General features: G+C 39.5%; 2 protein-coding genes across 7 annotated transcripts; one reads left to right on the forward strand and one right to left on the reverse strand.

Moving 5' to 3' along the window:
- Positions 1–25,263: 25,263 nt before the first annotated feature.
- On the reverse strand, positions 25,264–37,882 carry LOC131223340 (polyadenylate-binding protein-interacting protein 6-like). Of its 6 annotated transcripts, none has more exons than XM_058218717.1 (3): positions 37,630–37,877; positions 28,224–28,747; positions 25,264–25,697 (listed from the first exon to the last, which is right to left on the reverse strand). In XM_058218717.1, exons 1-3 carry the CDS (start codon positions 37,661–37,663, stop codon positions 25,548–25,550), a joined length of 708 nt encoding a protein of 235 aa, XP_058074700.1. In that variant the 5' UTR covers positions 37,664–37,877; the 3' UTR covers positions 25,264–25,547. The 6 variants fall into 6 exon arrangements, with proteins under 6 accessions (XP_058074700.1, XP_058074701.1, XP_058074702.1 ...); XM_058218718.1 differs by having other exon boundaries at positions 28,224–28,726; positions 37,630–37,875; XM_058218719.1 differs by lacking the exon at positions 37,630–37,877 and adding an exon at positions 36,742–36,910 and having other exon boundaries at positions 28,224–28,726.
- A 9,416-nt stretch (positions 37,883–47,298) lies between these two features.
- On the forward strand, positions 47,299–63,424 carry LOC131223342 (psbP domain-containing protein 5, chloroplastic). The gene is made up of 11 exons (XM_058218723.1): positions 47,299–47,452; positions 47,899–48,062; positions 53,169–53,289; positions 56,342–56,391; positions 57,042–57,109; positions 57,197–57,295; positions 59,010–59,069; positions 59,655–59,714; positions 59,928–59,982; positions 61,848–61,897; positions 63,162–63,424. Exons 1-11 carry the CDS (start codon positions 47,340–47,342, stop codon positions 63,258–63,260), a joined length of 939 nt encoding a protein of 312 aa, XP_058074706.1. The 5' UTR covers positions 47,299–47,339; the 3' UTR covers positions 63,261–63,424.
- Positions 63,425–63,864: the final 440 nt, after the last annotated feature.

Here is a 63,864-nt window from a genome sequence, read left to right on the forward strand (position 1 = left end):
AGATTGATCATCTAAGTTGGTGCTGACAGATTAATTTGAGTTACTTGTATGCCACATATATCAACCATCACATCTTGCCAAAGTTGTTATGTCTGAAAGCTACCTCTGCAGAAATACTTTACAGGTAAATATATCCCTTGAGTTTTAAAATGTAAATTTGAGGTGAAGTCTCTTTTTTGCAATGTGCTCTGTTCCAATCCCTCTGTCCAGTCCTGGACTGTCATTGCTGCCTGTTGCAACTTGTTTCTGCAAGTGTCAAGTGAATTGACTGTGAAATGCATGGAAATGACAGTGAAGTGAAGGGAATTTACTGGAACTAAATTCCCTAAACCTATAACCTAAACCTATAACCTTAACCTAAACATAAAACCTAAATGAATTTTCAAATCTCTAAACCTAAACCTATACTTAATCCTAATCTTAACTCCTTAACTTAAACCTAAACTTGAAAACCCAAACCTAAACCCGAAACCAAACTCGAACCCGATTTCCTAAACCCAAACCCGAACTTGAACCCGAACCCGAACCCGATTTCCTAAACCTAAACCTTAACGTATTCTCAATTCCCTAAACTGTAACCTATAACCTAACATAAACCTAAACATATAACCTACACTTATAACCTAAACCTAAACCTATTCTCAAATCCCAAAACCCATAACCTTAACCTAAACCTAAACCTAAACCTATAACCTTAACCTAAACCAAATCCTATAACCTAAACCTTAACCTATAACCTATAACCTAAACTTATAACGTATAACCTAACCTTAACCTAAACCTAAAACCTAAACCTAAACCTATACCCTATAACCTATAACCTAAACCTAAACCTAAAATCTAAATGTATTCTCAAATCCCTAAACCTAAACCTACACCTAATCCTAATCTCAACTCCCTAACCTAAACCTAAACCTAAACTTGAAAACCCAAACCTAAACCTGATCCCAAATCTGAATCCGATTTCCTAAACCTAAACCTAAAACCTAAATGTATTCTCATATCCCTAAACCTAAACCTACACCTAATCCTAATCTTAACTCCTTAACCTAAACCTAAACTTGAAAACCCAAGCCTAAACCCGAACCCGATTTCTTAAACCTAAACCTATTCTCAATTCCCTAAACCTATAACCTAAAACCTAAACCTAAATCTAAAACCTAAATGTATTCTCAAATCCCTAAACCTAAACCTACACCTAATCCTAATCTCAACTCTCTAACTTAAACCTAATCCCGAACCCGAACTTGATTGATGTAATAATGTAACCCAATCACATGGCAATAAATAAGAAAATCTTACTTTGTTGGCAAGCGTACTCGAACTCAAGCATCACAATGCATCTATTTTCATTTCCACTGTCTCTTATAACATAGATTATTTGAGATTTGGATTTCCAGTTGGCTCGCTCAATTTTGAGTTTGTCCCGCTCAATTTCCAGATTGGCCCGCTCAATTTCCAATTTGGCCCACTCAATTTCTAGTTTGTCCCGCTCAATTTTCAGTTTGTCCCACTGAATTTTTCTTCTTTCTTCTCCCTACTCCTTCATCCTAGCCAACCGAATCTGATTCTTTGATTACTTTTCCCCCCTCTGTGACTGTCCACCTTCCAGTAAAACCCTCCATTTTCTTCATTTTATATTTCCCCTTTGTCCGGTTGAGAATACAGAACCCACACACGTCATTTTGTATTTCCCCTTTTTTAGCAACCATCCAAGGAAAACGTACCTAAATAAGACTTTAATTTCACTACTAAACTATGGAGGTGTCCCAAAAGAATACTGTATAGATCTTCTAAGGAATGCTTTGAATGATGCTCAATTTCCAGTTAGTCTCGCTCAATTTCACAATTTCCAGTTTGGCCCGCTTAATTTCCAGTTTGGCCCGCTCAATTTCCAATTTGTCCCGCTCAATTTCTAGTTAGGCCCGCTCAATTTCAAGTTTGTCATGCTCAATTTCCAGTTAGGCCCACTCATTTTCTAGTTTTAATTTTCACACAATTTTCCTTAGTTGAAATGACATTGTGAAGACACTTAGTAGACAATAGGTGAAATAAGTTTAGGCATTGTAAGCAGTTCCTTACCCATTACATTGTATATTAGATCAAATTTAAGCACTCCCTAAACTTAAAACCCGCACTAAGAGTTAAAAATGAAAATTCGCTAATAAATCTCATATAAGTGTCGCTGAATAAATATTCCATGATAGATAACGTCGCTAAATTTAACAAGCACCACAGCCTGGAGCCTCTGGTTTTCCGCTCCCATGGCCTCGACCTTCATACCCAAGAATTCGATGTGGGTCATCTCCAATTCCAAAGCGTTTTGGAGCTCTTTAAGAGCAGAACCATACTCCTGCAAGCTACAATAATGAAGGAAACGTGCCTCGAGCTCTCCTTCCCTATCTTGAAAAGAACTAACCTGGTTCTTAAGGCCATCGATCTCCTCCTCCACGTCAGATCCGTCTTTGCCAACAACTTGTTTGATTTCCTCCTCCCTGGCTTCATCTTGACATTGAGTCTGTGAGATTTTCAAAGAATTCGAACCTTGAGTTTGTAGAAGGCAGTGATCTTCTTCGACTTCTTCTTCATTGAGACCGTTCATTTGATGTTGTTGAGGTGATTGGGCTTTGCTTCTGATGATAATGGAGAAGAGAAAACCAGCCAAGGTGAGAGCCAAAGGGATGCCAGCTTTTGACCAACCATTTGATAACCAGAACCGCGGAACTGATCCGGAACCAAACCATTTTTCACGGTCCAATTCCAGTTCGGTTCTATGGTGCTAACGGTCCGGTACCGGTTCCAAAAACTGTGGAACCGTCAGGAACGATTTGGTTCCAGTTTCACCCCAGAACTGGACCAAACCGACCCGTGTGCACCCCTAGAAATGACTGTGAAGTGCATCGAAATGACCGTGAATCTAAGCAAAATCGCTAGAAATGACCGTGAAATGCGTGGAAATGACCGTGAAGTTAAGTGAATTAACCGTGAAATGCATGGAAATAACCATGAAGTGAAGGAAATTTACTGAGAATTGAGCGGGACAAACTGAAAATTGAGCGGGACAAACTGGAAATTGAGCGGGCCAAACTAGAAATTGAGCAGGCCAAACTAAAAATTGAGCAGGCCAAACTGGAAATTGAGCGTGCCAAACTGAAAATTGAGCTGGACAAACTGAAAATTGAGCCAGCCAAACTGGAAATTAAGCGAGACAAACTGAAAATTGAGCGGGCCAAACTGAAAATTGAGCGGGCTAAATTAGTAATTGAGTGGGCCAAACTCAATTTTCAGTTTGTCCCGCTCAATTTTCAATTTGGCCCGCTGAAATTCTAGTTTGTCCTGCTCATTTCCATGTTTGCCCGCTCAATTTTCAGTTTGGCCCGTTCAATTTCCAATTTGTCCCGCACAATTTCCAGTTTGGCCCGCTCAATTTTCAGTTTGGCTCGCTCAATTTCCAGTTTGGCCCGCTCAATTTCCAATTTGGCCCTTTGAAATTCTAGTTTGTCCCGCTCATTTCCATATTTGCCCGCTCAATTTTCAGTTTGGCCCTCTCCAGTTTCCAATTTGTTCCGCTCAATTTTCAATTTGGCTCGCAGAAATTCTAGTTTGTCCCGCTCAATTTCCAGTTTGGCCCGCTCAATTTCCAGTTTATCCCACTCAATTTTCAGTTTGGCCCGCTCAATTTTCAATTTGGCCCACTGAAATTCTAGTTTGTCCTGCTCATTTACATATTTGCCCGCTCAATTTCCAGTTTGGCCCGCTCAATTTCAAGTTTATCCCGCTCAATTTTCAGTTTGTCCCGCTCAATTTTTAGTTTGGCTCGCTCAATTTCCAGTTTGTCCCGCTCAATTTCCAATTTGGCCCACTGAAATTCTAGTTTGTCCCACTCATTTCCATGTTTGCCCACTCAATTTTCAGTTTGGCCCTCTCAATTTCTAGTTTGTTTCGCTCAATTTCCTTTGTCCAGCTCATTTCCATGTTTCTCGCTTAATTTTCAGTTTGGCCCTCTCAATTTCTAGTTTGTTTTGCTTAATTTCCTTTGTCCCACTCATTTCCATGTTTGCCTACTCAATTTCCAATTTGGCTCACTCAATTTCCAGTTTATCCCGCTCAATTTCCAGTTTAGCCCGCTCAATTTCCTGTTTGTCCCGCTCAATTTCCAATTTGGCCCGCTGAAATTCTAGTTTGTCCTGCTTATTTCCATATTTGCCCGCTCAATTTCCAGTTTGGCCCGCTCATTATGAGCTTAACGCAATAGCCCATAATGATGTGTTCTTGTCGTGGGTCCTATCATGTTCTGATTTTTAGTTTCTTATCCAAAATTTCAAGATTTTCAAGTTCCCATCATGTTTGGATTTTTAAAATAACCCCCCAGTTCAAAGATTTTCAAGGTCATTTCTATGCATTTCACAATCAATCCTGGCGATTCCGTTTCTCATTTCACTCTGGAATAGGAAGTCAATGTATATATTGTCCCCAGATGTAATATTGACATGTAAGAGTCTACATGTGAGATGAGTCACCGAAAATGATGTGGACCAATAAAAGCATTTCACGGTCAATTTGGTCCACTTCACGGTCATTTTTCCATGCATTTCACGGTCAATCCCGACGATTCCGTGTTGATTCACGGTCATTTCCATGCATTTCACGGTCAATTCCCTTCACTTCATGGTCATTTCCCTGCATTTCACGTTCAATACCGGTGATTTCGTTTCATTTCACGGTCAATTCCCTTCACTTCACGATCATTTCCGTGCATTTTTTTCTAAACAAATAAGCTAAAATATAGGACAACTACTCCAGTACAAGTCGCATTTTGTATCGAGCAATTGATTTGGGAGAGGGAAATCTGACATATCTTGTTAGCTTGAGGGGAGGCATTGGAATTTCTTTTGCCATCAACACAAATGATCTGCACTCAATTATAACTAATTTATAAGGAACTTATATATTAATCGGGTTCGTGTTGGGTCAGGCAACCCGAGACCTCAACCCGAGCCCAACTCAAGTTTTATCGGGTTGGTGTTTGTATGGCCCAACCCCAAGACCAAACTTGATACACCCTACCCAAGCCCAACCCAATGTCAGGTCGGTCATAGGTTGGTTGGGTTAAGCCTACCCAATTTTTAGCCCTAAAATCAAATATGGTACGTCAAGTAACTAATTTTGGTTTAGAAGATATTCTTGTTATATGAATAAAGAAAGAAATGAAAAAAAGAGATAAAAAAAATTTTATATGCTTATATATACATATTTATATAAATATGTGTTAGAGAAAAATGTAGGTAGAATGAAATTCTCCATGTTAAAAAAAAAAAAAAAACACAAACAAATATTATAGTGATATGGCTATAGCTACGGTTATAATCCGTAGCCATAGATCGAAGTTGGAACCGCCAAATCCAGACAGCGACTTGCGGTGGAATCGCGGGTCGCTGTCTGGAATCGCGGGAGTTGTGATTGATCACTGGGCTTTGGTTATAGCTACGGTTATAATCCGTAGCTATAAAAACCGTAGGCATAAGTTGATCTTTTTGTTTTTTGTTTTTTCCTTTTCCTGTTGTAATCCCCACCGCCTTTTGTGGGTCCCGTCATGAGGTTTGTGTTATATCCAAACCGTCCATCTATTTGGCGAGCTCATATTCAGGCTTGAGACGAAAAATAAGATAGATCTAACTATCAAGTAGAACACGCTGTAAAAGGCAATGGGGAATTGAACTCCTACCATTGCAACCCTTTTAGGGGTTATAGAAGTTTTGGATCATTAGGAAATTTGTTTTTCTTCTTCATCCAGGTCTTTGTGACCTATGAATGAACTTAGACAGGGAGGATTTCTCACAAACATCACAGTGGGCGCCCAAAAAGTTTTTAATGGTCGACGCTCATTCAACACTGTTTCCTGTAATGTGGTACACTTGAGATTTGGATATACCTCATTTTTGGTCGCATATCATAAAATGATATGGAAAAACATATGGACGGCATGGATGAATAGCATACATCATTGTGGGTCCCACAGACCACCGACCATCCGCCATTGGCTGGTGGCAGGGGGAGTACCCAGTCCGTTTCCGTGAAAGGAGGGGTAGTTTCGTCCTCAAAGTCGCTGTCCGCACGTGCTAGTCTAACTTGGTAACTAAAGTTTGTATTCCTTCATAAAAACCGCTGGGTAAAAGGTTTGGTCTACAGTGGTCATTTTCTCGTGAGGAAATTGGATTGCGTACTGAGTTGCTCAGTACGCTCTTATCGTACTCAGTAAACTCTGTTGGACCCACCGTTGAATGCATGTGGTTCATCCACGCCGTCCATCCGTTTTTAAAGTTCATTGTAAGCGTTGAGACCAAAATTGAAGTATATCCGCACCTCAAATGCATCATACCACATGAAACAGTGGAAATATTGATTTCCACTGTTGAACCCTTTCTCAGGCACGCAGTGATGTTTAGTTTTCATCCAACCTATTCATAAGATCAAACAGATATGGATGAAGAGAAAAAAACAAATATCAGCTTGATCTAAAACTTCTGTGGCCCCCAAAAACTTTTCAACGGTGGAAGTTCAATTCACACTTTTTACGTTGGTGTGGTCCACTTGATATTTTTATAGGTTTATTTTTTGGTTAAAATAATAAAAGTACCTGTTAAAATGGATGAACGGGTTGGATGAAATGTATGAATGAAGGTGAGCCCCACAGAGTTTACTCAGTACGCTTAGGGTACTGAGTTACTCGGTACGCAATCCGAATCCATCAGTGAGACCCTCGACCATTCCAGCATTGGCGATTGGCCGAAAATAATAATCTGGACAATCGTAGCCATCCAAATCACCCTCTGGCTTTTCAACTCCGACCATCCCCATGCAGACTAGTGGGGCCCACTAGATGATCCAATTGCTGGTAGCACTGTACGGCAGCAGTGACGCTGACTGCCAACAACGGCAGCGGATGAGGTGTTACCGTTACCGTGTGGGGCCCACCTTGATAACTTTATTTTCATATCCACTCCGTCCATACATTTTTTAAGATCTTTTTATCACGTTTCCAAAACAATTCATCATATACAAGTCTCAGGTGGACCACACCACTAAAAAAGATGGTGAATGTCCATTAAAAGCTTTTTGTAGGTCACAAAAGTTTTGGATCAATATGATATCTGTTCTTTCCTTTAATCCAGCTATTTTTTAGCTTATAAACGGGTTGGATGGAAAAAAAAAAAAAAAAAAAGTTACGGATATGCTTACGGGTTGAATTTCCAGCTATTTTTTTCATTCACCGCTGTTTTCTGATCTAATTAACGTTTGTGAGGACGTCCTAAAATGGACTGAAAAAACGGATGGGCGGTGTATATATACAACATATTATCAAGGTGAGCCCATAGTAAGGTAAAACCCATAACTGTCTGGGAAACCTGGTGTTACCCAGGTAACACTTAATCCGCTCCCGATTACGCCTGCAGAGAACAGGACAATAGTCATGGTTTACCACTGCCTTTAAAGTTTTGAGTCTTTATCCACCGTACACGTGGCAACATAAAAGTCACTTGATATTGTACAAATGGCAGGACCTGTTAAGTCCGGGAAAGAGCATAAAGGGCGAGGGTGTTTGGCGCATGGAATTATACGATATTAATTAGGATGAAATTGTTTTTTTTTTGTTTTTATGGGATAATAAATGTACTTGTCGGTAAGTTGTCTAGATTGTTTTTTAACGCCACGAAAGTGAAAAATTCACCTTACGTTTATAAAGGAAAAAAAAAAAAAAAAAAAACTACCAATTTCAAAAATCATGTTTGAAAATTATAATGAGAATTAAGGTGGGACTCACACCTTGATGGTTGTGAGGAATCAACTTCGTTTATCCTTAATGTGAGATTGTCTCAGGACATGTTGCCAAAAGTCAAGTAAATCCAATACTCAAGTGGCCATATGAGAGGTACGAGTGGGGAAATTTTTTTCTATTTTTGAAACCTCTTCGAGCTCCACCTTATGCTTATATGTCACCACAACCATTTATAAGTTTATTCCTATTAGAATAAATTGGTAATATAGAAAATCTTACCATGATACAAAACTTTTGTGGCCATATGAATGTTTCAATGGTGGTCACACAATCCTCACTATTTTTTCCTGTGGCCCACTTGATTTTAAATCTACTTCATTTACGGTCACTTGCCCTAAAACGATCTTATAAAACAAATAGATGGGGTGGATTCCTCACAAATATTAAGGTGGGCCCTACCTCCCTTTCTAGCAAAGAATTTTTTGGCCCATGCTTTTAGGAGGAAATCTAAGACAAATCCTGATTGAATTTCGGAAATTACTTCCTAGACCTTCATTCTCTCCAATATATGGAACCAATGATGAACTAGATTGGAAAGATTGGTCAAAGAGAAGAATTTAAAGATCCATCCCACTTAATACCATCTAATTCTATGCACCAAACACCGCAAGGTTACATTCATCAAACAATATAAACCATCCGGCTCGTGGCTGCGAAGTGGACTTCTAGTACTGGTCACTACCATTGTGGGGTGGTGTCCCGGTTTGCATTTACGACGTGGATTAAACGGTGAGAACTCATCCACCATTAACATCACACACAAGCAAACTAAACCGTTAAAATAGTGGGGCCCACTGAAGATGGATCATTTATCTAACATGATAACGATTAAATGATTATATAGCATGTGATTCCTCCCTCTCGAAATTTAAACCATTGAAATTTCTTTTACACCGCCGTGTTTGATAACTACCAATTGGATAGTTATAATGGTTAGATTTTCGCAAGCTTCTAACCATGCTCCATCCATAAATTTTAACATATTTTTTGCCGTCTAGATTTATGTAGATTGTAGATGTGTAAGATGTACAGTGGTTTTCTAACGTATGCAATTGCCAAGCAATACATGGCTAAGCTCAAATGACGAAAATAACCTTGTAATCTAGCCATTGTTCGTAGGGCTGAAAGTTGGGCGGGTTGAACCCGACCGACCTGACATTGGATTGGGCTTGGGCAAGATGTATTGAGTCCGATCTTAGGCCTGGGCTATACCAACACAAACTCAATAAAACTTGGGCCGGGCTCGGGTTGAGGTCTTGGGTTGCCCAACCCAACCCAACCCAACCCAACCCAAACCTAATCAATATATAAGTTATAAATTATAATTAAATGTGGATCGTATGTGTTGAAGACATAAGAAATTCCCGTGTTGTCAGGTCTCATTGGTCGACATCATTTTTGATGACTCAAGCTAACAAGAAATGTAGGATTTCTCTCACTCAAATAGATTGTGTGCTACACAACAGGGCTTTTAAATGAGTAATTGTCTTATATTTTAGCTTATTTGTTAAGAATAAATAAAGTTCGTTATAATAAATAACTACACATATAATTAGTAAAATTATACGTATAAAAAATAAGACGTGTATTGAAATATAATAAATTAATACAATCATTAAAATATTAGCATGTATCCACTCAATCAACTCGACCAAATCCACTTGGGTTGGGCTTAGGTTGAGAATTTCCGATCTAAGGTTGGATTGTGTTGGGTTGAGTTAGAGTTGAAATACAAAAACCTTGGGTTGGGCTAGGGTTGAGCACCAACCCAACCCAACTTTCAGCCCTAATTGTCCGTGACACCGGCTAACGGTCACTGAAGGCGTGGAGGTAACGTGGTTACGTCAATTGTTGCGCACGTGGTAACCGTATAGAAGATCTAAACCGTTCATTGAGAAGATCAAATATTGAATGGTCAATACTGCAAAAATCACTCTGCTGAGAAGGCTCTAAACCTTCACGCCTCGGCATATAAAAAGAAGACATAACAATTGCTTACTTCCAATCAAAGCAATTTTTTACCAATATATAATCCAAGGCAGAGACCGCACGATGTCTGGTTTGGATCATCATCAGCAAGTTCCCACGTGTATGGCACATGATCTGGATACATGAAAAGGCTACACCTCCACAGGCAGCTTATCAGTTACCCAATAAAAATCCCCAGTTCTGAAACTTGAATGAGTTGTCCACGCCGTGATGTATGTGTTTTATCCACGGCGTCCATCAATTTTTTCAGATCATTTTAGTACACAAAATAAGAATTAAAGCATATCCAATACTCAAGTGGACCACACGACAGGAAACAAGGGTGGCTGAGACCCACCGTGCAAAACTTCTTAGGGAACAGAAGTTTTGGATCAAGCTCATATTTATGTTTTTTCCTTCATCCCGGTCTGTGTGACCTTATCAACAGGTTGGATGGAAGAAAAACATCACGGTGGGCCCTGGAAAAGTTTAAACGGTGTGTGTCATGATCCCCACTGTTTCCCATGGTGTGGTGCACTTGAGACATCGATCTACTTCATTTTTGAAATGATTCGTTAAAATAAGTTGGAACAACGTATGGACGGCGTTGATATAAAATAAATAGATCAAGGTGGGCCCCACAGAGCCCACCACCAGGGAATCAGCTTCCCTTGTACGGATGCTCCAGTGACCGTCCATTTTCATCATCAGATAATTGGGGTATAACAGCGTGTTGGGATTTCCTGTCCAACATACATGGTGTGGCCCACTGGTAAGGATCCTATACGCGTGCCACGTGTACAACGCGGAGATAGACGGCAGCATCTTTAAAAGAAAAGAAAGAGTGAACACCACCACTACTTCCTTTAACTTCCCTCCTAAGTAACCTGAGAGAGAAATTCGCTTTCTTTCGGCTTGGGAGTTATTTGATACTCTGGCAGCGTTCGCTTGCTACACAGGCACTTAGAAAATGTGTTATATCTAAACCGTTCATTTGTTCTGTAACCTCATTTTATGGCATGGGCCTAAAAATGAGGTTGATCTAAAACTTATGTGGCCCCAAAGAAGTTTTCAACAGTAAGTATTCAATTCCCGTTGCTTTCTATGGTGGGGTCCACTTGAGCTTTAGATTTACCTGATTTTTTGGCCCATGCTCTAAAATAATCTCGAAAAATGGGCGGACGGCATGGATATAGCCCACACATCATGGTGGGACCAACACAACTTGCTAATATTGAGTGAAATTGGCACTGGACCCAATGCAATTCCATCTAATTTAATTCCAAGCTTTGGCTAGATGAATCCCATCCCACCTAATCCCTTCTAATCCCACCGCCCAAATACGCTCTTAATTCGCTCCCGTCAACCCGGGATTACGCCTGCAGAGAACAAGACAATAGTCATAGTTTACCACTGCCTTTAAAGTTTTGAGTCTTTATCCACCGTACACGTGGCATATATAAGTCACTTCAGATTGTACAAATGGCAGGACCTGTTAAGTCCGGGAAAGAGCATAAGGGCCTGTTTGGCCGGGCAGATCCCATGGCATTAGAAGGGATGGGATCAATTTTAAGGTAACGACGGTGGTGTCAGTGGATTGTCTTAAGATCCATGGGATTGCTTATATCTTGGGACAAGTTCACTGGGTCTGTTTGGCACGCCGTACATATCCCTGGATTTTACCTCCCAATCCATCCAGCCAAGGGATAGGATCAATTTTAAAGTAACAATGGTGATGTCAGTGGATTGTCTAAAGATCCATGGGATTGCTCATATCCCGGGACAAGTTCCCTGGATCTGTTTGGCTCGTCATGCCTATCCCAGGATAGCGCCGATCCCATCCCTTCTAATACCGTGGGATCTGCCTGGCCAAACAGGCCCTAAAGGGCGGGGGTGTTTGGCGCATGGAATTACACAATATTAATTAGGATGAAGTTACTTGTCGGCAAGTTGTCTGGATTGTTTTTTAACGCCACGAAAGTGAAATATTCACCGACGTTTATACAGAGGAAATAAAACAACTACCGATCTCAAAAATCACGTCTGAAAATTATAATGAGAATTAAGGTGGGACTCACCTTGATCGTTGTGAGTAATCTACTTCATTTATCTGCATTGTGAGATTATCTTAGGACATGTTACCAAAAGTCAAGTAAATTCAAAACTCAAGTGGGCCATATGAGAGGAACGAGTGGGGAAAAAAATTTCTATTTTTGAAACCTCTTCGTTCTCCACCTTATGCTTAAATGTTATCACAACTATTTATAAGTTCATTCCTATTGGGATAAATTGATAATATATAAAACCTTATCATGATACAAAACTTTTGTGGCCATATGAATGTTTCAATGATGGTCACACAATTCTCATTGTTTTCTCTTATGTGGCCCACTTAATTTTAAATCTACTTCATTTTTAGTTACTTATCCTAAAATGATCTTATAAAACAAATAGATGGGGCGGATTCCTCACAAATATTAAGGTGGGCTCTACCTCCATTTCTAGCGAAGAATTTTTTAGCCCATGCTTTTAGGGCCCGTTTGGACGGGTGGATTGGAAGGGATTGAATGATATTAGGGTGGATGACATGGATTTCTAGGTAATGATGGTGTTGTCAATGGATTGTCTTGAGATCCATGGGATTGCTATATCCAGTTTGTTTGGCACGCCCGGCTAATCATGGGATTAAACCTTCCCATCTCTTCCAATTCCTCGAACCAAACACGTCCCAGGCAAATTTGAACGGATTAGGGTGGATTGGATGGGATTTAAAGGTAATGATGGTGTTGTTAGTGGATTGTCTTAAGATCCATGGGATTGGGATCAAATCACCGACTTTGTTTGGCACGCCCGGCCAATCCCGGGATTTAACTTCCAATCCCTTCCGATATGGCCCTTAAGAGGAAATTTAAGACAAATACTGATTGAATTGCTAGAAGTACTTCTTAGACCTTCATTCTCTCCAATATATGGAACCAATGATGAACTAGATTAGAATGATTTGTCAAAGAGAAGAATTTAAAGATCCATCTCACTTAATACCATCTAATTCTATGCACCAAACATCGCAAGGTTACATTCATCAAACGATCTAAACCATTCGGCTTGTGGTTGCGAAGTGGACTTCTAGTACTGGTCACTACCATTTTGGGGTGGTGTCCCGGTTTGCATTTACCACGCGGATTAAACGGTGAGAACTCATCCACCATTAACATCGCACATAAGCAATCTAGACCGCTAAAATAGTGGGGCCCACTGAAGATGGATCATTTATCTAACATCATAATGATCAAATGATATATAACATGTGATTCCTCCCTCTCAAAATTTAAACTACTGAAATTTCTTTTACACTGTCGTGTTTGATGGCTACCAATTGGACAATTATAACGGTTAGATTTTCGCGAGCTTCTAACCATGCTCCATACATAAATTTTAACACATTTTTTGCCACCCAGATTGATGTAGATTATAGATGTGTAAGATGTACGGTAGATTTCTAACGTATGCCAATTGCCAAGCGATCCATGGCTGAGCTCAAATGACGAAAATAACCCTGTAATCTGGCCATTGTTCGTACGGCTAAAAGTTGGGTGGGTTGAACCCGACCGACCCGTGACTGACCCAACATTGGGTTGGGCTTCGGCAAGATGTATTGAGTCCGATCTCGGGCTTGGGCTATACAAACACCAACCCGATAAAACTTGGGTTGGGCTCGGGTTGAGGTCTTGGGTTGCCCAACCCAACCCAATCCAACCCAACCCGAACCCGATCAATATATAAGTTACTTATAAATTATAATTGAATATGGATCGTATGTGTTGAAGACATAGGAAATTCTGATGTCGTCGGGTCCCATTGGTCTACATAATTTCCGATGACTCAAGCTAACAAGAAATGTAGGATTTCTCTCTCCCAAATAGATTGTGTGCTACACAACACGACTTTTAAATGAGTAATTGTCTTATATTTTAGCTTGTTTGTTAAGATTAAATAAATTTTTTTACAATAAATAATTGCATATAATTAATAAAATTATAAATATAAAAAATAAGACGTGTATTGAAATATAATAAATTAATGCAATCATTAAAATATTAGCATGTATCCACCCAATCAATCCGACTGGACTCACTTGGGTTAGGCTTGGGTTGAGAATTTCCAATCCAAGGTTAGGTTGGGTTGGGTTAGAGTTGAAGTACAAGAATCTTGGGTTGGGCTGGGGTCGAGCACCAACCCAACCCAACCCAACCCAACCCAACCCAACCCAACTTTCAGCCCTAATTGTTCGTGACACCGGCCAGCGGCTACCGAAGGCAGGGAGGTAACTTGGTAACCGTGCAGAAGATCTAAACCGTTCATTTACAAGATCAAATATTGAATGGTCAATACTACAAAAATCACTCTGTTGAGAAGGCTCTAAACCTTCACTCCTCGGCATATAAAAAGAAGACTTAGCAATTGCTCACTTCCAATCAAAGCAATTTTTTACCAATATATAATCCAAGGCAGAGACCGCACGATGTCTGGTTTGGATCATCATCAGCAAGTGCCACGTGTATGGCACATGATCTGTATACATGAAAAGGCTACACCTCCACAGGCAGCGTATCAGTTACCCAATAAAAATCCCCAGTTCTGAAACTTCAATGAGATCTGGACCATCCGCCTTCCATCGATGGGCCGGATCCAAAGACACACTCTTGGGCTGGACTATCTAAATCAACCAGCCAAAGTGGTTAATCCAGACCGTTGATGTTATGAGACCTGCCCAAGCTTTGGAATTATAGGATAAAACTGAGATATTTTTGGAGGATACCCAATGAAGGCCCACAAGATTAGCGGTGTGGATGACCGAACCATGTGTGAGATTTGTCTACATTAAGACGAAATACTATTTGTAATTTTTCAGCTGCAGTAGACGCGTCTGAGTCATCAAAGAAAGTCGCATACACCCAAATGTATGTGTTTTCGAAGTAGGAGAAGAATATACTTGAACCGTCCATATAAAGATACCCTTTTTTGTGGATGCATGCAGTGTACCTTGCGAAAGCAAAAGAGTGCTGCAGGCACGTCTCTTTTTTGCCAACGTCGCACGGAAAGTAAATGAGGCCTTTGGAAGGAGAGGCTGCGTGGTCCTACGAAGATATACGTGATAAATCCACTGTACATCTCTAAAACTCAAGTAAGCGACCAACGTGAATGCCATTGAAACCTTCCTCAAGCTGACCATGATGCTTATATGCCCCCCGAACTGTTCTTGTGGTTATTACCATTCAGATAAAACGCAGGAAGAAATATCATTTTGATACAAAACTTACATGGCCAGTAAGTATTCAATCCCCGCTGTTTCTAGTGGCATGGCTAAAATGATTTTTGAAGATGCCTGTTTTTTAAGTTCTTATGGCTTGAAACTCTTGAATTTCAAATCCTTGGATTTGAAATCATCTTATTATTACGTTTGGCATTCCTATAATTCAAAAGTAGTTATTCATATTATATTTACAAGGGTTTAAATTTAATTATTAAATTAATTTTAATATTTTTAATTAATTTACGTATGTACTGTTTGCCACAATAGTTATAATAAGCCTGTTGAAATATATACTTTACTTGAAAATAATCAAATTTCAAGTCTTGGATGAACTACAAGTACAACATCAGGTCCAAGTGACTAATAAAAAAATTTTAATCATTAATTTACATGGACAATGTTTGGATAGCATAGACCATCATATTAAAGTAAATATAATGATGCAATTGATAATCTAATTGTTTTGGTATATTATAATGGCTGATAAATTAATAGCCTAATGACACATGTTAAACATACAACTCTTGTGAGAGTTTTAGATATAATCCAAGCTTATAACTTGGATTTCAACCCCCCTCTTTGAGGGGATTTAAAACCGCATGGATTTAAAACCTCAATTATTTTATGGTGTCAAACATACCACAGGATTTAAAATCCCCTCAAACTCCCTCAATTCCATGGTGCCACCCCTTATCCTACTATGGTCTTCAAAAATATATGGACAGAGAGAATTTGTTACAAGCATCTATATGAGCCTCACACAACACTGAGCATAGGCATATACGAAAGGTTTGGAAGGCATATAAACATCATGATCAACTCCTAAAAGGTTCGGACGGTGAAAGTTTTTGCTCCCATTGTTTCATTTGGGGCTGCGCACCCAATCTTGGTTTGACTGATTTTTAGAATGTCCTATCATGGCCTTTAAAAACAGATGAAGATAATGGATTTGTCATGGACATATCTACGAGCCCCAAACAACAGGCACAAGTATATGTTTATGCCCGAGTGACAGGCAATTAGGGTTGTACATGAACCAAGTTAGCTCGGTTAGCACACTTGACTCGACTGAAAAAAACTTGATTCGAGTCAATTTGAAATGAAATTCAAGTTGAGTCGAGTTGATTTATTGAACTCGACTCGACTCGGATTGAACCCCAACTCGAAATGAACTAGTACGGTGACTTGGTTATTTTGATATTAATGTTGCTCACCAAGTGTTTGATGAAATGACTCAACTAAGTGTCGGTTGGTGAGCAACACTACGTTAACGTGTGCCACCGTTAAAGATGGGTTAACATGTACTTAATTGAACAACTGCTTTGTCTGATAAAACCATGACCATAGGTTAAAAATGAAGTTTGATCAAAATTTGAGGTGGACCACACCACAAGAAACAGTGGTGATTGAATGCCCACCATTAAATACTTGATCTTATGGGCGTCAAATGTTTTGGATCAACATGATATTTGCATTTTCCCTTCATTTAGGTGTGTGTGACTTTATAACAGGCTAGATGACAAATAATCATTGCCGTGGGCCTTACGAAAATTTTAACCGTGGAAGTTCAGTCACTACCATTCCCTGTAGTGTGGTCGGCAGAGGTGAACTCGGCTGGATCTTTGCTCGAGCTGGGCTCGAACTGGCCCGAGGTGAGCTGGGCAGTTAGGCTCGAGTGCTGAGCCAAGCCGAGAGCTGGGTCAGCTACTGGCCAAGCCTCGTTCGAACTCGTGTACACCTCTACAGGCAATCCGCTCCCGTTAGAAGGGGTATTCGAGTCATTTTAAAAATGCACGGTGCTGTAAAAAGACTCGTTCTTCTCGCCATTACGATGTGCCACAGCACAAAATTTGCATCACATGTTCTACAAATGGACCGTTGAAAAAAAAAAGAAGTGATGATGCACATTCGGAATTAAAATCAGTTGATAAAACGGTCAGTACACTTGGATCCGTTCGATCCTCGGGCCAGGGCCCATGTATTGCGTGGTCATTAATGGGAAAATGATCAGTAGGTATGTTCAAGCTGTGGAGACCACCTGTGACTTGTAGGAGGAATCTAGACCGTGCATCTGGTGCCTTTCCTCATATTCACCGTACATCCCGAGAAAATTATTCCGATGTCAAACGTGAGTAAAACATATACATTCACTTTATTTAGGTACACATAAGTTTTGAAATGGCTTGATTTCTTTTAGCCCCTTCATCCTAGTGGAGCTCACCTGATTCTGTTGGATGACATATACCTAACGCGGTGGCCCCCGCATTCTATATGATCATTTATACGGTTGATGCAGATTTCCTGGTGAAAATCACTATAAATCTCCTTGATTACCTTATGTGCATGGATAAATTTAGACCATTTGCTACTTGCTAGAGTTAGAGATGGAACTCCCGTAGAGGGAAACGGATTGGCTACTCCCCCTGCTACTAGCCCGGTGGCTGGTAGTCGGTGCTACGTGGCCCTACCATGATGTATGTGTTTCATCCATGTTGTTCATTCATTTTTAAGGATTGTTTTATTCTTGATCCCAAAATTGCGAGAGATATAAATCTCAGGTGGGCCACACCACAGGGAAACAATAGTGAGTAAATATCCACCATTAAAATCCTCCTAAGACCCACTATAATGTTTATTTGACATCCCATCTCTTGATTAGGTTATACAGATCCAGATGAAGAGAAAAATTAAAGATCAACCTGATGGAAAACTTTTATGGCTCCCAAAAATTTTTTAAAACAGTAAGGCAGTTCATTTAAGATTAGGATATACTTATTTTTTTTGTCTCGTACGCTAAAATGATCTAGAAAAATATATCAAGAAGAGCATGGATCCATGACGGCCGACAGAGCACACCAGCCATTGGCTGGTGGCAGGGGAAGTAGCCAATCCCTTCCCCACGTAGAGCCTGTTTGTTTGAGAGGGACGTGGTTTGATGCTTGTTTTGAATTGACATATTTTGATTTGATTGGATAGTTATCATCTGCCAGAGACACATGGTCAATCGGAAAACATATCGGCTAGTGTACGCTGCACCACTGATATGATCGGTGTGCTGACGTCACCAAGTTATACAGTCCCCTTCGTGAGGTTCTATCCCAACTGTCCATCTATTTAGCAAGCCCGGCCATAAGACTTGGGCCAAAAAATAAGCAGGGGGAATTCAACGTGGACCATTGAAACCCTTTTGACAGTTATGAGGTTTTGGATCAACGTGACATTTTTTTTTTCTTCATCTAGTTCTTTTTTATCTTATTAACTTATTGGATAGAAAATAAATGTTATGGTGAGCCCCATAAATGTCTTAACATAAGAACTATCGTCTCACTGCTATTTGTGGTTTGATTCACTTACTTTTAATATAACTTACTTTCGAGATCATGCTAAAAAATGATATCCCCAAATGAATGAACGGTGTGGTTATATTAAATACATTATCATGGGGGCCATGTAACCTTGATTTTATTTGAAGGTTCATCTTTACATCTTTACAGGACACATACCCACAAATGTTGGCATGTGAGCTAGAGGAGCATGGTGGGTAGACGATCTCAGACTCCTCTAGCTCCAAGTTGTACCTACAGTTCAATAGGTTCACATAGGTCCACATTGATATATTTATTATATCACATTCTTCATACATTGGGTGAGATCATTTTAGAGCCTAAAAATGAGTCCAAGGCTAAAGTGGACCACACCACGTATTAATATCAAGGTGACAATAATTCTCACAATTAAAACATTTATAAGCCTGTTATAATATTTATTTTTCATCCAATTTGTTCATAAAATTACGTGAGCCTGAATGAAGAGATAAAACAAATATCATATTGATCTATAATGCCTGTGACCCGAAAAGGGTTTCAATGGTAAATGTTCAATGTCGGGTATGATTGTAATGTAGTCCACTTGATCTTTAGATTTATCTTTTTTTTTTGGCTCAAGCCTTATGATGAGATCATCATATGAAAAAATGATTTGGATATAACACATACCTCTTGATGGGACCAACAAAACTTGGTGATGGCACACCAAGCATGCTTGTATGAGAGGGACACGGTTTGATACCTGTTTTCATTTGACCTGATAGGAGGTGATTCGATAGCAGTTTGCTGGAAGACAATGACTTTTAATTGAGTTTGCACCGTACCAACAACTTTCAAATATATTTTGCATGGCCTGACCTTTGCTTGACACGATGACTTTCAAACATCCTTTTGACATGATTCCCATCCTTTTTGTTTGGGTTACGTGCTATCGTTAGAACGCAACGTATGTTGGGGCATAATGGGTGTCAATAGAGCTGGGCAGGCACGCGGTAACTCAACTCAGCAAACTCGACCCATCCGACTCGATTTGAACCGAGTGGGTGAGTTGATCCAAATCGAGTTAACTTCATCTAATCAAAACTCAGACTGAGTCAAGTTTGAGTCACCTAATAACTCGACTTGGGTCGACCTAAAATCCAACTTGGTATTGACTTGACTTGATGCAAAACTCGACTCATATATATATATATATATATATATAAAAACTCAAATTTGACAATGCCATGTAGCCGATGGAGAGGTTGCAAATCTGGCAAGTGGATCTAGGCTTTGAGTGGTGATTTTAGCCCGTGAATACCCGCTGCACTCGACCCGATTCGATAGTCGGAATCGGTTCAGATTAATTCAGGCCAGACCAAAACTTGGATTGAGTCAGGCACACTGGACTCAGTACCGAGTCGGTTCAAGTTTGCGTCAGGCCTATTTCAAAATCAGATCAGGTTGGGTTGGCCTTAACTCCGTTCGGCTCGACCGGATGCCCAACTCTAATGTGTCAATTGATTGAATCATAATAATATTCATGTTTTCAGTTCAGTAATGATGTTCCGAAGTGGCTAGTGACCCTGACACCATCGACCCATGGAGACCTGACGTGGAGGGAATTGTGCCAGGTGCTGCTGAGATGGAGGAGCGCGGTTTGGGTGAATCGTGTGGTTGGTGGATCCTTAACTTTAGGGCCTACTGTAATGTATGCGCATTACATCCACACCGTCCATCTATTTTGACAGCTCATTTTAAGACATGATCCCAGAAAATGAAGTAGATCCAAATTTTAAGTGAACCATACTACATGAAACAATTGTGATTGAATCCCCACCATTAAAAACTTCATGGGCCACCGCAACTTGTTGACAAAGTCACGAATATACCACAAAAACTATCAGCTTGATCCAAAACTTGTGTGGTCCGCTAGAAGTTTTAATGATGGATTATCATTGTTTCCTGTATTATGGTCCACCTTAAATTTGGATTTGCTTCATTTTTTAAAAGCCAATATACAGCATGGATATAAGGCACTTACACCACAGTTGGCCTCATAATAAGGGTTCCCAACCACATTGATAGATTCAAGGATTCACCGGAATCACCTGAGATGGAGCTCGTCCATGCTCATGTATTGGGTACAAGCATGCGTAACTCTATGAATATTCATAAAGTTGGGATGGCCTTAACTCTATGAAGTTTTGAATCAGGCTAATATTTGTGTTCAGTTCATGTTTAGGGCATGCTTGAGTATTGAATCCGGTTCATTTTTGGCCCCACGTACCAAAATGACCTCACAAAACGGATGAATGGGATAGATTTCTCACAAATATCACAGTGGGCCCCACCTAGGTTTCCAGCACTGCACATCTATCCCGTCCATCCGTTTTGCGAGGTCATTTTAGAACTTAAAACAAAAAATTGAGAAGGATCCAAGACTCAAGTGGGCCACACTAAAGGAAAGGTGGGAAGGGAAATTTCTACCATTGAAACCTCCCTGGGTCGACAGTAATGTTTACATGTCATCCATGCCGTTGGAAACGTCATTACTACAGTGAACTGAAAACACAAATATTAGCCTGATTCAAAACTTCTGTAGACTTATGAATATTCCAACTGTGGACGTTTAATCCTCATGATTTCTGCCCACTTGAGTACTGTATCAAGCTCATTTTTAACCCCATGTACTAAAATGACTCAAAAAACGTATAGGAGGAGTAGATTTCTCACAAACATCACAGTGGGCCACCTGGTTTCCAGCGCAGGAACTTGCTGGAAAGGCTTTCGCAGGAAATCCGCGTCCCTCCGTCGTCCGTTTGAAAGTTGTTAGATCGACTATGAGATCGGAACGGCCCTCCCTGACAGTGGCACGTGCCCTAGTAAAACCCCACCGCAACCGACCGGTCACCAGGGATATCCTGATGATTCAGTCCTCAGGCAATCCGCATCCCCAACATCCCATCGTTCCCTTTGTGTGGCCCACTGGAGTTACGTAATTACCACACGTTTGACCACGTGATCCTCCCCTTTGAAAACAGATGTCAGCTCATACGTGTGGCAAAATGCAAGCATGTTTCATTCAACGTGCTCAATCATTTCCCTTGGTGATGCCCTCATGCAAGAGATGAAAAGCTGACTTCCTACCTACCATCTGAACAGTACAGTGACACATGTATGGGGGTGATTGGAAGTTGGGACCGTTGATCTGGTAAAGAGCCATGTGAAAGGACCTCAGTTAAATAAAATAAAAAATAAAAAAATCAAGGCAACCTTTGTGATATACTCATGCAAGAGATGAAAAGCGACTCCCTACCTACCATATGCACAGTACAAGCAGCACATGTCAGGGGTGATTGGAAGATGGACTCTCGATCTGATAAACAGCCATGTGCATGAACCACAGCTAAGAAAATCAAGGTAATTGGACTATCATATCACATGTCTGATTGGTACAGCTTCTGCCCCTTGAAACTACATCATTCACTTTTTTTATTTTTCAGCTACGGCTCGAAAATGTGGTGGGCCACCGACGATCCCAATCGCCCTAGACATGTGCCACATATGGGATGGAGAACGCACTTTTGTCTACCACTAAACTACGGGATGGAAGCGAGTGGGCCATATTTGTTAGTTGATCAATCAAGTGGTTTTGGTGTTGCATCGACGCGGATTTTATTCCATGACAGGTGTGTGGACCATCTTCTTTATATTGGTCCTAAGATGGTGGACCATAGACCAGTCATCATTGATGTAGGGCGGTAGAGATTTAAGTGCGTTACATCTCCCAACCATCTAAATTGAATTGCTCTTCCAAATGAAAATGTTGCTGAGGTGGAAGTAAATTGAGGTAAATGGTATTTGAGGTATGTTTAAAGAGAAGTAATTACATATAAATGAATTAAATGAGAATAAATGTGTATGTAAATGAAATCCTCTCAGATTAGAAAGTAAATGAGATGAAATATATTTTTGAGCTCTTTGGAGAGTTGCATGTGTAAACAAATGTTCCCATATGCATACGGCCACCATACATGTCATACTATTGATACTTCGAAATGAAGCAAATATCGGTTATATCACTAAACTCGCATCAAAAGAATGATCCAAACTGCCCAAATGATGGTTATCTAAATAGATGGTTAAAAAATTGTTGGCATGTTTGTGGCTTATCGGAGATTCAAAATTTTCTCTTTTTTGACTAAAGTATATATTTCAATGGGCTTATTACAATCATTCTATTAAATAACACATGCATTGACTAAGTTAGGATATTCAAGCTCAGTTGGGGTATTACATATATTTATTTGGAGAGCAGTTTTTGGGTTTGAAAATGAATTATTAGAAACAATTTTTGTGAGTCGGAGTGGAGAGCCGTCTAGATTTAGTCATCAACAATTATTATTTTTTATAATGAATGCTAAAAAAATCAAATTCTTTTCAGTTTTTATTTAAAAAGCCCATAAGAATACTAATTTTAGCAAAGTCAGCACTCTCCTTCGTGGGTTATAATAAATTACACATTAATTATTAATTTTTATAATAATTGGTGCAGCCAGACGATACCATTAAGTCTCAAATAGCGCTTCTTGGCCATGAAATAACTGGATTACCCTCATCTACTTTTCTTTGAAAAGTACAATCAAAGCACGATGGACCCACTTAGCGTGTGTATGATTTCTAACCGGACTCCGATTGTGACACGACCTCAGTATTGCTCGGTACTTTGACTAAAGTATATATTTCAATGGGCTTATTACAATCATTCTATTAAATAACACATACATTGATTAAGTTGGGATATTCAAGCTCAGTTGGGGTATTACATATAGTTATTTGGAGAGCAGTTTTTAGGTTTGAAAATGAATTATTAGAAACAATTGAAGGGTGAAGATGGCTTGCGATTTCAATTCTGAGATTATGTTTAGCGTGATGATGTAACTATTCCTGACGCTGTGGGTGCGAGGTGGAGAAGAGATCCTCTTCCTCTATAATAAATATCGAATCCATAAAGGAACAGATGATGGATAAAGCATCTTTATATAAGACCGTAGCTTTTCCAAAATAGCAAACTTTCCTAAAATAATAAAATACTTCTAGGCATGATTCAAATGATGACTTTAAATGCAACTAAACTTCTTCAAACTTAAAAAAAGCAAAACATATTTTTTTTAAACGTTATGGAATCTTATTACAAAGAGTGCCAAACAAAAAAAAAAAAAAAAAAAAAACTGTAGAAAACACAACGATAAAAAGCTGATCGAGAAAGAAAAATACACTCATCAAAAGCCTTTCTCGAAGTCCATCCCAAAACATCCAACTACGCCTTTCTAATAACCTATTATGCCATCTGCTTTGGTTCCAAAAACGCGAAATAGCCCAAAAGCCAGCCAACATGGCTAGCCTCCACATCACCCCATCTTTTTTCCCAATCCTGCTCCCGTGCCACACTAGAAACAAGCCATCCATGGTCCCCGATAACACCCATAACACTTCGAAGAGGTCGAACAATCTCTTCCACACTACTCAACTAAAAGAGCAATGGATGAATAAGTGATTCACTGACTCCGTAGTTTGCATACACAATGCAAATATTGGGAATGACCATCAACATCTTTTGAAGGTTATCAACCCAAAGCACTTTGTTAAAAATAGCCAAAAAGGACAAATTAGATTTTATCCTTGACTTTGTTCTGCGTCAAACTACAACAAATTCCCCAGATCAGATCAAGTGGCAGCTAAGAGAGAAGCTAGAGTTTGCCAGCCCATCATAAAAATGGGCAATGGTTTGTTTGGTAGAGAGTGCGTGCAAGAAACTTGACAGAGGAAGAAATCGTTGATTCTATTAGTTTGACGGACAGGTTGAACCTTTTTCCCATGGAATGAGAGAAGGAAGCCTGGAGATGGAATAGAAAGCCATGTATACTAGAGGCTTTCTCCAAGAAAGCCATCGAGTGGAAGCATGCCTGCGAGCTTCTTCCGTTGTTGCTCAGAGGTTCTTTTAGATGGCTGATGAAAAGGAACAAGTTCTCACTATTAACTACTTGAGAAGAACAAATATGATCATTCCTAATGTTGAGAAATGCTCCAATGCTCTCAGAGCACTGAATGTTACAGTGCTCCTAGTTAGATCAGTTCACTTGGACACTCTAATCTATCCATCTGGACTGTCCATTAAGTCAAGAAGAAGACATTTCATTGGCTACCATGCAAAAATCAAACTGATTGGACAGTCTATATCAATAGATTGGACTAGGTGTCCCAATGCAACTGGGAGCACCATGACTTAAACACAGAGAACTGGAACATTTCTCCCCAGCGTTTGCATCCTGCATCTTGGAGCCAAAAAGAAAAACAAACAGACGAAAAGAAGAAGAAGAAGAAGAAGAAGAAGAAGCTGATCAACCTTTCATTTCATTGTAGCTTCTAACATTTGGTCGGGAATCCTCTTTCTACTTGGTATGGATTGGGTGTGATGCTAGGAAAAAAATCATGGCCTTTTTCGAGCTTAGTTGGGAAGAGACAAACCGTAAGGCATTATCACCAGTTGCTGGTTTGTGGTTGGTTAGGAAGGAGTGGAGTAACAGAACCCTTTGTAACATAGCCAAAATCAGATGATTTTGCACTCTTCAAGGGCTGGGCGGCAGGGTTCTGCCCCAAAAAGAATTCTCTGGATTTAATAGTGAAATATTTATTATCAGGTTATTATTAGGTGGGGTTTGCCATGATTTTGTATTTTGAGATGCTCCATCATCTTCTGTGTTTCTTGTCCAGCCTCCTTGGTCATCCCGTTTGCTTTTGCTTTAATAAATTAATCACCGCCATTACAAAAACAGTAACAACCAAATAAATAAATATATGAAGAAGAAAAAAAGATAATTCCTTTGAGAGGTGTATAAAATCTGTAAAAGGGTCGATGAACAGAAAACCATGAAAAAAGAAAGAACGAAAGCACAGAATCTCATATTTACAACACAAACAAGAGATAAAACCAACAAATTCACATCTCCCACACACAATCCCAATTTTAGTTCTAACCCACAATAGAAGAAAATCAGCCACAAACAATCTACACTAGTAGAAAATCAGCTGGAGACAATCTCTCATCTGCCACACCATCTCATTGTTGATTCACTCCCATGGCTAAAACTGACGGACCAGATGACCCGCTTGCCTCACCAGATCCAGTAGCCTTCAATCTCATTGATGCTGATGCATCACCCAGACTACTAAAACCCAACCCATGGCTTACATCTGAATTGTCCAGAAGCTGATGAACATCATCGGGTTGGCAATATAGACATGGAGAAACATCCCAATTACAGAAACTATCGAAAGAATTGAGAGCGGGAAAAAAAAGAAAGAGGGTTAAACCTATGACAACAGAAAAAGAAAAGGCATGCGGAAAATCAAATAACAGGAAATGCAGAATAAATCTTAGACATGGGCTATGCTAAAAATAATAATCGATATTTGAGCCTGTGATATTTTGTTGCTATCTGGCATTACCATGCATAGGAGACTATATCTGGTGCCCCCAGAGGAGGCGCAGAGAGTTACAATTCCAGCGTCATGGTATAGATGGACAGGGTCAGAATCATTCATTTGACCAAAACTCATGCTGACAGGACAGCCTGACTTCAATCTGTGACATACAAATGGACGTCTAAGGAGGGAGGGAGGGAGGGAGGGAGAATCAAAGATAGCTCCCATTCAGTGAGAAGAATTCCATTTAGATGGTTCAGATAGTCCAATCAAGGCAATTTTTGGTCAGTGGTAAATCAATGGCAGGCCAACAGGCATGCTTTGGATCATCATGAACATACACAGAGCATGACATGGAGGCAAGCAAATTCTGTGCCTCCTTAGGTATTTGATCTCTTCCCATAATTTAAAATGTGTTTGGATGCACCATCCAATTAGTTAGCAATATTTCTTTAGTACAATAAAGTGGAAATAACCAAATTGCAGTTGCCTGAGTATTCATATTCATATTGAGGGGTTTGGCTCAAAATTGCAATCTTGTTGTCAACAAAGTACATTAGAAAGGAATGCGACTATAATTTGAGGGATGCTTCTTAATTATGAATACTATGGTAATTACAATTTGAGTAATTTCCTCTCCATTTAATTGATTACTATGATCAATTCAATGGTGGATCTGAACACAGCCTAAATTCTTCAGACCTTTAACATACTGTTTACAAAAATACAGTTGATTTCAAGTAAAATGTGATTTGAGGTGTCTAATGTACAAGTTTCATGACTGAATCAGGTAGCAGAAGAAAATCAATTAAATTCTACCACTAACAGATTGAAGAAATCACATCATAATCTAATAGATCTATAAAAAGCCACTGATCCAAATGAAAAGAAAAGAAAACAAAAGAAAAAACCATTGATTAAATATAAAACATGACAGGAATATCGAAAGTTAAATAATTACAACCATATATAATCTTTAGGCTGAAATGGACATATAAAATGGATTGCAGTCAAGAGGGTTGACAGCATTGCTAGCCCTCCTGCCTTGTGGCTGGTCATCTGGACCGTTTATCTAATAGGTCCCACTGTGGATAGGCCACGTGGCATAAACCCCACAATTCAGGATCTTTACTCCCCGTATAAAGGGCAGTTAGTAATAACAGTTCAGATCAACACCTTTATATGGGCAGCAATGATCTCCCATCGATGGGATTTTTCCACAACAGTTCACATCAACGCCTTTATATGGGCAGCAAGGATCTCCTATCGATGGGATTTTTCCACAACGCCCATCCATGCTGAGGCATAGTAATCGACAGTCTGGATCAGTGTTTTAAATATCAACGATATCAGCCAATACAAAATGCACATGTAACGCCAATATATCCCACTTATTCAGTCCTGTGAACATTTTTTATTTTCGATCCATGTTTTTATTGTAAATCAAGTTAAACAAGTGTCAAATGGTTACAAATCTATGATTCTTCATGTTTTCCATGAAAAATCATGTATTTGGAACTTCTATTTCGAGATTTGGAGAGATGGGTCAGGTTGTGGAAAATTGAGAAAAATTGAAATTTCTCAATTTCACACAAATCAGTTGCAATCTTTGTATCCAAACACAAAATTAAACATGTATGTAACCTGATCTAGTGATTCTTCTTTTGCTTTTGAATGTATTGCTTGTGTTTCCATACATGTCTTCTTACGTTTATAAATTATATGAATAGACTTTGAATATACTTGCATCAGTTCAATTGGAAAGCGCATATATTAGGACCCCATACAAAGGAAACCCCTATTATGTGCACTTTTTTTTTTTTTTTGTAATGTAAGTGTGTATTGATATCTTTTTCAACAATCCCTAAAGTTTCATTGAAAAAATCGACCAATTTCCCAATGTTCCCATGTTTCCCAACAACAGCGATACATTATGTGATATGACCGATATATCCCATGCGATAACCGATATGTATCCGTATCCAAAGGGTGAGATACATTATGCAATAACGATATTTAAAACATTGGTCCGGATTACCAAATGGTGAGGCATAATGGGTAAGCAATGCCAGCAAAACTCTATGACCAAAATTGATGCAAATCAACAGTCTCAATTTATGAGGAGATTTTTACAATCGATGTTGATTATCTTAGATACCTCAGCGTTTGATTAACTTAGATGCCCCTTTTGAAAGCCAGTTTATGTGTATTCCTTGAAGCATCAGAAAACCATCATCACCACTAAAGGGAAACAACAAACAAAAGAAACAAAGAAAGGAAAACCCGATATGGAGCTTATGTAAATTAGTACCTCGAGTTGGTTCAGCATATCAATTGAGGCATCCAAATCACCATCATTTGCAAAGTATACATCAGCCAGGGACTGCTCGGATAAACCAGGAAATTGAGTCCCAAGATATGCCAGCTCCATTTCAAAATCTTCGACCAGAGTATGCTTTTCAGCTCCAACACTTGGATTATGAGGAATTTCAGAACCGTGAATGTTTGGGCCCTTCTGCGAGGAATCCTTGGGATTGGGTGGTTCTTCAACATTGGTGAGCTGGGCATGGGCAGTCTCCTCGTGGCTCTTGGAATCATCCCCAGACGTAATTATGGTGGCCTTATTCTCACTGTCAGCTACTTGTTTGTGTTGGGTAGTCTTGTTCTCATTCTTGCAATCTCTCGATGCTATTTTGATGGCAGCAACTTTATACTCATCAGCTGTTCCTTGTCTGGAGGGTGGTACAAATGATGCCGCATATGGATTCAGAGGCTTTCCCAACTTCATCGCACCAATTTGCAGCAAAGAGACATCTATCATAAAGAAAGAGGAGTCTTCCTTAACAAAGAATCCAATTATATAATCAATCGATAATTCATCATTGCTCTGTCCCAACAATTTGGGGTCAGAAATCATGCAGAGAAATGCTCCAGTGCTCTCAGAGCACTATAACTTATAGTGCTCCTAGTTGCATTGAGTCACTTAGACAGTCTAGTCAATTGATCTAAACTGTCCATCAAGTCAAGAACACATTTTGTGGGCTACCATGAAAAGATTGAACTGATCTGATGAACTGTTCCATCTCTAATTTGGCCTTATTTTTCTAGCCATTCTTTTTCCAAGCCGTGAATGGGATGGTTAGGATTGCCTAACAAAAGTAATTCCTTAGAATGGTGGACAATCCATGATGGTGCCTATCAAATAGATGGATCAAGTTGTTGACTGGACCTACTGTTGAGCAAATGATCTTGACCATCCATATTAAAGGTAATTGATCAAATGGTTAAGATTTTCAAACAGTCCAATGTTTGCATTGTAGCCCATGAAATGTGCTTTGGATCTAATGAACAGTTGGGATTGGACTGTGTAAGTGTTCACTATACTTGTGGTGCTCTCTGGAGCATTTCTCGATTATGTAATCAAGGAGCAAAAGAAAATACAAAAAGAAAGGCTAGGCATTTGCAAAGTAAAAGGACTTGGGCTTCATGAGTTCTGATCTTTTTTCTGCATATTGAAACAGGAGAGTGAATGTTCTTACTGGGTTTGATGTGAAAGAACAAAGTACTTCATTCAATGTGCTAGGGATGTTCCACTTCTTGAAATTTTTCCACAATGATACATGTCAGATGTGCTGGACAAATGCAACATGGCTATAAAGACACTCTTAATTGTTTTTCTTATTTTTGGCCAGTTCTTAGACAATTTAGCACATCCTAGCTACCTGGATCTCGACATACCGTTTGGTATGCTTAGCTTAACTCTCTCTCTCTCTCTCTCTCTCTCTCTCTCTCTCTCTCTCTCTCTCTCTCTCTCTCTCTCTCTCTCTCTCTCTCTCTCTCTCTCTCTCTCTCTCTCTCTCTCTCTCTCTCTCTCTCTCTCTCTCTCTCTCTCTCTCTCTCTCTCTCTCTCTCTCTCTCTCTCTCTCTCTCTCTCTCTCTTTTTTGAATACTAGCATACACCTTTCAATAGAGGAAAACTTTGATACACAAGCATCTAGAAATTGCACACCATACGAATAGTCAAATTAAACCATCCAAATTATGGTACCCAGTGTAGATGTATCATGAATATATATATATATAAAAGCTTATTTGATTCTCTGATTATTGGATTGGTGAGAATTTAGTGGATGGTTAAAAATGAAAAATATCCAACAGTCACATTTCAACTAACAAGCGTCTACAAATCAGAGAGGATTGTTCAAACAAGCTGATCTTCAGTTCGTGACTTGGTGACAGTGTTGATATATGCCATGTGTACAATATTTTAGAGCCCGCGTATCAAGTGTCATACACAGCCTGAGTATCAATAACTCCCCCTTTCGATATTCTCCATTAACTGTACAAATGTGTTCTCATATTAGTTCTGCCCAGATCAGTGTGAAACCCTGCGCTCATTTTTGACACTTAGACAAGTATCCCCATGCCTAAGTTGCATACATTTGGGTGGGTGGGTAGGTGGGGAGGGTTTGTTTGTTGATATATGCCATGTGTACAATTTCTTAGAGCCTATGCATCAAGTGTCATATAAGGCCTGAGTATCAATAACTCCCCCTTTCAATATTCTCAATTAACTGTACAAATGTGTTCACATATTAGTTCGGCCCAGATCATTCTGAAACCTTGTGCTCATTTTTTGGCACTTATACAAAGTATCCCAGGGAGGGAGGGAAGGAGGTAGCAGATTATTCCTGGAACAATAAGATAATTTGAGATTGGGAGACAAGCGTTGACTAAAATCAAGTGTCTCTCATCATCGTCATAGCCGCGAATGTCTCTTTGGCAAAAATATGGTGATTCAATTCAAATATACATCCAATGCAAACTTGCAAATTCTATAGATGCATGTGGTTGGATATTCATGATAAAACAAGTTCTTATGAATATGTAGTAAATGGCAATATGTTTTCCTCAGGTCTGTGTAGAGATCAGTGTTAATGCTATAGACAGAAAAAACTGCAAGTCTGCAAGCCTGATTTTACAAAGTCTGATGACTTTCATATAATATTTGCTGTCTGCTGTCTGTTAAGTAATTCAGCTTAACTAGAGCAGATGAGATATGGACTCCAGTTTCCAGAAGTAACTGAAGCAATGTACAGGCCATTCATTGAAAGATAAAATCAACCAACGCATGTCCTTTTGGGCTTTCCACTTGCCCTGTGATAGCCTTCAACTTGTACTACTCCTAACCGGCATGGTTCTTGGTCTCCGTTGCACATGACCAAATCATCTAAGTCCACTTACCCCCATCTTATTACCTATTGGTGCTACTCTTAAGTTCTCTCAAATGCATTCATTTCTAATTCTATCCTTCCTCGTCTTGCCACTCATTCATCTCACCATCATTATTTTAACTACACTCATCCTATGAACATGTTGCTCGTTAACTGCCCAACATTTTATCTCGTATAGCATGGTTGGTCTTCTAGCTATACTAACATGTTGCTCCTTAACTGCCCAACATTCCATCTAAGCATGGTTGGTCTTCTAGCTATACTATAAAATTTCCCTTTCAGTTTGAGTGGTGCATGACGATCCCATGGAATCATACAACTCCAAAGGCACATCTCCATAACATCCTTCTCAATCTCTCCACTCATAAATTATTTGCCCAAGGTATCGAACATGGTCATTTTGGGAAACTTCTTGGACAACAATCTCACCTGATTCCTCATGTTCACTCCGATTGTTGCTAAAATTGCAGATAGACAAAATTTCAATCCATGGTCTCTTCCTTGGCATTGCTGGTGCTCAGGCAAGAAATAATCAGATAAGCAGTCTAGTGGTGGATGGACAAAGGATTGAAGAGAAGAACCAAATTTGTCCTGCCATTGTGCAATTCTATTCGAAGTTACTTTCTAGTGACAGGTGGAATAGATTTAAGTTGGACAATTTGCCAATTTGATTGTCCATCAATCTCGAGGAAAGAATCTCTTGAGAAGCCAGTGTCAGAAGAAATCAAATGCATAGTAGACTCTTTGGGCAGAGATAAGGCATCGAGCCCAAATGGTTCTCCTATGGCTTTCTATCATGTATTTTGGGATGTCCTCAAAAGGAATGTGGGGGACCCAGAGATGGGGGCGTCATTTATAGCAATCATTCCAAAGAAAGGAGCAGAGTCACTTGAATATTTCCAGCCTATTAGCTTAATTGGCAGCCCCTACAAAATCCTAGCAAAAGTCCTTAATGCAGATTCAGGATGGTTTTAGCAAATGTCATTTTTTATTTTCTGAAGCATTCATCTCATGCCTTTAGTCTTTGTTCAATCACTCTCTCCCGAAGTTTCCTGATATGGCTCATAAGTTTAATCCCACAATAATTAGTGCAGCTCTCTGTCTCCTTTATTCTTATAAATAGGTATCATGTAGTTTCTTTGAACTTGCAATCTTGTTGAACAACTTTGTCAACCAGAACTTCTTTCACTACAGAGATCCTAATCCTACAAAAGTATCTATGGTCTCCAACGCCATTTGTGTTTATGGTTTCTTCTATTCCTATACCCTTCAAGCGGTTGTCATTTAACAAGTTCTAAAAATAGATTTTCTAACTTTCATTGACTAACATAATCTAGGTCCTTACCCTTCCTCTCTCACTTTTGCAAGTTTAAGACATCTTTCTCACCTTCTCTCATCTCGAATCCATTGTAAGGATCATCAGAAGCCTTGCTTTAGCCTCACTACTTTCTTAGCAATAATTATTGGCATTTCTATATTGTTCAAAATTGTCATCATTTTTAGTCCCATGCCAGGCTTTAAAACATGAACGTTTCACGTGAATAGCTTTTTGTACATCCTCATTCCATCACCAAGTTTCCTCATATAATTAGCCTTTCCCTCTAGATACGGCGTGAGATACATGGAGAGCGAGGGAGTGGATAATGTGGGAGAAATGTGGGGGCAAGCGGTTGTAGATGGGGAGTTATTAGGGGTGTAAATGGGTTGGGTTGACCTGACAGGTCATTTGATCCAAACCAACGGTAAGTGGTTATGGGTCTAAAATCTAGACCCATGGAGCGGGCATAGGTCCAAAAGTTCAATCTAAATTACCAAGTGAGTTGGTGTTGGAACCTCTCAAAATTTTACCCAACAAAACCCATCCAAACCCGGTTTTTAAAGGGGTCCAATTTGGGCCACCCTAAAATGTGTTCAACCCAACCCAAACCCAAGAAAGAAGTAGTTCAGTGTAAGTCTAAAAGTTTAATTAATTAATTAATACCACCCAAAGTAAATGGGAGGAAACTAGGAATCTTTGGATGAGATAGAATGGTCAATACTAAATCCATCCAAAGTTAGAATGTGCGTTCTGTTCATTGATTGTTATTTTTCATCCACGGTGTGGGATTAATTTATTGAAGGTAATTTGTACAATTGTACTTGGATTATTTCTTAAATTCTTCTTAAGCTTACCTAGGATAGCTTATGGCCATGTGCTCTTAGAGCTCATTGTTTTGAAACTTAATCGAATGGCCATATTTGGAGTAGCATTTGTGTCAAAATTTCCTTGTAATTTTTATACCCGAACCCAACCCATTAATTCAATGGGTCGCTAGGTCTGGATCTGGATATAGGACCCAGACCCGACCCAAGTTTTAATGGGTTGGGTATGTTTTGGCCCATTTAAAATTACCTAAGATAGCATATGGCCATGTACTCTTAGAGCTCATTGTTTTGAGCCTTAATAGAGCTACCATATTTGGAACATTATTTGTGTCAAAACTCCCTTGTAACTTTTTACCCAACCTCGACCCATTACCTCAATGGGCCAAGTTTGGGTATAGATAGGAGGACCCAGACCCAACCCGATATGTTCTGAAACGATTATTGAATGGGTCAATCCAAAATTCCCCTCGACCCGACCCGACCCGATCCATTTACACCCTTGGAGTTATTAGATACTCAGGTTAGTAGAGTGTGATGGTTGATACTTAAGCACTTCAAAATTATACACATAGCACACAATAACTCAATCAAGTTGCCTAATTGGTGGGACTATGGCCCCAACTTGGATAGGTCACATCCAAATTTCCAATTGATTCGATGCTCCTAATCTCTAATGGGTTTTGCTAACATCTCCCACCTTCATGGAGGACGTTAGTAACATCCTCTAAGATTTTAAACGATAAATACTAGGGTCTACCATTGATTTGAACCATTCTTTCATTCATGCAACTAGGAGCAAGCCATGATGCAAAAATCACACCAATTGGATGATTGTAAACATCCAATCAATAGCATTAAAAATGGATAGTCAAGATTACATGCAGAAAAAAATATAGGTTCAATCATCATCTTAACACATCTATTTGATAGATCCCACTTTGTATTACCCACGATTCAAAAGGAGGACTTTGGTTTGATGATTCTAACTATACGATCTATGGCTTGTAAACCACAGACAATTGTAACAAATTGGCCCCATTCAAAGGGTTAGGATCATCAAATTGGCATGATTCTTGCACCTTGGCTTGCTCCCAATTGTACTATTGAATGAATGAGTCCAAATCGATGATTGGGGATGCCAGATGTCATTTAAAAGCTTTGGGGTTGTTGGCATGAGGGTGCAGACACTAGTAAAACCCATCTCTAATTAATAAGCATTTGTTTGTTGAATTTGGACCATTGATTGTTTCATTTTGATTTCTGCTAAATATCCACCAATCAACTAGTTAGGAAATCAAATGAACGTAATTTCTGTTTAAGAGCCATCTAAATCAAACCCCATGATTTGCATTGTTTAGCTTGAGCTCATTACATTGCCACGTGGACAATTTCTTTGTACCTGTGTATCAACCATCACAGTCTACCAGAGTATCAAAGTTTTTCTTGAGGTATAATGAGAGTGTAGCCTAACGGATGAAGGCTTCAACTTGAAAATTAACTTAATACACTTACTTTTGGTTTAAACCTTTCCCATGCCACTAATAATTTATAGATTTGCCAATTTGAAAACCATGCCAATAATTTTTCCCTTAGATCAATCCACAAGGCTCTACCCTTTCATCTAGTGGAGGAACTTAGCATATCACCTACTCGTACGGTACACATCCCGGAGCGACAAATAGTCTAGGTAACCTTAAACATCGATCCAAAGCAAAGATTGGATACATAAAAGAACCATCTTATGTGCACAAGAATACGAAGAGCGGGACTGAAATACGTAAAGAATAACAAAACCTAATTACATTTTACACAATAATAAATAGGGAATTTTACAAAATAAGAACTACCTAACATCCCAGTACCTTTTCAAAAAGGCTCTCAAAGCCTACCTCATTAATCAACAAAATATAATTCCACTAACTTCCGTTACATTTCTTTAACAGTTGGTTCGAAGGGCGTGCCAGCAAATGGGTACGCTGCTTGGGTCCACCCCACCGTGATGTCTATGTAAAATCCACCCCGACCACTAAGTGAGTCACTTCGTGTTAGGCCAAGGACCGAAAAAATCACCCCCATGGGCCCCATCCCTGATTCATGTGTACCACATGATTGGAAACAGTGTACAGGGCAACAATTGCCCTCCAAACAGTTTCCCTTGGTATGGCCCACCTGGATCATGGATGGGCCTGATTTTAGGCGTAGGCCTAATTTTCTGTGTGGCATCTAATGGTTTGAGTGGATTTCATATAATCATCACAATGGGCCTACTTGAGTCACAAGTCGGGCTGGTGTTTTTTTTTGGCTCTAGGCCTAAACTAGGATACACATCTAATGGTCGAAATGGATTTTGCATACACATCACAGTTGGCCCCACCAAAAATCATGTCCAAGCATCCTCTTCAACTGTACAGAGAGATTATTAAAAGAAGAAGAAGAAGAAGAAGAAGAAGAATTGTAGGGGATGCCACTCTTGATTTTGACAGGGCCTATTGTGATGTTTATGTAAGATCCACTCCACATTAGATATTTAGTCGCATATTAGGCTCAGAGACAAAAACTCAGGCTGACATGTGATTTTAGTGGTCCATATAAAAGGAAAAAGTTGGGAGAGACTCCGCCCTTGATTTTTACAGGGTGCACCATGATAATTATAGAAATCTAGTCCAACCCTTAGATAACACACAAAAATGTAGGCATGTGGCTCAAAATTCATACCCATCCATGATTCACGTGGGCCATGTAATGGAAATAATTTGGAGAGCAAGCATTGCCCTAAACACTTTTTTTGATCATGTGGTCCACCTAAATCACAAATGAAGATGATTTTTGGGCCCTTTGCCTAAAATGGGGTAACGCACCTGGTGGTCGGGGTGGATTTTACATAAACATCACAGTGGGGCCCATCCAAAACACCAACTCATTTGCTTGCATGGCCGCCGTGACGGAAGTTAGTAGAATATAATTACATCGATTAATGAGGTAGATTTTTGCAAAATGTACTGGAATGTAAATTCCATATTAATTAGGTAGTTGTTTGTAAAATTCCCTAATAAATAATCCAATTTCTTACTCACTTCAAGAAACAACAAATTAGACTCTGGTTGATATGAGACATGAATTGTATACTGAATCCTCAGATTATATATGTGAATCCCTGGTCCAGTGATCTACACCGTTGACCTCATGTGACCCCCCATGGATGGACAACGCCACAAAGATCAAGGTTTAAAATCTATGTATCGGGCATATCATTCACCACTAATTGGGCCACATATCACACTGTATCAGGTTGTTCCAGGTTGATACAGACAAATCATATATGGGATTATATTGGTATGATATGTACAAGTTTCAGATTTCCAAAAAAAAAAAAAAAATAACAAATAAAACAAAAACGAAAGAAAGACCAGCTTATCCCAACTCATTCGTGGGTCAAGATTATTCACTTACCTTGACAAAGATCCCAAGATTAAACGATCTCAGCCATCCGATCTGTAGTCTTTTTTCAACTGAATGTGAACTGTCACTGCATTCCTTTTCTTAACCATCTACTCATGAGCCACTGACAATCTTGGCGGCATCCTCCATCCATGGTGGGGACCCAGCAGATCGACAGCCAGCAAAGATCACAGAGTATCGGGACACACTTGTACAAGCTGAGGATCCAACTATACTGCAGGGATGTGTGTTTGAAAATGATCAAGTGCAAAAGAGCGGTGTGGGCCCAACCGTGATGTTCGTGACATCCACTCTGACCATCATGTATATCATCCTGCGTTTTGCCAGGGCCCAAAAATCAGGCCAATCCATGACTCAAGTGGGCCACAGCATAGGGAACACTTGAGAGGTCACCGACTCCACCGCCCAACTGTTCCTGCTCTTGTCGCCCACCTGAGTCATGGATTGACCTGATTTTTGGGCACATCGCCAATCGAGGGATGGCGTGCATGATGGTCGGAGTGGATGTCACGAACACATCATGATGGGGCCCACACAATCCATTTGCACTGCAATTATAGTGAAAACATTTGCAATATAGTTACACATTAAGAAGAATCAAATCAAGTTCCCCACAAAATCACAAGAATAACTAAAATCAATGAATGAAATTCAAACCATATATTCCTCTCTCCTTTATATTTTTATTATTTTCATTTTTGTACTTTTTTTGCTATTTTTCAGTAATCCAACATAGAAAACCAAAAATTCAGTAAAATAAAATAAAACCCAAATCTCACCACCCTCAGAAAACAACTAATCCAATTTCGAAGAAAAGGGAAAATCAAGATAACCCAGAAAAGACATTCAACAGAAGTGGGGATTTGGATCAAAACCCACCCGCAGAAGCGCTCTTGGAAGTCGACTGCATCATTCAGTCAGACCAAAATACCCTTTAATTTTTTAGATCTTTGGACTGTAAAGAGAGGAGAAAACGATGGACTTAGAAGGAATTTTAGTATTTGAGTTGAGGGTAGAATTGGAATGGAGGTGAAGAAGGGATCATCTGATTGAAGGAAGGAGAGTATTGGAAATGAAGAAAATGAAAGAGAAGGGAAAGAAAGTTAAAAGGCAGTTTTGGAAGTGAAAGAGCCGCTTGTATGAAGGAACGTAAGTGTGGACTACAGTGATAGTCTGTCGCCTTTTTAAAAACGGTGGTGACTATTCTTTCGCACACGTAAGACTCGTGTGCGGGACGCGGATTGTAGAAAAAACGCGGACTCTATAAAAAACGCGGACTCAGTAGTGTGTATACGTTGCGAAACCCCGTTGCCCATCGTAACGTATGTGTTTTATCCACTCAGTTCATTCATTTTTTTCATATTTTAGTGTGTCAGCTAATAAACGAAGCAAATCCAAAGCTCAAGTAAACACACCACAGGGGGGTAATGATGTCTACTGTTGAAACCTCCTTTGTTCCTCCTTAATGTTTATTTGTTAAATGGATAACGAAAAAACACAATTATAATATTATCTTGATTTAAAACACCTCTGACCCTCGAGAAGTTTTCAATGGTAGAGTTCAATTCTCACACTTGTGTATGGTGCGGCTCATGGGGCTTTGGAATTTTTTATTTTTTATTTTTTATTTTAAAGAGGTAGATTAGTGACCTTTTACCGTGTGAGGCCACCTTGGTTAATACGTTGTATACCGTTCATCCATTTTCCAACTCATTTTAGAATATGATCCCAAAACTAGAGTGGATTCAGAACTTTGGTGGACTACATCACTGGAAAAGGTTGAATAACTATTGAAGGCATTTTGTGAGTAGTACGGGAGCGTTTGGCGCATGGTATTAGATGGATTAGGTGGGATGGACTTGCATTTGGTGCGCGTGCCAATTCCACCCCATGTCTAGAAAGAATGGAAATGCTTGGAATTAGAAATGCACTGATCCATGCTAATTCCACCCAATGTTAGTAAGTTGTGTAGGTCACACCATGATGTGTGGGCTATATCCACACCATCCACCCATTTTTCAAGATAATTTTAGAGCACGGGCCAAAAAATCAGGTAGATCTAAAGCTCAAGTGGACCCCACCATAGAAAGCAGCGGGGATTAAATACCCACTGTTGAAAACTTCTTTGGGGCCACATAAGTTTTGGATCTACCTCATTTTTGGGCCCATGCCATAAAATGAGGTTACGAAACAAATGAACGGTTTAGAAAGAGTTGCATGTCTTTAGCCAATAGTTCCCTAAAGTAGAAGCTAACTGGTAATTATTATTTGAGTGTGATACAAAAGGTAATTGAATTTAAATGCAGCTTCGGATTGATACCGTGAACTAAGTACTGAAACATCCCTAAAAAAATGACTTTTGTTGGATTTTAAATGCATCTCATATCAATTTGGGCTGGATTTTAAAAAGCCCAGAACCGTGGAATCGATCCGGAACCAAACTGGTTTTCACAGTTTGATTCTAGGGTGCTAATGGTCTGGTTTTGGTTTCGAAAATTTTAGAACCGTTAGGAATGGTTTGGTTCCGATTTCACCCCCAGAATTGGACCGAACTGACCCGTGTGTACCCCTAGTTTGAACCGATCCGAAGGCCTGAATCGGTGCGGTTCGAGTAGGATCAAACAGATCTGACCATTTATCGGATCGAGTTCGGATCAATATCAATCCGGACCGATCCGATTTGATCCAGACGGGATCTATTAATAAGTATATATTTACTATTTTACCCTAACATATATATATATATATAGTTTTGTACCCTACCGTCTCTACCTGCACCCGAGAGCTTGCCGCGCCGAACCATAAATCCCCAAATACCTCTCATCTTATCTCTACTTGAACGCAAATCTTCAGACTCCACACCGCATCCCGGCACACCACTCCCGATCCCGTTCCGAATCTGTCTACCGATCCCGATCCGGCATCTGGCCACTTGATTCTCCATGCAGTGGATTCGGCTATTCATCATCTCTATTCTCCATTCATCAGGTAGGACCCACTCGGCCACTCCAGTTATTTTTTTATTTATTTTAGGAGCTCACTGGCTCGTTGAGTGGTCATGGCTTGTTGTCCGCTGCTAGTCCACCCGCCCTGGCTAGCTGTGTGGTCCACTGCATGTTTAGATCTTGCCCTGGCTAGTCGTGCGGTCTATTGGATGTTTTTTTTAATTATATATTTTTCAAAAAAAGTAAAAAATAAATCTGGACCGATTCGCGTGCTCAAACCTATCTGACCAATTTTTTTGATTGAGTCAGACTCGGATTGAATTAGGCCATGTACATTTCGGATCGGTTCGAGTCAAGTGACCCGGACTTGGTCCCAGATCGGATCAAGTTCGGGTCAGGCCATGTAGATTTTAGATCGGTTCGAGATGGACCCAATCCAACCTGACTCAGTCCGATGCGCAACTCTAACATCAGGTATAATTCCAACCTCTAAACAACTACTCTAGCCTACGCCAATTTTCTAGTCATTGGACACACGTCGAGACATACATGATGAACTGTACTGACCTATCATCCATGTCTCTGCTTTAGAGGGTGTGGACTAAATGTTTTTGGAAGCAAAGAATGGCTTCTCATATTGCTCATACTTGCCGGTTTTATCCTGTTACCTACTGTGTGCTCCTTTGGCTGAACAATCTAATTCCTTGATGGGATGAAATGGCAGAAAATTCTCGTTGAACAACCGGAATATTTTTTATTTATGGCTGAGAAGTATTGCAAATTGTCATGTGTGTGTTAATAGGCATATTCAAAGATGACATGTTATTTTCAAAATTAATTAAGAAAGTATTACAGTAGAATGCTAGTTATTTTTTAACAGATGCTATAAATTTCGCTTGTTAGATATGGAATTTACAAATTATTTTAAATTTATTTACATGTAAAACTCACAGAAACTTCTCGAATCCACAAGGAAAGAAAATAGAAAATAGAAATGAATTTTAAGAAATTCGAAATTGATTAATTGATGAATAAAAACGAGTTCACAACCCTTTAAATATGAGTACCAAGCAATGAGAAAGAAATTAAAATCAAACTACAACTCAAACTCCTAGAATCCGCGACTTACTATAAATAGTAAACTTACTATTTATATACGGTCGTGATGTCTACTAGTGTGCAAGGTTTTTGGCCAAAAATAGTAAGTGTCCTATTTGGCTTTACTAAACCGTTCTCCTAATTATTCTAAGCTCTTTTCACGTTGGGCGCATCTCCTAAAGCCTGACAGATGAAGAGTTATAATCAAACTAAAACTTACTATTTATAGTAAAAATGAAATTAAAACAAGGAAACGACCATCGATCTAGGGGTTTTTGCAATTCCGAGCTGTGTAACTTGGTTTGGCTAAAGGAGCTCGTTTTACCCCAAAATCATATGTTTTACATCGATAACTCATTCCGGATTGCAAGATACGCCCGATTTAAGGTTCGATGGTCTCGATCACTTCTGTCTCCGACCGGGCCTTTTTCGATCCATCTTGGCCATGTAATCATCTGCGACCCTCTACATCAGCCTCCTCCACTTCAAAAGAACTCGTCCTCGAGTTCTCGTCATGCTCGGTTCATGATACTCGGTCGGTTCGCGACGTTAAAAGTCTGTGAGATTGCCATGTCATCAGGAAGATCAACAATATAAGCATTATCATTGATCTTTCGGATGATTGGGACGGGTCTAATCTTCTTATTCTTCAACTTGTTGTACATTTCGGTCGGAAATCTCTCTTTATGCAGATGGACCATAATGTGGTTGCCCACCTCGAACACTTTTTGTCGCCAATGCTTGTCTGCTTGTTTCTTATACTTCTCGCTCGAGACATGTAGCTTGGTCTACACTTCGCATGGATGTCCATGATTTTGTCTGGCCATATGTTCTGCTGTAATGCTCGTGCACGGGTGCTTGGTAGAGGGACCAAGTCAAGTGTGTGGCGAGGAACTCGTCCGTAGATACCTGGAACAGGGATTCTCCTGTCGAGCGGTTCACCATGTTGTTGAATGCAAATCCCTCTTGAGACAAGGCTAAATCTCATTGCTTCTGAAATACAGCGAAGGAAGTTTCCCAATGTGCGATTCACAATTTCGGTCTGCCCATCAGTCTGTGGGTGGTAAGCACTGCTGAATTGAAGTCGTGTATTGAATCGATTCCATAAAGTCCGCCAAAAGTGGCTAATGAACTTCATGTCACGATCGGAAGTAATGGTCTTGGGGACCCCGTGTAGCCGAACGACCTCACTGAAAAATAAATTCGCCACGTGTGTTGCATCGAGGATCTTCTTGCATGGGATAAAGTATGCCATCTTTGATAAACGATCTACCACCACGAACACCCAATCCATGCCGCGTTGTGTTCGTGGGAGACCAAGCATGAAGTCCATTGATAAATCCTCCCAAGGACCGTCAAGCACAGGTAATGGGGTGTAGAGGCCCGTATTCTAAGATTGCCCCTTGGAAGGTCTGACAAACATGACAACGTTGTACGACTTTTTCCACATCGCGTACTAACTGCGGCCAGTAATACCGTTCTTCCACAAGAACTCACGTCTTGTCGCGCCCCAAGTGTCCACCAAGGCCACCTCCATGTATATCCTGAATAATCTGCTCCCTCAGAGAACTTTGGGGGATGCACAATCGATTCCTTTTGAAGAGAAAATCGTCCTGTATATGAAGGTCACTGGAGTAACCTTCTTGACACTTCATCCAAGAATATTTGAAGTCCTCATCCTCGGCATACAGCTCCTTGAGACAGTAGAAGACGACTACCTCGTGCTATAGTAACTAGTAGTGATACACGATGGCTAAGTGCATCAGCCACGTTGTTCTGCTGCCCTGACTTGTGCTTCAGAACGAATGTCAATTCCTGTAAAAACACAGCCCATCTACCATGCACGTGATTCACATTAGTCTGACTATTAATAAACTTTAATGCTTAATGGTCAGTGTACAAAACAAATTCTCTTTGAATCAGATAATGCCGCTAATGTCACAACACCTGAATAATTGCGTATAGCTCAAGCTCATAAGTCGACCACTTCTTTCGAGCTTCGCTGAGCTTCTCTTTGTAGAAAGTTTTCGGCCTGCCTTCTTGTGATAATACTCCTCCAATTCTGACATATGAAGCATCACACTCAACATCAAATAGCTTGTCGAAATTAGGAAGCACCAAGACTGATATTATGGAAAAATGATGCTTGATCTCATGAAAGCTCTTGTCAGCTTCATCGGTCCACTAGAACAGTCTTTTTTTCATGCAATCTATTATAGGCACGACTATTGTGCTAAAATTTTATACGAATCGATGATAAAAAGTCGCCAACCCATGAAAACTCTTCACCTCATGAATATTTGTCGAGATCGGCCATTCCCTAATGGCTCACACCTTTTCATTGTCCACAAGGATGCCTATGGACATTACAACAAATCCTAGAAATAACAAGTTGTCCATTAAAAAACTATACTTCTTCAAGTTGAGGTACAACTTGTTAATTTGTACAACCTGCAACACCAGCCTGAGATGTTCCCTATGCTCCATCTCATCCTGGCTATATATCAATATGTCATCAAAATATACCACCACAAATCGGCGGTGAACGGTTTTATAACTTGATTCTTCAAACGCATAAAAGTACTGGTGTGTTCGATAGGCCGAAAGGCATGACCAACCACTCATATAACCCTTCTTTGGTCTTGAATGTTATTTTCCATTCATCATTGGATCGGATATGAATATAATGGTACCCGCTCCCTAGGTATAGTTTAGAGAACACCTTGACCCCTTCTAACATATCGAGCGTGTCGTCCAACCGTGGTATTATGAACCGATATTTGATAATAATTTTGTTGATTGCTCGGTGTCGACACACATGCGCCGACTTCCATCTTTTTTTGATAGTGCTGGTACGGCACATGGGCCCATGCTCTCTCTTAAGAGACTCTTACAGATCAATTCCTCTACTTGCCCCTGGAGTATCTCACACTTCTTCAGACTCATCCGATAATGAGGGCGATTAGGTAGGCTAGCTCCAGAGACGAGGTCTATGTGATGTTGGATGTCCCTCATGGGGGGCAATCCATTAGGTAAATCTTCAGGCCATACTTCTTTGAATTCGTTTAGCAATAGTCTTAAACTTGGAGGGATGTTTGAGGGTTTCTCTTCCTCGCCCATCACCACTATGGCATATACCTTACCGGTTTGCTTGAATTCTTCTATGAAATCCCGAATGGTCAAAAGAGAATTCTCCTTCACTTTCGAGGCTTTAGGGTGGTCTCTGGTGCCATAGGGGCAATGATTATTTTTTTACTATCTTTGACAAATATGTAGACATTATCTCGTCCACGATGGGTCGCATCACGGTCCGATTGCCAGGGTCGACCAAGTAGCATATGACAAGCTTTCATGTCGACCACGTCACAAAGTATTTGATCTTTGTAATTTTTACCAATTGAAAACGAGATAGTGCATTGTTTAGTTACTTTGGTCTCGTTCACCTTTTTTATCCAGCCAATTGATTACGAGGAAAGATGCTTCATCGTTGGTAGCTGCAACTTGTCCACCATCACTCTTGAGACGATGTTCTCGCTACTACCACTGTTTATGATCACATCACAGACCTTTTCGTTGACAGTGCACCGAGTACGAAATATATTGTGTCGCTGTGGATGTAATTCCTTTTGTGGGGCATACAGTAATCGCCTGACAACTAGAAATTCACCATGTTCCTCGACCGTCACTTCATCGTCACCTGCTATTTCTTCAGTGGTTTGTTCATGTTCATCAAAGCCATGGTCTTCTTCTGCAGCCTCATCTTCAGTGCCCCCTTCATTTATAGTCAAGTGTGCTGCGGGACGTTGAGGACAAGTGTTTGATAAGTGGCCTGGTTGGCCACAGTGGTAACAATTGTTCAACCTTGGCCGAGCATAAGGATTTGGAATCCTACTCGGACTCGCTTGTGGGTGCCGCACGTTGAGGTCCGGATGAGCCACTCCCCGTATCACGGTTGCGTTGTAGAAAGTTGAGGTACGGATCTTTTCCTCGTGGCAAAGACCGGATCTGCGTGGGACCCGTCCATGGGGGTCGATTTGAAGGATATGGACGAGCAGAGATCTTGCAAGTTGTGTTTCTGCCCTACCCCCCAATTGAACTACTTCATCCACGGTCCCGACCTAGGTACATCCGAACTTGGTCTTGAATTGTTGGCCGCAACCCACCTATAAATCGTGCCACCTTCTCTGACTCAGTTCTGACAGATCGTTTCGTGTAGTCAACCGTTGGAATTCTTCGATGTAGTCAGTGACTATTCGATTTTCTTGTCTGCAATTTTGATATTGTTTGGAATAATATCTGCTCATAATCACCGGGGAGAAATTGTGATCGAAGAAGACGCCTCATCCGTGGCTATGATGAGATGGATGCCTTGTTCGAGGCTCGTGAAAGTTGTAATTGTTCCTACCATGCGGAAGCACCCGATTTTAATTTAAACGCTACTAAATTTACCATTTTATGATCTGGCACGTCTATGTAATTAAAATATCTCTCTACTTTGGCTAGCCAATCGAGAAAATTTTCTATACGTAATAAACCGTTAAAACTAGGAAGTTCACCTTACCTCGATATTCTCTTTCAACACGATCTAGATGATCACTTCCATGGATTGGTCGTCCGAGCAAAACCCTCATTAAGGTCCTCGCCGCTAGAACTTGAATCATCCGGTGTAGCCTACGGTTTGCCACTAGTAGTGCTCTACGAAAATCGGGGTTGTGTCGTGACAACCATGGGTGGTGGAGCACCGCCAGGGCTCGGGCGGAAGTAGCGCATCCGCAAGACGGCCGAGGGTTACCTACAGCCCGCATGGTCAACTGACTCTTCTGGTGGAAAACTTTCATTCTTTCCGAAAGATAACGAATCTCTAGATCACCGTCTACGGATTTTGATTCATACCTTCATTGTTTGCCATCGCCCAAGGGGAATCCTCGCTCTAATACCAATTGATGCAGGGATGAACGTGATGAGGATAACTACTCCGAATCCACGGAGCTTCTCTGGACTCCTCACAGAGACTTCTTGAATCCACAAGGAAAGAAAGCAAAAAATAGAAATAAATTCTAATAAATTTGAAATTGATTAATTCCTGAATAAAAACGAGTTCACAACCCTTTAAATAGGGGTAGCAAGCAATGGGAAAGAAATTAGAATCAAACTACAACTCAAACTCTTAGAATCCATGACTTACTATTTATAGACGGCCGTGATGTCTACTAGTGCGCAAGGTTTTGGCCAAAAATAGTAAGTGTCCTATTTGGCTTCACCAAACTGTTCTCCTAATTATTCTAAGCTCTTTTCACGTTGGGCGCAACTTCTAAAGCCCGACGGCTGAAGAGTTATAATCAAACTAAAACTTATTATTTATAGTAAAAACGAAATTAAAACAGGAAAATGACCTTCGATTCAGGAGTTTTTCGCAATTTCGGGCTGTGCAACCCGGCATAGCAGGGTTGGTTGACTAAAGTAGCTCGTTCTACCCCAAAATCATATATTTTACGTCAGATAACTCATTCCGGATTGTAAGATACACTCGATCTAAGGTCCGATGGTCCAAATTACTTCTGTCGTCGACCGGACCTTTTCTGATCCATCTTGGCCATGAAACTGTCCGCGACCCGCTAAATTTCGCTTGTTAGATATGGAATTTACAAATTATTTTAAATTTATTTACATGTAAAATAATATTTTTATCTTTTACACCGTGGCAACCAAGTGATGTACTTGTCACTTTTTCATTGAGACATGTTTGGATTTCTGACCCAAGCAATCACCATCTAGAATTGCATAGATGTATATCAAACCTGGACCCTTCAATTGACATGTCATCTCCTAAATTGATCAGAGCCTCCAATCCTCACCCCTTCGGTCAGCCCAAATAGAGTTCAAAGGCATCCAACTACTGCAAAATTCGGACCAGCTCTTATCAGAGAAGCGATCTATGCATTGGACGGTTCAGATGGACGAGCAATGGGACAAATCACCGCACGTTGAACATTAGATTAAAATAAAAATAAAATAAAGAGAGAGATAAAGGAGACAGTGCTCCCACTTTGACGGTCCAATTAATCATCTGAAGCGTCTACTAAGTCCAGAACGCATTTCATGGATTACCATGCAAAAATCACACTGATCGGATAATCATATCCGATCTTGATTTGGCTTTATTTAATATAGCCATCCTTTTTCTAAGCTATGGATGGGATGGCTACGATTGCCTAAATAAAATGTTTATTTAGAATCACAGGCAATCCATGGTGGGTTCTAACAAATAGATGGATTAAACTTTTAATTAGATTATTTTTTTTTGTAAACGATATTGACCGTCCAAATTTAGGATCATTGATCAAATGGTTATTATATGTAAATCAATATGTATGTTCCATGGAAGAACATAAAACATGCGATGGACCCAATGAACGATATAGATCAATGTATTGGACGGTCTAGATGTCCTAATACAACTAGGAGCACTATAACTTACAGTGCTCTGAGAGCACTGGAGCATTTCTCAAATATAAGATTTATGCGCAGTGCATAAGAATCGAGTGGATGAGAGCTGCAAAGAGCAGAAGCATGGCAACAGCTCTTCCTCTCTCCCCGCCAACTTCTATTTCCTCTCTCTCCACTTCTACTTCTCCCTCTCCAAATCTCCCTATCTTTAGGTAAAATCCTCAACAGCTACTCTCTCTCTCTCTCTCTCTCTGTCTCTCTCTCTCTCTCTCTCTCTCTCTCTCACACACACACACACACAGAGTCAGTCTCTGTAGTTATAGTGCAAACGAGTGGTGTAGGCCCCACCGTGATCTTTTGATGACATCCATCCGGACCATCATGCACGCCATCCCTCATTTGGATAAGGGCCCAAAAATCAGGCCAATCCATGACTTAGATGGGCCACACGGGCAGGAACAGTTGAGAGGGGGAGGGTTGTCTTCTCAAGTTTCCACTATGGTGTGTCCCACCTCAGTCATATGATATTTGGATCCATGGCCAAACATTGGAGGGCCTGCGTGATGGTCGGACTGGATTTCATCACATCATGGTTGGGCCCATAGAGGTCGTTTGCACTTGATCATTTTCCATAATCTTCTTCTTTTTCTCTCTCCAGACACTATACTCAAAGTTCTACAAAAAGAAGAAAATGTAGATTTTCAAGCAGAATCCTTCCCATTTTGGCGTCGTCTTTGCAACCCATTTCGGATAACAGTTGTCGGATGCAGAGAAGGGATTTGATGCTCTTCTCTTCAGCTTCTCTTATATTCCCATTTCCTGGTAATCTAATTCGACCCCATTCTCCATAACCTTTTCTTTATAGCTTTAATTCTCTTATTTTTATGAGTTGGGTTTTGATTGGAGAGAGATGTTGCAGTGCACTCAGAGCACTATAAGTTATAGTGTCCAATCCATTAATCTAGACTTTTAATTGGGTTCAGCGTACATTTCATGGACTATCACGCAAATATGTACCATTTGATCAATGGTCTTTAATATGGACAGTCAACCTAATTTACACGAAAGTAGGTCCAAGCAAGAATTTGAGCCATCTATTTGTTATGGCCTTTCATGGATTGCTTATGATTCTAAACAATCACTTTTGTGAAGCAATGGTAACCATCCCATCCATGGCTTTGAAAATGGATGGCTGTGGAAAATAAGGCAAATCGAAGGTGGATTCGATCATATGATCAGTAAGATTTTTATGTGATAGCCCATGAATTTTTTTATGGACTTAATGGACAGTTCAGATTTGTTGACTGGACCGGACTGTCCTAGTGAGCCAATGCAACTAGGAGCACTGGAGCATTTCTTTTGACTGGAATGTTATAAAATGATAGATGAGTTATATGATGCATTGATGCTCAAGCTGTATATGACGCTTGATATGCAGACACTCAGAAATCGTACACATGGCACAAGCTAACTCAAACAAAACCGACTAGATTGTGTTGACCATTGTCGCCATGTCAGAATCCCAAGATCAGTTGATGAACAATTTGTAGAAATAGGACAGTAGGATAATTTTCAATTTTCACCGTCCAATTAATGTTCGCCAATCCAATAGGTAGATAATAAAATAAGCCTAATTGTTGGTTCATGATACATCTACACTGGGTACCATAATTTGAACTGTTTAATTTGACTACTTGTATTGTATGCCATGTGTGCAATTTTTAAGTGCCCTTGTATCATCCATCGCACTCTGCCAGAGTATCGTAGTCTTTCTAAAAATGATATGGGTCTTCAGTTCTTGATTGGACAAGATAAAAAGGTGTTGAATTCTGATTATTTGGGACATGGGTTTTCTTTATTTTGGATAAAAATGATACTACGCTGAAGAGTGATTGGTAGACGTTCGATGAAGTGCTCTTCACATAACATGCATGTCAAACATGTTTATTGATTGGAGCCTTTGATCCGATGGGTCATCATATGTATGGGCCATGGCCTGAAAATCATGTTCATTGGACAATCATGGCCGTCTGATAGTTATGACCTTTTCATGTTGACTATTGGCCCGTGCTCATTTTTGCTCTTCACTTGCAGCCATTGGTCAGATGTCTGCGATTGTCTAATTGCGTTAATTCTGGGGGATGGCTGAGCAAATCAAAGGTTCAGATTGCTGTGATCATGTGCCATGTGTATGGTGAAGATGATTTCTGTTCTCTTCATGAAACTGATCATTGTAGTATTCTTCCTTTAAATAAGAGGACCTTGATGGGGTCTGAGTCCCAACTCAACAGAAAGCACTCTTTATGGCAAGGTGCGATGATTCATATACTTGCAGACGGCCACTGTCCAGTTGGCATATGTGCACCTCAATCCAAACTATCCAAACTGTTACCCCGATGTGAGGAATAACCAAAAGAATCAACACTAAACTGATGATCATAACTGGCTGATTGGTGGAAAGTCAATGGTTAAATGAAAAAAAAAGGCCAATGGACCGAATTCAGCAAACAAATGCCCCTGACCACAGGTTAGGCTCGTCCAATCAACTGATTTTATGGCTGTGCCCCATCTACAGTGGGCCTACTATTTGATCAGTTTGAATTTAGGCATGAATATTCCATGCGTACGCTGGCTGAGTGCATACTAATGTTTGATGTTTCTCTTACTTCGATGGTGCATCAAATAGTTCTGCTTTTAGATAAACATGTTGCTAATAAGGATATTGATTTGGTTGAACTCATTTACACCACATGTATTGGACATGTGGATGCTTCAATCATCAATATGTTCTGTGCATTCAGTTTAAGCCCATTCTTCATTGGGCCTCTATGCCAAAATCACACTGTTCGGTAGATCCGAACCATCTAATCAGTGGCTTGCAGAATTGGTGGTCTAGATTAGCTATAATGGGGCCAGTCATCAATCTGGAACATCCATCCCATGGACTGTGCCTTGGATTGCCCGTGCTATCAAGAATCACCTCAATACAATGATCCTTTTATACTAATGGGGCCTACAAAAGGGTGGTTATAATTATATTGTATAGCAAGCAAATGTTCAGCTTGTCAGATTGATACGATTATAGCATAATGTTCCACAGAGAAGGGAACTGGATTCATTGCCCATTCTAGATCAACAATCGCACTGTCCAATCCTTTACATTTGAGTTGCACAATAATATTGTGCAAGTGAGTTTCTTCACATCTCATCATTTCTTTAAGAAGATTAATGAATTTAATTAATATTTTGTAGTGAAACTAAATAATTAGTAGTCGTAAACCCACAACTGATTGATACCAGTAGATGAAGGAAGTTTAGTGGGTTCTTTCATTTACATATTTCTCCAAACCTTTTTCTCTTGTATACTTGGTTTACCATGATTTGGTGCAAATGAATTGCACATAATCTTATAAGTTTAGGGAATTTAATTAATATTGCATAATACAAATTATTGATTAATGCCATGCTCTTCAAAAAAATAAAAATAAATATTGATTAATAAATCTGAGATACTCGGGTTTTCTGTTATGAAGAGTGGGCCCTTGGTTTGGCAATCCAGACCAAATGACCTTTTGCCTTCCACCCACCCAATGTTCGAAATATCAGTATCATGTTACATATCGCATTCTTGGGCTACGGATATGTATCGGTTATCGCACGAGATATATCGGTTGTATTGTGTAATGTATCGCTGTTGTTGAAAACATGGGGAAACATTGGGAAATTGGTTGAATTTTTCAATGAAACTTCGGTGATTGTTAAAAAAGACATCAATACACACTTATAAATCAATACATTACAAAAAATAAGTACACATAATAGGTTTTCTTTCTATGGGGTCCTAATTTATGCGTTATCTAACTGAATTGATGCAAGTATATTCAATGTCTATTCATATAATTTATAAATGTAAGAAGATATGTGGAAACACAAGTGATGCATTTAAAAGCAAAAGAAGAATCACTAGATTAGGTTATATACACGCTTGATTTGATGCTTGGACACAAAGATTGCAAACGATTTGCGAGAAATTGAGAAATTTTCTGCAACTCGGCCCATGTCCTCCAAATCTCGAAATTGAAGTTCCCAATCCATGATTTTTAATGCAAAACATGAAAAATCACGGATTTGTAACAATTTGACACTAATTTAACATTATTTACAGAAAATAAAAGGAACAAAATTCGAAAATGCTCACTAGATCGAACATGTGGGATATATCGCACTACTTGTGCATTTCGTATCGCACTGGTGGGATACAAGACATATCGTGGGATATATTGGCCGATATCATCAATATTTAAAACACTGCTTCCACCATGTATGGACCATGCTCCAAAAATCCCCCTAGCTAACAATCTTGGGACTTTTTTAGTTGAATTTGGATCATTGCTATATTTACCTTCTTAATCATCTATGTATAGGCTGCAAATGGATAGGTTATAATTGCTTGATTGGGGACATTTTGTGGGCATGGTCCATCAATGGTGTGATGCAAGAGACTAGTGGTTTGGATTGGCAAACTATGGTCCCTTGTTGTTAGAATTGAAAACCTTAATATATGTGGTACCAGTACCACCATAACTTGTTCTGGTACAGGGCTATTGTGGGGCCCACATGTCTATGCATCTTATCAGCTCTGTCCATTGTGTTAGCCCTCTAATTTTCATTGTAGGGTGCAAAAATCAAGCCCATCCAAAACTCAGGTGGGCAACACCATAGGGAACAATGCCAAATCATGGCTAAAGCATCTAAATTCACATGTTGTGGCCCACCTGAGTTTTGGAATGGCTTGATTTTTGGCATCCCTTCATCCTAGAGGGGCGTGTTTGATGAATTGCTTGTATAAAGTATACACAATAAGGTGGGTCCCACAAACCTTTAAGGAGGTTTTATTTGTTAGGAGTACCGTCCCAACCATGGCCTGTGGTGTGGCCCACCTGAGTTTCTGTTTGGGCTGATTTTTGGCCCATGACCTAACATCGAAGAGCAACCCCAATGGGCTGGGAGGATCTGATGCACACATCAGGTGGGTCCTGCAATAGACTGGTATCACCACAAGCTGTGGTGATATTGGTTGAATGTGAGCATTTCGCTCATTGTGGTGGTATTGGTACAATGTGAGCATTTTCCTCATATATATGTTTATGTATGTGTGTCTCTTATTGTATATTTTAATTGTGCCTAATGAGCTGTCTCATTGCATGCAATAAACGTTAACTGCTTGCAAAATTTCCTTTCAAGATAATGTGCAATAGTTAGCATAAAGTACAGTGTTGGGCATCATTTGTCACATTTGACTGGTGTTTGGTAAAAAATGTATCAGTGGGCTCCTTGCTATTTTGTGAAGCACATTACTCAAGCATGATCTTTCATGCTCAAACATGCTTGTTTAACACTACATGCTCTGGAAATCTACTATTCAAAATGTCTCCCTTTGTGGGCAACATGCAGTCGTTGTGCAAAGTTGAAGTGTGGAGCTTGACAATGTTGGCATGTGAGCATCTAGTGCCAAACGACATATTTCCCTTTGTAGCTAGCATGCAATAGTTGTAGTGTGGGGTCCACATCACATCAACTATTCATACGTGGGTGCTTCATACTTGGCAGTTTGCCCGGCAATTGTGCCTCCATGACCCTATTTTGCATGCTCGCTCCTTGGGGCATGCATGTAATAGTTGGACGGGGAGTTGATGTTGAGTGGGATTATCTTGGCATTTGCGTGGTGTCAACATAAGCCTTTGCCTTGGTTGTTTCAAGATGTGGGTAAAAGCGGAGGGTTGATGTTTTGGGGTAGCCAATTGTGAAACTTCTGCCGGTCTCCCACTTAGAAGACACACCCAAGTTGGAGGGAGAAGGCTAAGATTTGTTTTTCGTAGATGGTTTGATTGATCTTCCACTTATATTTTCTTTTCTTAAATCTTGCAGCTTCGGTTGGTGCAGTTGGGACGGATGGAGAGATAAAAATGGCTTTACTAGTTGATGACATAAATGCATATTCTTTTCAGTATCCGGTGGAGTTGCCATCAAAGAAGTTTGTCTTCAAATGGTACATGAGCTTCTGTATTGAAGTGAATCTCCGACTTTGAAATCCCTTTTGTAGTTGGTAATTTTCATCTCTTGCAACTGCATGAATTCAAAATTCATGGTGTTATGAGTTGGTAGATGTTATTTGTAATGTGATTGATGAACTTGAGAAATGGAGTATGGAAGTAAACTCCATTTAAAGTGTCATTCACATTCTTTAACTCAGTGTTCGAAATATCGGTATCGCGTTATGTATCGCGTCAATGTTATACACATATGTATCGGTTATCGCACAGGATATATCGTTTGTATTGGATAATTTATCGCACTTTTTGGGAAACATGGTGAAACATTGGGAAAATGGTTGAAGTTTTCAATGAAACTTCAAGGATTGTTAAAAAAATACCTTAATACATACTTTTAAATCATAACATCTCAAAAAAGAAGTGCACATAGTAGGTTTCCTTTGTATATGGTCTTAAGCTATACGCTGTCTAACTGAACTAATGTATCTAGATTCAAATTGAATGCATAACGTTTAGAGGTATGTGATGATTATTTCATCAAACAATCATAAATAGTATGAAATTAGTCTCAATCGACAGCTGGTTAAAGGGAAATTTTGAAAAAAAAAACAAATATTTTAATAAATTTTAATTAAAAATCACATTACAAATATCATCTACCAACTCATAACAGCATGAATTCAAAATTCATGGTGTTATGAGTTGGTAGATGATATTTGTAATGTGATTGATGAACTTGAGAAATGGAGTATGGAAGTAAACTCCATTTAAAGTGTCATTCATGTTCTTTAACTCAGTGTTCGAAATATCGGTATCGCATTACTTATCGCATTCATGAGATACAAATACGTATCGGTTATCGCATAGGACATATTGTTTGTATCGGATAATTTATCGCACTTTTTGGGAAACATGGTGAAACATTGGGAAAATGGTTGAAGTTTTCAATGAAACTTCAAGGATTGTTAAAAAAAGACATTAGTACATACTTTAAATCATAACATCTCAAAAAAGAAGTGCACATAATAGGTTTCCTTTGTATAGGGTCTTAAGCCATGTGTTGTCTGACTGAACTAATGTATCTAGATTCAAATTGAATGCATAACGTTTAGAGGTATGTGATGATTATTTCATCAAACAATCCTAAATATTTTGAAATTAGTCTCAATTGACAGCTGGTTAAAGGGAAATTTCAAAAAAAAAAAAAAAAATATTTTAATAAATTTCAAAATAATTTTTAATTAAAAATCTTTTTTATTTTTCTAAAATTGACAAGGACTTAACAAATCAGTAGATCATCCCTTATACATGCTTGATTTCATGTTTAGAGTGCAACATTACAAGCAATTTGGGAGAAATTAGGGAAATTTCTCCAAATTTCCCCAAATCAGACCACTTGCACTCAAATTTCAAAAGTAGATTGTATGTGATGATCATTTCATCAAGTACTTCGAAATTAGTCTCAATTGGCAGCTGGTTGAAGTAATTATTATTATTATTTAAATGGAGAATATGAAGAACCAATGGATATCGAAATCAAAGCTCTAAGTCCATGATTTTTTTTTAGCAAAACATAAAGAACCAATGGATTTGTAACCATTTGATATTGGTTTAACATAATTTCAATAAATCTCACATGCTCGGCGGATTGAACATGTGGGATATATTGGCACTACTAGTGCATTTTGTATCTCGAAGGTGGGATACAAGATATATCGTGGGATATATCAGCTGATGTTATCGATATTTAAAACAGTGCTTTAACTAAGTTTATTATTATTATTTAGATCTCGTAGTTAAGTTGCACATCTGTTTCCTACATTTATGCTTATGGAACTAAACATTGCCTTCTTTGAACATACATTGAGATGTTCTTGGAGGTTTGTATTTGAAGATGGGGTTGTGTCTATTGATTCAACCACTCTTAATTTGGGTAGCTTAGAGAGATTTGTATGCCTGACTGTAGCTTCCTGCAACTTTTCCTTCTAGGTATCTCTCTGTTTTAAAGCTGCATTGTAGCAACTAGAGGGCCTTTTGTTTTGGAGTGGCACAAGTAGCGGAGTATTTCAAATTGCATAGTGAGCAGCATATGTTATTTGATTGACATAGCAGATCTTTGGTGTTTTGAAGCATGAAACCTCATGGATCTTCAAAAAGATTGGATATCATAGCCTTGTTGTGATGCAAGTACAATACCCTCAATCTTCAGGATCATACTGTTTTCCTTGCCCATCATTTTTCAATTATTTTTGGCAGTTGCCTTTTGGTTTCTTTCAATTGCTTCTAAACTTTTCATGATCTCCTTATTCATCATCATCATCATCATCATCTGAGCCTTATCCCCACTAATTGGGGTGGGCCAGACAAATCCTCTTCTGCCATTTCACTCCATCTTGGAACGCCATGTTAAGATTCATGAGAAAAGGATATCAAAAAAGTTTTACGCTGGCTGCCTACTGATATAACCCTCTACCGCTCTTGAGACTGTCGATGATAGCACGAACGCTCACACTGGTGGAGTCTTCCATGATCTTGTAATCTTTTTATTTTTCATATGTTATTCTCATTTTCCTTTTCTTGACAAAGCATTTCTGTTTGTGTTGTAAAAATCTATGTTGTTTGTGTGATGAAAATCCTAAAACATAATAAAACAACATATAATTTTATGAACTATATAGACAAATTGGTTTGACTATTCTACTTATTGACCTAGGGAATTTACCTTTTTCTTAAGTCCAACATGGAAGTAGTGCGATGGTAAGTCGGTGCTTAGACCCTTAGTATGAATTGTAAGGAACCTGCTACTTAGTTATTTCCACTTTATTTGACTTGTAATTGCAATTCAATTTGATAGTGCATGCAACACACCCTTACTTTCTTGCTTCCAAACTCTCCACATGATCGTATGTGTGCTTCAGCATGTTAGGAAGTCTTCCGAAAACTGTGACATGAATTTTACTACACAACATATACAAACTACAATTTCTTTTAGCTCCATGTTTTCTTTTCCCCTTCCTTTTATCCTTGACTTCTTTCATCTTTTTGAAGGGTGGAATCCAGAAAACCAGAACGCTATTCATCTGCTGCACCACTATCCCGTAAGTTTATTGTATTCCACTTCATTTTAATTACTCTCATTTGGACGTGTGTGCTGCACTTACCTTTTGAAATGTTATAAGCAATTTTATCCCCTGAATGTAAAAATCATAAGAAAATAGTTTATTCCATTTTCTGAACTCTCCGCGTGATGGTTACATGTAGTTCGAGAGGAATGCTAATATCACATGCACAATATCACACCCAAATATCACATACACTGGGACATGTGGCACATGCAAGCTGCATCCGAAGCACTCATTTATTATTATTATTATTTTTTGGGGTGGGTGTGATCATGTATGGGCCAAATCCCAAGATCACACCATATGACAGTAACTGACTGCTTTAGAGGACTTCATTCAGTTGAATGTAAATGGTTTATGACTTTTCCCTGCTTACAGTTCCTTTTACCCCCAAAACTCTGAATGGTTAGGACTGCTATTTGCATGATTTTGGGGATGGTCCATCATGAGGCAGCTGGATGAGCCATCCGGGTGTTGTACCTGCCAATGGAGTTTCTGTGATACTCTCCTTGTGAGATTAGCATGCTCCTATTATTGATGTCATGTCATTGTTCGCTTGGAAAACAAAGATTTAGAAGCAACTCAGTTACTGATTGAGCAACGGTTGCATGTAAATTGTAATACAGCTGATGCACGCCAGCGCATTGTGTCTGAGCGAGTTGACATGATCGATAATGTCGTCATCTCTGTTTCGGTAACCCCGATGCAATTTACTACTTTTAAGGAACCTCTGTCAGGTCTTGGTTTCAAGGATTATGACTTTTGACTTTCTGGGGTGCAGATAGGCCCTCCCAATTCACGCTTTTTAACATCAATGGACAAGAGTACATGGAATGCAAAAGATGTCGCAGATTCTGTTTTGTCTGACAAGTCTGCATTGGTATTTTCCTCCACCTTTGCCTTATGCAACATAGAAGTTCATGGGACTGATAAATTTGCCTTGCTGCAATTGATCATGGGGAATGTTATTTCCTCCCCAAAACTGACACACACACAAGCAGATACATACATACATACGTACGCGCGCACACACACACATATATGTATAGATATGTATGTAGATATATACGTATGTATGTAGATGTATATATTGTATAGAGACACGCACACGCATATACAGTAATACACATATGTATGTAGATATACATATACAATATACATCTTGTATATATATACATCACACACACACACACACATATATATATTATACGTATGTATGTATATTATATATATGTATGTATGTATACACACTTATATGCATATGCATATGTATATTGATATAAATGTACACACACACACATGTTTACACGTGTGTGTGTGTGGGTGCACATGTGCGTGCGTGCGTGCATATATATGTATAAATGGTAAAGGATGTATATTAAAATGATAAACAAAAATACAACTGCACTGTACAAAGAGAAACAGAAAGTGACAGAGGCTCTCAACCCTTCAAACACGAGCTTCTATTTGTTCATAAGTACAACCCTTGGATAAAGGAAAGGCTGAGGTCCAATTTATAATGAACTCTTTAGCTTTGTGGAAACCCCAACCCGACCCGGGGATTCAGATACGTTTTTGTAGATTCTGCTATTTCTTTCTTTCCATAAAGCTCATATTGATGCCAATAGAGCTAATCTCAAGATGTCTTTTTCTTATAAGAAATATCCCCTTCCTAGGGATCACCAATGGCACGACTGATTCTGGAATTGCCCATTCTACCCCAAAACAGCTCTAACATAAACCTCCAACTGACAACTGCAACCTCACACTGAATCAGAAGATGACTGCTAGTCTCCTTGTACTTCATGCACATCCTACAGATGTTTGTAATAGTCATCTTTCTTTTTCAGAGCTGATCCAATGAAACTGGTATCTCCATGCTCTTGGGGTTATTCGGTCCAAGGTATTCCGTAATGGTAACAGTGGCCGTAATGGCCACCACCGTTATCTTTAGATACAGGCTGTAGTGGCTGTTACAGTCTCTCTTTCTCTAATTGAAAAAAAAGCCCAAAAAACCTGTATCGGCCCTGTAATGGATCGTTATGGGGCTGTTACAGCCTTTACGGGAAGCGTAATGGGTTGTTACGGGTCATTTTTTTTTTTCTGTAACGGCCGTTACAACCCCGTAATGTGTAACGGTTGCCACCGTTACCTTTACGTAATGGCCTTCATGGCCCTGTAATGGCTGTTATGAAACACTATGATTCAGTCACAATAAGGTTTTCTACGAGTGCCTTCAAATCCCCACAAAGACCAAATTGCACTCATGAAGGTGGAACTGGCAATTTAGGGGTGGAAAATATCAGTTCTGTTGATTGTTTGTCACACTTCACTTGGTTCACAATTTCACGTTTGCCTGCTCCACATGGATCCGATGGAAATGATAACAAGCCAGTCCATAGCTGAAGTTCTGAAGACATGATATGTCTACCTGTATACATTTATAGGCATGCATAATGTCATGCATGCATGGATTGGTACTTTCATGCATGCTATGTATCTGTGAAACTCAGTACTACTTTGAATTTGGATATGCTGTTCTACCATTGGAGAATGCTGTTAAATTCATCTTATGAGGGGAAGTACCTGTGCAGCGTGTCACCACCAGTCAGCGTTTGGCTGAGAGTTCTGTTCTTGATGCGCATTCCAGCAACGTAAGCTGACATATGATTTTGTTTTCCTTTTGTCCTTGTTCTGTTAATTAATCCTAGGAGGTGGTCTACAATACTCGGGCTGAGTGTTTACATTATGTTCGGGTATTCAGTTTTTACAAATGGGCCCATATTTCAAAGATCCCTGCCGTTGATTATGATTGGTCCCACCATGGATGGTCTGTGCACCAAAAATCCTTTATATTGGAAGGCATCTTTCAAGGAATCTCCGGCCTTGTTCAATGTGGACCATTATCGTCTCTCTCTCTCTCTCTCTCTTGGACAAATTGAAAGCTTAGGATTGTTCCATCTTGGATATATTTGTTGCATGGGCCATCCAGAGTGGGTCCACATTATCAACAGTTTGGATCACCGAACCATGGGCTAAACTCTTGACCCACATTATCAACAGTTTGGATCACCGAACCATGGGCCAAACTCTTGACCCGAGCATCATATAATACATTTTAATCCTAGATGGTAGACTTTCTCTAATATCGTGCACTGCAAAAATTATTACCATGGGTTTCATTTTGTGGTGAGTACTGTGATCAACACATGCAGTGAACCTTTTGTTGTCATGCGCAGTTTGACGGAGAGCCTTACTGGTACTATGAGTATCTTGTTCGAAAATCACCTACAAAATCTGTGAGTGTTTTCTTTTTCTCTATGAATTGCAGCTGTGGTGATTCACTCTATCACAATTTGTATGATTTTTCCCCCTTGTGTCTGCTCAGTGATTGATTTCCATGTTTTAATTTTGAAAAATACGTTTAGATTTCAATTTGCTGATGTGTAATAATACCGGATATAATGCCTGATAGTTCTCCTTCAATGATCCTTGTTTTGGAACTAATGCAGGCCCAAGAACCAAACCTTTTTCGGCATTATATAGCTTCAACTGCTGAGCGAGATGGTAAGACCTAGCTCCACATATGTTTCCCGTCAACAATACTGTGGCCTTGTGTTACTTGGACATCTGGTGTTGCTGTTAGATACGGACATGAGGTGTGAGAAATTGTGACCTTGGAAACTTGACAGATCGAAACAGCCCTATGATCATATGGTAGTATTGAATACATAGTTCAATATAACGGGGCGTGCTTTGGTGGTACCGGACCACTGTAAGCTATGGTGGTACTGGCAGAAGTGGGGCCTACTTGATGTATTCACAGCGTCTGACCTGTCCATCAGATGAGTCGCTTCATGTTACCTTCAGGGCCTGAAAATGAACCCAAAAGGAAACTCCTGTGGGCCACATAACAGGTATAAGTCGAGAGGGGATGCCCACCCTTGATTTGCGTGGGCCCACAATATTGTGCATATGGAACCCAGGCCGTCCAGACCTTTCACCTGCCATGCTTGAAGGGTCAGGAAAAACATTAGGCTGTTGTGGAACTCAGGTGGGCCCTGGTGAGAATCAAAGGTTGGTGTCTCCTCCCACCTTGTTCCCCGTGCTGTGTCTGACCAGAGGTTTGGACTGAGTGATTTTCAGGCCCTGGGGTTAAGTGGACGCACCTGACAGACAGGTTGGAGGTGATACATACATCACGTGGGCCCCATATCTTTCTGATACCACCATAAGCTTCTGGTGCTATCGGTACCACTGGAGCGCACCTCTTATATAAACACACAATATATAAACTTGGAAAAGTATATGAACGTACATTAAATATATATAATTGGCATATGAAGGATATTTATAAACAAGGATAAAGAGAGATGCTATCACGATGTGTGCTTTGTAGAACTTCTATTAGGTGTGGTCTCTACTGTGCATGTGACAAATGTTTGTGGTGATTGGGAACCTTCATCTTGTGCACCACCATGTTGATGGGCTATACCACTGGACGTTCCTGTCCATTTGATCTTTGTGATTTTGCTTGTTGAATGTGGAGTGTCAGTCTCTCTTTTTTTTTTCTTTGCTCTACTTTGAGTTAGCCATCCATTTCAGGTCACTGATGGAATGATTACCAATTGGCTTGCTTTTTTGGGTTATATTTCCTCTGAAGCATGTATGATGTCTAACATAGCAAATTCTTGTAAAGACAGTGCTTCGTCCATCTGCACAAGCCATTGAAGAGACATTTCGCAGCACACGTGAGATCTGGGCCACTCGTCAGGTGGATCCTTGCATAAAGCGTTCCAGGCCAAAAATAAGGCTGGCCACTCAAAAGGTGGGGCACAAATGATGAAAAGGGGATGGTTAGAAATAGACAACCAGTGATCTATTTTTGAACATACATGTGTTGCCCCTCTGATGAGTGAACCAACATGATTTTTGAGCAGCATGTATTCGTGGTGAGACTCACCTGATAGGTGGCCCGAATCTCACATGTGTCATGTTTACATGTGCCTGCATCTCTTCATGCTTTCTTCACTTTGCATATCTGATTTGAGAATTGATTGTCCATTTCACATAGTTGTGAATTTTATTTTGAAAATTGTGTTCTTAATTAATTCAGTTAAAACTTGAGACTGATGATAAAATGGAAGTGGTCTTTATCAAATGCATATTAACCATCTTTTCTAATCAGCAGAACATTCTTACCGTTTAGTGCAGTTTCAAACATTATTACAATTGTTACTTGTCGGAGTGGAAATTGATTAAGCCTTTCAGAAAAAAGAAAAAGGGAGGGAGAATAGAAATTGATTAAAGAAACTGAGAACCCCTTTTCATGCTTTAACATCATTTCTATCTTACAAGTTGATTTTCTGTGTAGTTCTTAGTTATGTGTCCTTCATGCTTTAGGAGCATGCTAATGATAATCTTCATTGCAGGTTATTTGTACTCTTTGAATGCTTCTACCCTTGGCAAGCAGTGGAACTTTGTAAGTTTCTAATCTTTCAGTTTCATGCACTTTTTTTTTTTCTTTTCTTTTCATGAGCTTGTTAGTTTACGAGGAACTTGATAAGTGTAATGATTACCTTTTCCAGAACTGTTTACTTATGGATTTCATTTTTACGGTCATGTCTGATCATGTTTGTTTCACAGGTGGAAATCCCAAATTCCTTCAACAGTGGTTAAGGCTAATTATTTCTTTATGGAATCCATTGTTTTCCCGTGCAATTCAAACAGTAGAAGATGTCAAATTAAGGGAAACCATTTTCTTTCACGTGGATTCCTCGTATCTGAACAAACTGTCTATTGTTCCAAGTGTTTTCAGCTTCGAAAGAATTCTTTCCAGATCACACCATACCATAATTACTCTTCTCAAAATGACAGATTTCACAGTATAATGACATATTTCATAGAAATATTAATTATTAAATTTAAGTTTTTGAACGGTCCGTACACGTTGTTCAGCTACCCATTTATGGTGTGTTTGGATGCACTATCAAATTTAATTGCAACTTAGCATTACTCAAGCAAAGAAAGTTTGAGCTCCAAATTGGAGTTATGTTATTTTCAAGTTGAACTCAAAAGAAACACAATTGCAACTCTAGGGCTATTTCCTACATTATGAATATTCTCTGAACTATTTGGATTGTGACTTTCTATCAGACATAGTTGATACTGCAATTTTAATGTCTAAAAAAATGGTGCTGTAATGGAGTAAAACACAGCATGCTCGAGAGTTGAGACTGTTAAACATGCATGTGTAGTTCAGAATATCCCGGACATTTGCCTGATCAGCCCATTTGGAATAAAGAAGGATAGATCCTTGAACTGAGAATATGCCGAGTTTACTTGGGTTTTCAGTTTGTACAACTAGGGCTCATTGTTCAGTGATCCAGAGCATTGGTCTTATGAAGTGCTTCGAATGGACCGTGCCTGAAAAACTTTGGATTAGATCCAGCTGAGACACCAATTTGGGTTTTCTTTTTTAGTTAAATCTGGTCTGTTGCTGCATTCCCTTCTTAATTGTCTATTTTCAGGGCACAAATTGAGAAGTTGGGTTGTCCTATCAAGGAGATTTTCATGGTATGATCCATCCAGGGTGGGTCCTAAAACACCAATCATCTGGATCACTGACCATGGGCCTCACTCTACAAAATATGAAATGCTCGAGTATATTGTGCAATTTTGGTACATGCAATTTATGAGCATTTGTCTATTGCCTAACAAGAAAATGCATTATTTTTGTGATACAGATGGGGCCTTTCTTAGAGAAAACAGTGGCTTCATTTCGCCTTCTTCCTCCCACAGACAGCTATGTCCCTCCATATAAAGATCCTTGGAGATTTTGGTGATTGAGTATTTCCCATTTTTTAAAGAGGAATATTTCTCAGTTTGTAATATGTTAATCAATCCATTGGTATTATATCCTCAGTTATGCAATTTTATTATTTGTTGGAGAGAAAATTGAAGTTTCAAGTGATCCACAATTAGGTGGGTATCATGTTTGAAAGGGCTAGACCAGTTGTAAATTGTCACCTCTTATCCTTGTGGGAAATGAAAATCTGGACTATCCAGCTCATGGCTATGTTATTGGAGTATAGCATCAAATTCACATTAACTGAGTGATCTTATCCATCTGATTTTGCTAGTTGAACGCTTGACTGATTTATTTTATAAACTGCCCATTTGGTACCCGACCAACTGGATGGCTGCGATTGTTCTCTCTGTTTGATGCACAGACTACACTCCTTCCAAAGTGGACTGTATGAACTGGATTGTCTGGATTGACATACAAGTATGTGTACACTGGATGAGGCATTACAATTTACTAGATGGTGGTGAAGCATCACCAAGGTCTGGTCAAATAGGGTCAACTTCTGAAATGACCTAGAGCTGTTGATGGGCTGGGTAACCCCAACGGCGTTTTGTAGCCCAAAACATTATTAGGCTGCAGTT

This window comes from Magnolia sinica, chromosome 13 (genome assembly GCF_029962835.1).
Source record: "Magnolia sinica isolate HGM2019 chromosome 13, MsV1, whole genome shotgun sequence".
NCBI lineage: Eukaryota > Viridiplantae > Streptophyta > Magnoliopsida > Magnoliales > Magnoliaceae > Magnolia > Magnolia sinica.

What these genes read in the sequence shown, in the direction of transcription:
- LOC131223342 (XM_058218723.1), top strand. Translation starts at nt 47,340, where the DNA reads ATGAGAGCTGCAAAGAGCAGAAGCATGGCAACAGCTCTTCCTCTCTCC. An exon ending in TGTCTGACAAGTCTGCATTG is followed by an intron (nt 57,296 to 59,009) that starts GTATTTTCCTCC and finishes GTACCTGTGCAG; the next exon opens with CGTGTCACCACCAGTCAGCG. An exon ending in TTGGCAAGCAGTGGAACTTT is followed by an intron (nt 61,898 to 63,161) that starts GTAAGTTTCTAA and finishes TTTGTGATACAG; the next exon opens with ATGGGGCCTTTCTTAGAGAA.
- LOC131223340 (XM_058218717.1), bottom strand. Translation starts at nt 37,663, where the DNA reads ATGATGCAGTCGACTTCCAAGAGCGCTTCTGCGG. An exon ending in TTCCAAGAGCGCTTCTGCGG is followed by an intron (nt 28,748 to 37,629) that starts GTGGGTTTTGAT and finishes TTGTTAAGGAAG; the next exon opens with ACTCCTCTTTCTTTATGATA. An exon ending in ATATGCTGAACCAACTCGAG is followed by an intron (nt 25,698 to 28,223) that starts GTACTAATTTAC and finishes GATGTTCATCAG; the next exon opens with CTTCTGGACAATTCAGATGT.